The sequence below is a fragment of the Cetorhinus maximus genome, chromosome 14 (genome assembly GCF_964194155.1).
Source record: "Cetorhinus maximus chromosome 14, sCetMax3.hap1.1, whole genome shotgun sequence".
Lineage (NCBI taxonomy): Eukaryota > Metazoa > Chordata > Chondrichthyes > Lamniformes > Cetorhinidae > Cetorhinus > Cetorhinus maximus.
The window spans coordinates 93,485,268-93,557,356 of NC_135892.1; positions in this window are offsets into that span (position 1 = coordinate 93,485,268).

Below are 72,089 nucleotides of genomic sequence, written 5' to 3' on the forward strand. Positions count from 1 at the left end.
TTCAAAGTTTCTTAAATTAAGCTCTGTTTCTTAAATCATGTTCCCCATCTTAAGTGCATAAGAATTATTATGAACAGGAAAAGATTATGAAGCACAACAAGCCTGTCCTTTTTTGACACATTAACTCAATTGACCTCTCATCATATTCCTCAAATAATTCTCATTGTACCCATCAATCCTATTGCACTGTACCCCTCAATCCCATGCAATGTACCTCTCAATCCCATTGCGTTGTACTCCTCAATCCCACCACATTATACCCCTCAATTCTACCTCATTGCATCCACCATCCCACCGCATTGTAACCTTCAATCCCACTGCAATGTACCCTTCAATTCCATCGCATTGCACCCCTAAATCCTGTTGTACTGTACCACTAAAACCCACCACATTGTACCTTTTAATCCCACCATATTGTACCCTTCAATCCCACCACATTGTACCTTTCAATCTCATCGCATTGTACCCCTCAATCCTGTCATGCTGTACCCCTCAGTCCTACTGCATTGTATCCCTGAATCCCATCACATTGAAATCTTCAATTCCACCACACTGTATTCCTCAACGCATACTATTTTTTCCCCCAACTTTCTGCTTTCCTGTTTGCTTTGCCTCATCTCTTGTTTGGGATACAGTTCCCCAGGGATCAGCCAGCCTATGAAGCAATTTCTCACTTTTATAAACCTAAAGTTTTGAACAGGCATTCAATCCTGAGAACACTGTAGCCAAGAGTCTCAGGATTCCACATGTGAACCTTCATTAGGTTTTGATAAAGATTTGGAATCCTGACTGGTTTTTATCTCCATAGCGTCAAGAGTGCTGAAGTCAATTGTAACTCTAAAACCTCAGGATATTTCTGTTTATATTGTTCATCTTATCCTGTTTGTATTGCTCATCTTATCCTGTTTGTATTGCTCATCTTACCCTAGTAATTTATTCGATACCTAAGATGAGCTGCTTGGGTGAAAAAGATTCCCCTGACTTTGCTTCTTAACTCTACATTCCTATATTTTAAAACTATGTGCCTCTGAGCCCCAACTGTGAAGTGCTTTGTGAGACTTCGCTACTCTGGGGGCCCTGTACAAATGTTAGTTATTCTGATATCTGTGCACCTCACTCTAGTGAACAATTTCCTTGGATTCATTTTATCAGTTTCTTTCATAATCTTGAAAGCTTTAATTGGACAACTTCACATCTAACTTTCTTAACCTTGCTCTTTTTTCATAGCTTGAAATTATATTTATTGTTCACCTATGTGCCCTTTCAACAGCAGCAACAACTTGTACATAAGTAATGCCTTTAACGTAATAAAATGTCCCAAAGTGCTTCAGGGAAGCATTACAAAGCAAAATTTGACATCAAAGCACAGAAGGTGATATTAGAATAGATAGCTAAAAGCTTGATCAAAGAGCTAGGCTTTAAGGAGTGTCTTAAGGGAGGAAAGATAGAACAGCAAAGAAGTTTAGGGAGAGAATTCCAGTTTTGGCATGGCCATCAGTGCTGGAACATTTAAAATTGAGTACCAACATCCCTCCAAATATTAAATATGCAGCACTGCATCTTCCATCCTCCCTTGGAACAAAAAAGGCTAAGTGACTTAATAGATGTTTTAAAGATAATGAGAGGTTTTGATGGAGTAGAAAGAGAAAACTAGTCCCTTTGGTGAGTGAGTCAATAACTGGAGGTGACGGGTTCAAAGTCATTGGCAAAAGATCTAGAAGAGAGATGAGAACTTTCTTCACCCATAGAGTTGTTTGGATCTGAAACACTCTACCTAGAAAGATGGTGGAGCCAGAATAAACATTCATTGCAAAAGTCAACCTGAACAATTGCCAACACTGAGGCAACCCTTCAAAAACCTTGTGAAAAAGGGAGCCAGAGGTCCAATGAGACTGAACCCTATGTTTCCATCTTTAGGATTTATATTTTATCCACCCCTTAAAGAAGATGATAGTCCTTTACCTCTGGTAGCTGTAAGACTCATAAGTGCTTCAGAGTTGAGAAACATTCTAAACGTTATGTTGTATTGCTGCTGTATTAAATGCTATTCTAGGGCATGGGTAAACATGCAGTAAACTGCATTGCATGTTCATTGTGACTGTGCGAGGTCTTACTCCCTTCAGCTTTGCGATATTTGACACGGCACATATATCATTAAACCCCGAGAACCATCCAGACAAGCAGAGCAGTACCTTGCCACTCCAATGTGAGAAGAAGAGATATTTATGACCCAATAAGGTAAAACACTTATTCTTCATTCTGACTGCACAACAGGCAGACATCTAAAGATAACTGAGCTCTTCTGGGACTGAGTATCTTTGCTGGGAAGCTTTTCAGAGCTTTTACCACAATAGAACTCACAACAGTTCTCAGCGGGGTTGAGTTCTGCTGGACCTGGGGAGACAGTAATGGACTTAATTCCTGACGCAGCCTAGGAACTCCCTAAAAAAATTGCATTTTGAGGACTATAAGTACTATAAGGATATAAGGGAGACCAAAGGAACAGCACCTGACTGAAATTTGTGCGGCTTTCTATAAGGAGCTAAACCCAGGTAGCCAGGCTCGTCACCAAATTAGGTTTCTAACCACACACAACCACTCGTTCCTCACCCACTAAAGCCCTCAGAATTTCAGGTCAAATCTGTGTAGGCTTAGACATTAGGAAACTGCGAGTGTGCAGAGATTGTAATTACCACAAAAATAATGGGAAAACCTGCTCACAACAACAGAGATAGCAATGTTCCAATGCAAAACAAACATGGTACAGATTGAATTGGAATCATTAACAAGGACACAGACAGCCCTTCTTTTAAACAAGGGCAAGCTATTAGCTACTACAGCCATTTACATGTCAATGTGTCCATGACGCAGTCAGCTATGAAATGGGGAACCATAAAAGAATCTCTCCCCACCCCAGCAATTTAAATAACGTTGTAGCTAATGATCATCTGAGGTAATAAATGGAAATGTGCTGGTGAAACCTGCCCTTAATAACAACGAAGGAAGAAACAAAAAAGGAGATCGGAAACCATATGAGTGGAAATGTCAGGGGAAAAAAAAATCATCCTTTAAAAATGGTAAAGGCAGCACTAACCCAGAAATGATACACTTCAGGTTCTGGCTTGGTTCAGTGGGTAATTATACCACAAGGTGTGTCACTAAGCGACACAAGGAAAGTCCCACATTTCATTGTGACAGGTAGTAATGGGACTTCATTGTGGCCATTTTCACAGACCAACATCCTGCCGCTCAAGGACGCCCAAGAAACATCTGATCCAAAATTGGCTCGGGCCTTGGCCGCCATCAAAAACAAGCAGTCGGTCATTAACATATGAAAATGAGGGGCATAGAAAAACAAAATACTGAAGATGTGAAAAACTGAAATATAAACAGAAAGTGCTGAAAATGCTCAGCAGCAGCATCTTGTGGGGAGAAATAGAGTTAACGGGCGGAATTCAATCCAGGCGATGGGGGTCTCGCCAGCTGTCCTGCCTGGAGAGCCAGCGTGAGGCTCATGTCACCTCCTTTGGGGATGGCCTGCTGTATTAAATGCCAGTCAGGCACTGAAGTGGCTGAAGGCCCCCATGGGAGCGGTGGTAGCTGCTGGTAATGCACCCACCAGACGTCCAGGATCAGCAAAGGATCCAGGCCAAAGGTGCAAGAGGGAGGGATGGAGTCGCAGTGCAGAGGTTGCCAGCTGTTCGGGATGGGTCGGGGGGTTTCGGAAGAAAGGGCAAGGTGTGCAGGGATTGGCTCTCAGCCTTCCTGATGTCAAGGCCCTTGATCAGGCAGTTTCAACTGCCTGAATTGGCGGTTGAGGCTGAAACGCTCAACTCATTTAAAAAGGTACCTCGATCTGCACCTGAAGTGCTGTATCCTGCAAGGCTACGGACCAGATGCTGGAAAGTGGGATTAAAAATGAGCACCTTGTTTCTCTTTTTTTGGCCAGTGCAGACACAATGGGCTGAATGGCCTCTTTCTGCGCCGTAATTTTTCTATGGTTCTAACAAGGGACCCCCTCCCCATCTGGAAGCCCGCAAACTATCACTTTGACTGCCCGCCCCATGCTGGTTGAATACCAACAGCAGTGGGATGAGGCCCTTAAGTCGGCATTAATTGCCCATTTAAGGGCCTCAACTGGCGTTGGGGCAGGTAGACAGTCCACACGCCTTTCCCCCCTCCGCCTGAACTTATTCGAGGCGGAAGCGGGAAGGTGGTGGGGTCCTCACCCAGCACCATCCTGCCCAACTAAATGCCCTCTGTCTCTAAAGTCACCTCAGGGGATGGCATTAACTTCTGCCCAATATTTCAGGTCGATGATTTTGAATTCTGATGAAAGATCATTGGCCTGAAGTGGTAAGTCTGTTTGTCTCCACAGATGCTGCCTGACCTGCTGAGTCGTTCCAGCGTTTTCTGCTTTTATTTTAAACGAGGGACATAATGCCTGTTTTAAGCCCCCCTCACAGACACAGGGCAGTGATGAGCCGGTCCACCCCCTCTCAGGATTAAACAGCGGCTGCTAACAAAATTTAAATTATTTTTAACAATTTTTTAAGATGTTCCTGTGGAGCCACAACACTCCTGAGAGCTGCTGATGGCTGCAATCAGACCCACTCCCACTGCCTTTCACACACCCTTTCACTCACCAGCAGCCACCAACAGCCACTGCTGGTGAGAAAATCACACCAAAATTCATTTCCCAAATGGGTGTGCTGCCTGCGGAGGCACAACCAGCATTGGCAGAGCACCCCAATGACCGAAAGGAGGCCAGTGTCTCGGTTTCAGATAGGCCTTGCGCTTCCCAGTTGGGGCGGCGCTGCCTGTACTGCGCTGATTCCGAATTCAAGGCTGGTGCAAATGAATTTCTCCCCTTTAGTCTGGACTGAGTTGGTGCTATGAGCCACGGTAGCAGTGAAGGTGCTATATTTGCCACAGGACCTTCAGGCTGTGGAAGGGCAAAGTCAAGCCTGGTTCCCAATCCTGACCATTAAAGGAATAGATTAAAAATTTACAACTTGGGCAGCATTATCTGCCCACTCCCAGTTTCAACGGAGACTGGTTGGGGTGGGGATGGACCTTGATCTCACAAGGTAGGCCAGTCATTAAAATATTTTAAGGAAGACGCGTGTTCCATTTTAAGTAAAGTTTTCTTTTTACCACCTTCAGGCTGGGTTTCACTGGCCTCGGGAATCTCATCAAATAAAGAGAGGCAATCAGAACTAAATCCACCAGTTCTATACTTTTACAGCATGGCTTGGGGGCCAAGAGGAACGGAAGTGCTTTCAACCACCTGCCACAGCCCACCAAGCTTCATCGGTCAACCCCCACAATCAGGCCCCCGCAACTGGTCAACCCACCTTCCACCCTCCACTCCACCCTGCCCACTACAATGTCTGACTTGCCCAGTCACCAATTTCAGAGTACTCCCCTTGTTCAACTCCCCCTGCACAATGTCTGATTCCCCAAAACCCTCCAATGTCTCCCCCACAATGTTCAACTGCCCACAATGGACACAATGGAGTCAGACTCCCGCAATGTTTGATGCACCACCCCCATCCGCAATGTCCACCTAACCACCAATCCAATCCCCAGCTGCCTTCCTGCCCTGTTAAGCCGGCTGTCAGGGAAACCTATTGCAAAATTCTAACTGGACCTGTTGTCAAATTTGGCAGGGCCTGTGGGAAATCCTTACTTCTGAGTTTCTCTCCCCACCAACTGTACCACCCTCCAGCCCAAACTGTGCTTTTCCCTACCTCCATGTTATTATTGGGGCCATAAGGCTAACACTGCACAGGTCTTTGATCTGTAAACAATGTCACCTGTGGCTCCATTGATAGTGCTCTCATCTTTGAATCACAAGGTTCCAGGTTTAAATTCCACTCCAACATTTAAACACAAAAATCAAAGCTTACACCCCAGTGCAGTACTGAGGGAGCACTACAAGGCAGAAGCATTTGCAACCATCTTCAGCCAGAAGTGCCGAGTGGATGATCCATCTCAGCCTCCTCCTGAGATCTCTAGCATCACGTCTTCAGCCAATTCAATTCACTCTACGTGATATGAAGAAACAGCTGAAGGCACTGGATACTAGAAAGGCCCTGACATCATTCCGGCAATAGTGCTGAAGACTTGTGCTCCAGAACCAGCTGCACCCCTAACCAGGCTGTTCCAGTATAGCTACAACACTGGCATCTACCCAGCAATGTGGAAAATTGTCCAGGTATGTCCTGTCCACAAAAATCAGGACAAATCCAACTCAGCCAATTACTGCCCCACCAGTCTACTCTCGATCATCAGCAAAGTGATGGAAGGTGTCATAGACAGTGCTATCAAGCAGAACTTACTCAGCAATAACCTGTTCACTGATGCTCACTTTGGGTTCCACCTGGGCCTCTCAGCTCCTGATCTCATTATCGCCTTTGTCCAAACATGGACCAATGAGCTGAACTCAAGAGGTGAGTGACTGCCCTTGACATCAAGGCTTCCTTTGACTGTGTAGCATCAAGAAGCCCTTAGCAAAACAGAAGTCAATGGGAATCGAGGGGAAAACCCTCCACTGTTTTGAATACCTAGCACAAAGGAAGAGAGTTGTGGTTGTTGGAAGTCAATCCTCTCAGTCCCAGGACATTGCTGTAGTATCGTAGGGTAGTGTCCTTCATCAATGGCCTTCCCTCCATCATAAGGTCAGAAATGTAGATGTTCGCTGATGATTGCACAATGTTCAGCAATATTCTCAACTCCTCTGATACTGTTGCAGTCTGTGTCCATATGCAGAAATACCTGGACAATATTCAGGCTTGGGCTGAAAAGTGGCATGTTACATTCATGCCACACAAGTGCCAGGCAATGGCCATCTCCAACAAGAGATAATCTAACCACTTTCCCTTGATATTGAATGGCATTACCATTGCTGAATCCCCCACTATCAGCATCCTTTGGGGTTACCATTGACCAGAAACTTAACTGGATCAGCCATATGAATACTGTGGCTACAAGAGCAGGTAAGAGGCTGGAAATTCTGCAGTGAGTAACTCACCACTTGGCTCCCCAAAGCCTGTCCACCATCTACTAGGCACAAGTCAGGAGTGTGATGGAATACTCCCCACTTGCCTAGATGAGCGCAGCTCCAACAACACTCAAGAAGCTCAACACCATCCAGAACAAAGCAGTCTGCTTGATTGGCACCCCATCCACAAACATTCCCTCCCTCCACCACCAATGCACAGTGACAGCAGTGTGTACCATATACATGATGCACTGCAGCAATTCAACAAGGGTCCTTCAACAGCAACTTCCAAACGCAGACCTCTACCACCTAGAAAGACAAAAGCAGTAGATACATGGGAACACCACCATCTGCAAGTTCCCTCCCAAGCCACACACCATCCTGACTTGGAACTAAGTCGCTGTTCCTTCACCATCGCTGGTTCAAAATCCTGGAACTCCATTCCTAACAGCACTGTAGGTGTTCCTATCCCACATGGCCCGCAATGATTCAAGAAGGTAGCTCACCGCCATCTTCTCAAGGGAAATTAGGGATGGGCAATAAAAGCTGGCCTAGCCAGCTTTGCCCACCCCGTGAAAGAATAAATTTTTAAAAAGCTGCCATCTTTTGGATGAGATGTTAAACCAAGGTCCCATTTGTCTGCTCAGGTGAAGGTAAACATTTCCATGGCACTGTTTTGAAGAAGAGCAGGGGAGTTTTGACAGTCAGTGGTTGCGAAAAGTACTATATACGCACGTATTTCCTTTGTTTCTTTAGTCACGCTAGGGTGAGCTTGTTTCTGGGTCAGAACCAAGGTGACAAAAAATTTGATAACTTCAGAGTTCATTCATCCCATTGTGAATTTAATATCATGCAGTCGAAATCACTTTTGTAATTGGGCAGACGAGTGGTAACAATGATTAGAAACAAATTCCACTTAAAGACGAAGGAAACACAAGAGGAGATTATAACTGGTCAGGTGGGTGGTGGCAGGGTAGGTGGCATGTTAGCCCGAGGTCAAGTGTTCAGTCCAGAGGATTTTAAATGTTGGACCTCATTAGCATTTGATCAGTGGGATGCCCAGCCATTCACGTCAATAATAAGCAGCCCACCCACTTGTGACTCTCCTGATGGCTACTGACTGTGCGAATGCACCTCTTAAAGGAACATTGCACTCAGACCACTGAAATTGGTCTCTGATTTCGCTAGGAGCATCCAAATGTTAAACCTAGCAGCAGCAAATCCCGCTTCCCAATTCTCAGACACATCTGGGGATATCCTCATTGGGAAGTTGAAGGAACAGAGGGACATCCTATTTCCATTTGTTTTTGCAGAAAGCCTGGAGAGAAATGAGCTCTCAATGCATCATTCCGAGGATCTGCTTTTAATGCTTCAATGCCCTGATAAGAGCAACAGGGGCAAGTGTAGATCTTCATATCTCCATTTCTCTCTACTGTGCCTAGCAACAACACTTTCTAAACATCCATCGCTCCCTCATCCCAGACCACTTTCCATTAACTACATCACATTCTATTCTGCCAATCAAAAAAAGGACAGCACCTCTCTGTTCTCATTGCAATCACGCATTCAACTGTTGCATCCTGCCTTCACACCAAGTACTAACAGCATTCTGTTCTTACCTGGTAGCAATTACAAAGCAATGTTCTCCTCTGATGAATACTATCTCATTTCACAGTCCAGTTACCTCCTTTTCATTGACCACCTGTCCGTCGTTGCTTCAGCTCAATCTCAGCAGGTACACTGTCTTAAGAAGCCACCCAAACACGCACATCCATTTTAAACAGCCATTCAGAAACTCACTCCTCCCTTTTTACTGGACAAAATGGTTCATAAAGCAAGGAACAGGAGCCAGACGGTGGGGAGGACTATAGCTGGCATCCAGGCCCCCACACAGATGGAGCAGCCGGCTTTCGAGAAAGCAAGGTGATCCAGAATGAAAAGCATCAGAGATGGTGAGGTCGGGGTGACATTGAGCTAAGGTGTCTGCCCATTACTTGTACCATTCCATTGAAGCAGCTTGACAACTTAATGGTGCATTGTGAAGACTAACATCTGCTACTGTCTAGCCTGTCACTGCCATGATAACTCTTATACAAAAACAATACTGGGAATCTTAAATAAAAACAAAGAATGCTTGAAGTGCTCAGCACCTCTGAAGTGAGGGACAGAGTTAATGGCCTGAATTTCATCGGTACCCTGACGTTGTTGTAAAAAGCGGGGCCCGAGCACATGCCCATCAGCAGCAGGACCAGCTTACCGCAGGGGGCCTCTAATTGGCTGCCTGTGGGCCACCGATTTAGGACAGCAGGCAGGCTCCAGATACTGTTGGCCAAATCAGATGGCCGGCAAATTGGAAGCCTCAGCAGTGCCTCTGGTATAGGTGCTGGCTAATGGGACAGGGAGGATACCCAGAGCCTTCAGCTGTGGGGGAGACCCAGAGCCTTCAGCGGGGAGGAGACCCAGAGCCTTCAGTGGGGGGGAGACCCAGAGCCTCCAGCTGTGGGGGAGACCCAGAGCCTTCAGCGGGGAGGAGACCCAGAGCCTTCAGCTGGGGGGGAGACCCAGAGCCTTCAGTGGGGGGGAGACCCAGAGCCTTCAGTTGGGGGGAGACTGAGAACCTTCAGCAGGGGGGATACCCAGAGCCTTCAGCGGGTGGGAGACCCAGAGCCTTCAGCGGGGGGGAGACTCAGAGCCTTCAGCTGGGGGAGAGACCCAGAGCCTTCAGCTGAAGGGGGAGACCCAGAACCTTCAGCGGGGGGGAGACCCAGAGCCTTCAGCGGGGAGACCCGGAGACCCCAGCAGGGAGGAGACCCGGAGGCTCCAGCAGGGGGGAGACCCCAGAAGGGGTGAGACCCGGAGCTTCCAGAGTCCAGCGGAGGGAGACGAAGAGCCTCCAATGTGGAGGAAACCTGGAACCTCCATTGGGGGCCTGGGGGTGAGGAGTCCCGGAGGCTCCAGCAGGGGTGAGACCCGGAGCCTCTAGCCAAGAAGGAGACCCAGAGCCCCCAGCGGGGGGGAGACCCGGGGCCTCCAGTGGGGAGGTTCCAAATTAAGATCAAAAATTCATTGTGCTGAGTGTCTGAAGGGAAACCCCTGCGGAGAGATCATTAAACTGCCTTCCCTGTCCGCCGCCCCCTCTTTAGGTCATGGATCCTTCAGCTCCGACAGCCATCCAGGTCTTCGCAGCGAAGCTGCCTCTCTTCTGCAGGCAGCCTCCGCAAGCAGCAGGGGCTGTCCTGCCAACAGCATAGGGCCAGCGGCCCTGTAAAATGGTCCTTCATTGGGCCTTTAATTGCTGATCAGCTGCCCGACTTCTCAGAGTGTGCAGCCCATCCACATCCAGTGCCTCTGCTGGCAAAATCCCTGACCACAGGATTACCTTGGAGCCACTCAGATGCAGTTTCCTGCGATTTTACTGCTCAACTTCAGCAAACAGCCTCCCAGGGGCCAGGAAATTTCAAGCAACATTTTAGGTCAATCAGAACTCGTGTTAATTCTCGCTACTGTCCACGTTCTTTAGGTCCTTTTCGGGGGCCAATGGAAGAGAATTTGAAGGAGGCCATTTTTGTCACCGACCCATCCCTCCCAAATACCAGTGAAGAGACTGGGTGGGCCAGGGTGAGTTAGAGGGGTGTGCACTTAGCACAAGGTGAGGAAATGAAAATGCAGCAATCACTTATTCTTTACGACACTGAAATTTTCCACATGGCACCTGCATAATACCCAGCCTCTGTACTGTTTGGTGAAGTTGAGTAACTTCTTGGGAGATGCATTTCTGAGCAAAGGCATAATAACTGCATGGCACCTTGTCACATTTAAATTGGAGAGTTTTTTTTGGTATATACGATTTAATACATTATGCAAGTCGGCAATCTTTATCGCAAATAAATGGTGAACCAGTTCTTCAATTGCAATCCTCTGGTGGGCTGACATTTAAATAAATTTACATTTATCTGTGAGCTACTGTTTATAAAGAAAATAAGAAACAAAAGATAGAAAAGTAGGGTAAAGGTAAAGTACATTATATCTTTTTGACCTTGTAATTTTGGTTTGTGACAATCTTTCAAACATCCTGTTGTCCAAAACTGTCAGATGCAAATGTAAATTTATTCAGCACTTTAAGATCAACAGATCGAATTGTAATGAAATATACAAACTAATAGGTGCATCTGCATTTGGAAGTCAAAAATGTTGCATATATTAAATGATTTTGCTTTGGAATTCTCTACCCAAAGGGCTGTGGATGCTCAGTAGTTGATATATCCAACATTGAGATTGATAGATTTTTGGACACTTAGGGAATTAAGGGATAGGGTGGAAAAGTGGAGTTAAGGTGGTAGATCAACCATGATTTTGTTAAGTGGCACAGGAGGCTCAAGGGGCTGTAAGGCCTACTCCTGCTCCTATTTGTTATGTTATTATGTTTATATGGCTATGCGGCAGATAGCACCTATAAACCCACAGTTTGTTTTAACCAAGACTCACTCCAACCATATTCTATGGATTCTTGAATGGTTCAATTTCACCCTGTCCAGTGGTACTGAAGCAAACAGACAGGGAGAAAAAGCCAGGTTTGATCCCTGATATATGGTCAAGAATCCAGCTTTAGCCAGGATGAGTAAAATCAACCAGTATTCCCGCTCCTGATCACTCTCTGGTGGCCCTGACTGTAAAATGTGGGTGCCATCTGAGAACAGGAGCACCATGAGTCTAATATGCCTGCTGGTAGTCCCTGTCTATGTTCAGACATGAAGGTCGCCATTTAGTGGCACCAATGGAAAAGCACCCAAGTGAGAACCAGCTGCTCAGGTGAGGAGGGCAGGAAACTGGGTGGCAGCACGGAATTCAAAGTACACGGACGGCACTTCTGGACATCAGTCTTCACCAAACGACATACTTCAGATATCAGAGGGTGAAATTGGTCTGTGACGATCACGCAAAACCGCAACCCGTTTTACGCACTGTTGGTTTCTCTGTCCATCGAGGACAATGGATGAGGATATCGGACAGGGTGTAACACGGGATGATAATTCGCTATCGCCCATTTTGCATTACTGCTGAATACCAGTTTCGCCCCCTATAGCACCTGCCTACTTTATACAAGACATTATTTTTAGAGCAGCTGCTGTTGTGCACTCGTGACCAATGTGCTATATGTTGGTTGTTTTGTCGTGATATTTATCTGTCAAAATACTGCTGAAATCAACCCACTTGTACAGCCCGTAGCTATTCAATATTTTAACATGACTTGGCAGGTCAAAACAAGCGAGACAAACATGCACAAACGTTCTAGTACATTTCATTTTCTATCACAGAAGCTTTACATCACGTTGCAGTGATGCTCATGCTACAGGGTTAGCTGACCTCATTCTTCCAAAAATTTAAGGCAAGAAAGTTTTTACCCTACATTCGTGCAGTTTCCTTTCTAAAATTCTGGCCAAGATGCGGATATTCTCACCGTGGAGTGATTTGCTCTCTAATTTACCCTCCTTTCAAACAGGGAGGTTTCTGGCATCCACCCCTCCCGTTTCCTAGCATCTACTCACATCTTGTTGGCATGACTCCTCCTGTAACTGAGTTATCCAGGTGAAAGGTGCAGGCGCATATTGCAGGATGCCAGCAAGGCCAAAAGTACTAGGAGGTCCTAAAAATGGATGAGTTGTGGAAGGAATTGATGTGGTGGGTGTTGACTTCCAATACCGAGCAAGTTCAGGGAAGAACAGGGAGCGTGCAGAGCTGCCTACTTAGAAGGAAACAGGAAACTTCATAGCAGGCATGACCATAAGGCAGTGGAAAAAAGCAATAAAAACTGAGAAATAAGAGCACTGGTCTGAACTGGCATTCCATTTTAAGTTATACAAGGCCAGTTTGGACCAGTATTCATACTTGGGTCTGCAGAATATAAGGTCAAGTAACAAAGTGAAGTTTCTTTGCAAATATGTGGTCAATAGCAGCTGTTTGATTCACTTCAGCAATGATTAAATTAAAACCCCTTGCCTGGTGTCCTGAAATTTCCCCCACTATGGTACGTGGAACAGCTATTAGTAAAATACCTGCTGAGCTATAAAAAACCTAGCTGTAGTCAACATTAACAATCCATATGCTGTCCATCAGTGATGCTTAGCGGTTTAAATACTGAAGCATAATCAGACTAACAAACAAATTAAATATCAAACATACAATTCATTGTGTTTTTTTTTAATTGCTGCCCTGATGGTCTACTAGGTAAAGGATAATGGATAAGCGACACAATCAAGAAATCCCGAATTTGATTCCTGGTCTGTGTGGACTCAGCTGAATTTAGCCAAGGGTGCTACAACTTGGCTTTTTAAAAAATTCATTCATAGGATGTGAGCTTCGCTGGCTGGGCTAAGCATTTATTACCCATCCCTAGTTGCCCTTGAGAAGGTGATGATGAGTTGCCTTCTTGAACCGCTGCAGTCTATGTGGTGTAGGTACACCCACAGTGCTGTTAAGAAGGGAGTTCCAGGATTTTGACCCAGCCACAATGAAGGAATGGCGATATATTTCCAAGTCAGGATGGTGAGTGACTTGGAGGGGAACTTCCAGCTGGTGGTGTTCCCATCTATCTGCTGCCCTTGTCCTTCTAGATGGTAGTGGTTGTGGGTTTGGAGGGTGCTGTCGAAGGACCCTTGGTGAATTCCTTGGTGAAGTGCATCCTGTAGATGATACACACTGCTGCCACTATGCATCGGTGGTGGAGGAGTGAATGTTTGTGGATGTGGTGCCAATCAAGCAGGCTGCTTTGTCCTGGACAGTGTCAAGCTTCTTGTGTGTTGTGGGAACTGCACTCATCCAGGCAAGTGGGGAGTATTCCATCACACTCCTGATTTGTGGCTTGTAGACAGTGGACAGGCTTTGCGGAGTCAGGAGGTGAGTTACCGCCACAGGATTCCTAGCATCTGCTCTTGTAAGCACAGTATTTATATGGCTTATCCAGTTCAGTTTCTGGTCAATGGTAAGCCCCAGGATGTTGAAAGTGGGGGATTCAGTGATGGTAATGCCACTGAATATCAAGGGGTGAAGGTTAGATTCTCTCTGCTAGAGATGGTCATTGCCTGGCACTTGTGTGTGGTGTGAATGTTACTTGCCACTTGTCAGCTCAAGCCTGGATATTATCCAAGTCTTGCTGCATTTGGATTTGGGCTGCTTCTGTATCTGAGGAGTTGTGAATGGTGCTGAACATTGTGCAATCATCAGCAAACATCCCCACTTCTGACCTCATGATGGAAGGAAGGTCATTCATGAAGCAGCTGAAAATGGTTGGGCTGAGGACACTGCCAATGACTGTGCGGTGGTCACTCCTACCGATACTGTCATGGACAGATGCATCTGCGGCAGGCAGGTTGGTGAGGATGAGGTCAAGCATGTTTTTCCCTCTTGTTCTATTCCCTCATCACCTGCCGCAGACCTATTCTAGCAGTTATGTCCTTTAGGACTCAGCCAGCTTGGTTAGTAGCGGTGCTGCCGAGCCACTCTTGGTGATGGACATTGAAGTCCCCTACCCAGAGTACATTCTGCACCCTTTCCACCCACAGTGCTTCCTCCAAGTGCTGTTCTACATGGAGGAGCACTGATTCATCAGCTGAAGGAGGGTGGTACGTGGTAATCAGCAGGAAGTTTCCTTGCCCATGTTTGACCTGATGCCATGAAACTGCATGGGGTCCGGAGTCAATGCTGAGGATTCCCAGGACAACTCCCTCCCGACTATATAATACTTTGCCACCACCTCTGCTGGGTCCGTCCTGGGGTGGGACAGGACACACCCAGAGATGGTGATGGTGGTGTCCTCGACATTATCTGTAAGATATGAATCCATTAGGATGACTATGTCAGGCTGTTGCTTGACTAGTCTGTGAGACAGCTCTCCCAATTTTGGTATTAGCCTCCAGATGTTAGTAAGGAGGACTTTGCAGGGCTGACAGGGCTGAGGTTGACGTTGTCGGAGCCTAGGTCGATGCCCAATGGTCCATCTGGTTTCTTTCCTTCTTTGGAGGCTTTGCAGCGGTTTGTTACAACTGAGTGGCTTGCTAGGCCATTTCAGAGGGCATTTCAGAGTCATCCACATTGCTGTGGGTCTGGAGTCACATGTAGAGCAGACCAGGTAAGGACAGCAGATTTCTCTCCCTAAAGGGCATTAGTGAGCCAGATGGGTTTTTACAACAATCGACAATAGTTTCATGGTTATCATCAGACTTTTAGTTTCAGATCCTTACTGAATTCAAACCCGGGTCCTCAGAGCATTACCCTGGGTTTCTGGATTATTAGACCAGCAATGATCCCACTACGCCATTGCCTCCCCTTGGAGGTGCTAGAATGCTTCAGCATCACCTGAAGGATGAAAGAGGAAATCAGCCAATGCTCCCACACCTAGGGCTGGATTTTCTGTTGCCCGTGGAGAGAAGTTCATGTCTGGGCACACTTTGAAAATAGCACTGTTGGATGGCGTGTCAGTCTTCCGGCATCTCCAAAATGCGCCGTAACTTTCAAAGTGAGAGCGGTGTGGAGCACCAGAAACCTGCACATCTCCAATTAACTGCCTGTTAAGCTGATTGATGTGCTTGTTACTGGGCTGAAGAGGGGCAGAATTAAATTTTCAAAGGTAAGAACAGGTAGAGTGAATGGTCTGTGGCACGTTAGTGCAGAGCTGTCGGGAGCAAAGTTTATTGTTGCTGCTTATTTAAAATCTTGGGGAAAGAAAGGGAAAGTCAAACTGAGGTACTCATGCAATGGCACAAAGTTGCCTTCCCTTGAGCAGTGTGGATTAAGTACCTGATAGTTGAGCGTTTGGGCACTTGATTGGACTGTGTGGTTGCTGGCCCTCTGCGCTCCTGCCTGCTCCATTTTGTAAGGCAATGTCAAGCCCAGTCATGGCTGCTGCCTGCCTTAGAAACTTGCCTTCCAGAATTAGATCCCACTTCCAGGCCACTAATTGGGTGGGGAGCTCACTTCCAGTCCAATTAGAGACTTTGCGTATCAAAGTAGCACGGGGGTCAGGACCCGGAAATAATTCGGGTATTGAGTTCACAAAACGCAGATTGAAAATCTTATCGATTGTTATCGGGGGGCTGAATTTTATCAATTGCCGGCAAGTCCCGCTGCCGGGGCCGAATGTGGGAGGCAACCCCGCTTTGGCAAAATGGGGCAGCACACTGATGGCCAATTAACAGGCTGCTGCCGGGGCTGCTATCCAATTAAGGACAGTGAACCATCCCCAAGAGCTGCTGGCCCAACCTGAGACAATTGCTGAGGCTGCACCTCCAAGTCGGTGCCCTTGAAGAAAGTTGAGGTAGCTTGAAGGCTGCCGGGGCCAGGCGAGCAGACCCTGGAAATCAGGAGGGAAGTGGGGCCGTTGCCATGAGGGAGGCCATTGCCGCCAGGGGTCTCTCCAAAGTCCATGGAGTGCGCCCCCACTTGGGGGGGCTTTCAAGTTACACTGGGCAGTCTCCCCACATGACAGCAAGCCTTCCCAATATGGGCAAAACGCCCATGAAGGCAGGGAATTGCTTTTATTTGGCCACTTCCTGCCTCAATTGACCTCCTAGCTGGCAGCTATACTGCCATCTTTGCTGCCAATATGGCATGGCAGCAGCAAGACATCGGGCTCCCCTTCCTCCGCCATTTTTCCAGTCCCCACTGTCCCGAAACGGCCTGGAAAATTCAGCCCCTGGTTTCTCCTGCTGGAAAGAGCATGCGTTTTATGCCAGCAAAGAAAATTATTGTTTCTGATGTGATGTGCTGCACATGTGAAAAGGACTGGTTGATGTCCAACAGTTTTAGAGTCACACGTCAGCAAAAAGTTAGCGTCTTTACTCAGAACACTGTGGAAAGACGCAGAACTGTTTCCAGACAGATACGAACAGTTGGCCTTATTTATAAAAATAGATTTGGCAACTTAAATGTGTCTGTGTCTCTGCGGAAGAAAGCAAAGGAACAGCTATACTCCGACGAAGTAGGCATCTCCCAAACAAGGTTTAAGCTTATTTGGTGGAAATAAGGATTGTATACGCCACCTAGTGGTGCCAAACAAACAGAACCCTAAGTGTGCCCTACATTTACAAGAGTGTCAGATACATGCCCTCCTGGGTGCACCTCTCTGCAAAACAGATAGATCTCCATAAATCGAAATGACTAAATGATCTTAGGCCAAAAGACATGATGCACAGATTTCCTTGTCTACATAATTAAACAGCTATATCATTAGTATTTTTCAAAACATAAAAACAGATATAAAGGGGTTATGTCAAAGGCAATTAGTGAAGATAATGGAGTAGCCTGCAAACGATGAAGTTATGACTGGATTATGGTCAGAATCACATTAAACTCTGTCTTTGACACATTACAATTCTGCTCCTGTGCTCTCGATGCATGCAAGTAACCCAACTAATGACGGGAAATCACAGGCTGGGAGCAAGCGTTTTCACGATATGCATTCACAAAGAGCGTTGAGAGTGGGAGGAGTGGAATTTTTTTTTAGATCATTCAGATCCTGTTATCTTTCAAACTGAGCTTAAGAAAAGAAGAAACTTTAATAACTATTTTGGCAGCTTTTCTTACACAAGAAAATCAATTGAAAGTGTTTTGTAAAACTCTATTTTTTCTTTCCACTTGAGTACAGTAAAAATAAAGAATCTAGGTCACAAATATGTTGTGTTTTGCCTGTAATTTGTAGACCTCATTTCTGAAGTGACATACCTATCCCCTGACTTTCAAACATCATAGGAATCACTGCGATAAAAACAAAAAGCTAAAAGCTACTGCGGATGCTGGAAATCCAAAACAAAAACAGAATTACCTGGAAAAACTCAGCAGGTCTGGCAGCATCGGTGGAGAAGAAATACACCACCGATGCTGCCAGACCTGCTGAGTTTTTCCAGGTAATTCTGTTTTTGTTTAGGAATCACTGCATCCTGGCGAAGCAAATAGTGGCTTCTTTCTGTGTATCCAGTGGTATTGACAAAATACTTTGTTCCGTTGCCTACCCACGGGTCCACAACACGAGTTAATGTTTTTTCTCCAAGAAGGTTTGTTATTTCCAACAGCCTGAACTCAGCAGCACTGCATATCCTTATCATCCCTTTTACCTTCTGTAGCAACAAGGCCTGTATGTGTACAACCCAAGTCAATACTTTCTTCTCGCTTTCTGAGATTAGGCCATGTTGAATTAAGTTCAAAGCTAATTCCTGTAACTCAATGACGCAATGTGTTAATGCCTTAACCTACTACACAATTTAGCCACCAAGCATCTTGTTCTGTATTTGCATTTGAATATTCTTTGCTGAAACCAAAACAGAAACAAGACAAAGAATCCATGAGGGCTCGAAACGTTGACTGATTTCTTCTCCGCCGATGCTGCCAGACTTGCTGAGTTTTTCCAGGTAATTCTGTTTTTATTTTGTTTTGGATTTCCAGCATCCGCAGTAGCTTTTAGCTTTTTGTTTTTAACAAAGAATGCTTATCTGAAACATCAAACCCATTACCTTTCATTGTACAAACACTCCGTATGGCCAACATATTTTCATTTCAGATTTCCAACTTGTGCAGGTCTTATTTTTGTTTGTGCTATTGCTGCACTACATTAGAACGCTATATTGAAATCTTATAGAATAACGGCTGCAATAAACAATGCTGCATTAGACATGAATGTGATTTGAAAGTCTGATTAATTCTAATCACCAGACAATTTTTCTCCTGCAGCCAACAACAGAAAATATTAGCACTGCAAAAATTACCACGCGTCTCCACCTGCAGTAAAACACAGGGGTTAAAATAAAGGCTGTAACTGTAGTCGTACCTCAATAGATCAGTTGTACCTGCTTCATAACAAAGTAATGTTCCTACATTATAACAGTGATTACACTTTGTTGACTGTAAATTGCTTTAGGGCATCCTGAGGTCTGGGGAGGTGATGGTGTAGTGGTATTGTCACTGGACTGGTAATCCAGAGACTCAGGGTAATGCTCTAGGGACTCAGGTTCAAATGCTGCCAAGGTAGATGGTGGAATTTGAATTCAATAAAAATCTGGAATTAAAAGTGGAATGATGTCTATGAAACCATTGTTAATTGTTGTAGAAACCATCTGGTTCAGTAATGTCCTTTAGAGAAGGAAGGTCCTTACCTGGTCTGGCCTCACTCCAGACCCACAGCAATGTAGTTGACTCTGAAATGACCAGCAAGCCAATCAGTTGTACCAAACCACTACAAAGGCTAGTGCCAAAAATGGGAGAACTGTCTCATAGGCAGCCTGACATAGTCATCCTTATGGAATCATATCTTACAATGTCCCAGACAACACCATCACCATCTTGACTTGGAAATATATTGCCATTCCTTCACTGTCGCTGGGTCATACCTAGTGTAAAGGAAGATGGCTGTGGTTGTTGGAGGTCAGTCATCTTAGCTCCAGGACATCACTGCAGGAGTTCCTCAGGGTCGTGTCCTAGGCCCAACCATCTTCAAATGCTTCATGAATGACCTTTCTTCCATCATAAGGTCAGAAGTGGTGATGTTCGCTGATGATTGCACAATGTTCAGCACTATTCATGACTTCTCAGATACTGAAGCAGTCCATGTCCAAATGCAGCAAGACTTGGACAATATCCAGGCTTGGGCTGGTAAGTGGCAAGGTTCAAGAAGGAAGCTGACTACCACCTTCTCAAGGGCAACTAGGTATGGGTAATAAATGCTGATCCAGCCAGCGAAGCCCACATCCCTGAATGAATTTTTAAAAATATACAAGTTCCTTTTCTTTCTACAGAGCAGCTTGAGTATAAGGTGGTTTGAATCGAACTGAAGCAAATGATACAGAATCACCTCAAGGATGTAGCTTCATAATGTTTTAATTTTGGACCATCTGAGGTATAACTGCAAATGGTGTGAAGCAAAGTTTAAAACTGGAAATTTGTGTGAAACAAGGCGTAAAAATAGCTCCTTGGTAGTACAGAACTTGACTATTGCTGAAAAAAGGAGACATGCTGTTGAAGCTTTTCATTGTGCACTCATTCAAAGAGAAGAACAATTTATACTTCATGAGAAAAGGGGTGCTGATTGGTTGGCAAATTGGCACTGATTGGTCAAGACGGCGAATGCACCAGGGAGCTATTGTCCCCCATGCTTTTGTTTATTCAAAAAGTTGCAATGTCTGGATATATTCCTTTTGCCTGCAGATGACAGGTCCCTGCATATGAATATATGTAGCTTCTAGCAAGCGTAAGTGAGCTACATTGCGAGCCTGGCTGATAATCTTAATTTAGCTGTTAGTGTAATTCTTAGCACACTTGGGATTGTTCAGCAAATGCTGCCCATTCGCGGAATCACATCTAACGTTAGACACTGTGTTCTGAGTTTTACAAGCACGGGTTGGTTGAATATGGCCAGCAATCTGCCTATCGTGAACAGCTGAAGGGACGTGCTGTTTGATACGATCCGCCAGTCATTGGGACGTGCGGCCTACATACCTGGCATCACACATTCATTGAAATTCATATACCACATTTGTGTGGTAGTTAGAACTTCTTTTTGGCTTGACAGCAACATCCTCTTAGTGGAAAACACCACCCGTGTTGCCTCTTCATACTGTAGTAGCAGCATGAAACAGATAGCTTCACCTGTTGCTCAAAATTTTCAGATACTTTACCCTTACAGGCTAATTTGAGGTAGAATGGGTACTTTTCAAGTCTGAAAGTTGTGACTTTTGGCCCACTCATGAGTATGTATGATGCACAGCGAGCAATGTTCTGATTGCAGTAGCCATTATCCCACAGGATAGCTCTGACACGTCCTATTTCAAAATGCACCCCATGTTAAAAATTTGAGCAACAGTAAAGCTAGCTGTTCCACACTGCTACTATGCAGTGGCAACATGAATAGTGTTTTCCACTAACAGGATGCTGCCATCAAGCCAAAAAGACATTCTGCCCACCATACAAATGAGTAATGTGGTATATGAATTTCAGCACTGGTGCGATGCCAGTAAGCTGTACATCCCAAGAACTGGCAGATCGTATCAAACAGCACATTTCTTCGGCTGCTCACAATAAACAGAGTACTGACCGTACTCAACCAACCTGCACTTGCAAAACTCAGAACATAATGCCTAATGCTAGATGTGATTCCACGAATGGGCAGCATTTGCTGACCAATCCCAAGTGTGCTAAGAATTGCACTAACAACCAATTTAAGATTATGAGTCAGGCTGTCAATGTAGCTCACTTACACTTGCTAGAAGCTACACATATTCAAATGTAGGAACCTTTCCTCTGCAGGCAAAAGGAATATGTCCAGACACTGCACCTTTTTTGAATAAACAAAAGCATGGGTACATTAGCTCCCTGGTGCATTCGCCATGGCAATGTCTCAACCAATCAGAGCTAACTTGCCAACCAATCAGCACCCCTTTCCTCATGCAGTTTTGAACTTATGAAATTTGCCATTCTTGCATCTGTCCTGATGAGTGCAAGATGAAAAGCTTTGACAGCATGTTTCCCTTTCCAGCAATACTAAAGTTTTAAAAATTCACACAGACAGAACTTATAGAAATTACACTTTTAATCTTTGTATTTTTAATCAAGAGCTGGCAAGAGAGCCAATTTTTCATCAACATTAAAAAAAATATGCTCTCCAAATGTTCTGCCCTCTGCTGAATCCCTGACAGTGTTGACTCTATGATTGGTTCGACACAGAGTAGATCAGCCTCCAGTACCTCGACCCATGTAGTGATTCTTCTGTGGGAACCTTGACAGGGGCCATCAGCAGGCTATCCAACTGTGGGAAAAATCACAATCAAGACAAACTTCTGTCCTCACCTAGGGTCTACACACACTTCTAGTAAGAGGATCACTGTGTAGAGATCAAAAATGGAAGCACTAACTAGTTTTCCCTTCCCTAACCTAGAAGGCCTAGCCACAACCTGTTGAGCTGAATGACCTGTAAATACTATGTAATTGCAGCACTCCTACTTCTGAGTCAATTTATACAACTGACTCAGGACTGACCACAGGTTGAAGCTGGGACTTAATTATGCTTTATGACTCAAGAGACAGAGACCTTACTTTTGACAATCAAGGCAACTAACATTAAACACAGTTCATTTTTAACAGTAATCATTGGCAAGTGGACCTGATACCTGTAATATACAAACATATTTATGAATAAGAGCTGAATGTAAATAGTGCAGCATTCACCACAAAACACAAATCTGCGTGTGTGGTTAAAAAAAACGAGAAAGCACAGCAGGTCAGGTATCATCTAAAGGACAGGTCACTCCAAGGCACAATATTGCTTGGAAGGCTGATGTAATTTTCTTTTCCATATGCAGTGTACTGCCATTATTTACTGCGTTTATTCACAATTTCCTACATCCACATATTTTACCCCAACTAGAGTAATACACCCTGCACAAAATTATTGCTTGAAGCCGAAGAAACGATTTAGCTGCAACAGTTTATTGAGCAGACGAGATGGGGTAGGATGTGGCTGCTAGGCCACAGTGATTAAAATTATCACTTATAAATGGGTATACAGTTCATTTTTAATCCCTGGTCACAGGAATCTCATTTGCCATCGAAGTAAACTCCATTTTCGTTTGTTGATTATTTAGATATTTTCTATGTCTCCCGTACACTTAATTTTACATTTTACAACAGAGATCTGTCTAATTTACATAACATATGTTAGCATCAAATTACATCAGTTTTCAGTTGATCCAATTTAATGTACACCCAGGTAGTTTCTTAAAACTAAACATGCAAATCCTCCTCCATAAAAATAACCTATATAGTACCTTTAGTGTGTTCTTGAGTAAGCATTAACTAACAGAATCATGGAGCTATAAATCACAGAATATGGCCATTTGGCCCATTGTCTCCCTGCCAGCTCTTTGAAAGAGCTATCCAATTAGTACCAATCTAGATGAAGGGGAAACAAATTGCATCCCAACACTCCAACATTCTCCAATCTCTATTTAAAAGACCATGTAAATGTCACCTATGAAGGAGATAGACAAAGCTGATCCAAACAAATTGTTCACTACAGCAACAAATTTAGATAACAGAGCGTACAAGTTAAAAATTAGGGAGCTGACCATGCAAAGGGAAGTCAGATGGATTTTTTTCACCCAAAGGGTAATGAAATTGTGAAATAGGTTACTAGACAAACACACTGAAGCAGACAATTTAAAGTCACTGGTGACAGGCAGGTGATCTATCACAATGGGATGATGCACTGGGACTAATGCCATTTTTCCATTCAAAAACAAAATTTTTAAAAAAGATTAAAGGTGAATATCTGGATATGATCCAGAATTTACACCTTGAACACAATATAGTCAATAAACATCATTTTCTGCAAGGAATATTGTGTTACTGATTCAAATAACTGTATAGAAAATTCCCTTTCATTTGATTTCTTTTCCTCGATATTTTTAGAGAAAATACTTCATGTGAAGTGCTATATCAGATTTCCCTCCTACTTAGATTTTCCACAACACTTGTCTTTCCATCCCTCATTCATTTTATGATCCAATGAACAACTAAATCACATTTTCACATATCAATATACAGGTGGGTTTAAACAGTAATTTTTTTCAAAAAACTCTATTCAGAAGGTACAAAGAAATTCTTTAACTCTCTCTTAATCTTGTGCCTTGTCATCTTCTTTTATCTCCATTATTTTTCATCTGCCTTGCAGTCATTCATTAGGAACCACTTTCTCAGTAACACATTTTTGAGCCATCCTTTATCCTTCTACATCATCTCTACCCTTATTTGTTCTAATACTTCTCTCACCCTAATCTTCACTCATTGTATTGCTCTCTTTATGTCTCTTTCTTTCTTTATCTAACTTCTTTTACAGTCTTTTCCTCATTCCTTGTCTGTTTCTCATTCTGTCTATATCACCCTTGCTCATTCTGTTTCATATTCCCTTTGTGTACTTTGCTTCATTTATGCAACATCCTCCCCTCAACCTCTCAGAATCCCCCTCGTTTTATTTTTTCACACCCCCCTTGTTCTATTCCTCTCCCTCAATCGCTGTTCATTGTTCTTTCATCCTGTCGCTCACATACTTTTTCAGTCTGGTATTTCCCTCACTGGTTCTCTGTACTGCTCTCTCTTGCAGTTTCTGTACATCTCCTATACAGCTTTTCTATAGGAGTGTCCTTTCTCTCTCACTTTGTTCACCAAAAGTTCACTTTGTCATTCTCACTACACTAGTTCTCTGAATGCCCTGGAATTTCCCCTGCTAGCCATCTATTATTGCAACATGAAATGGGTGAAAGTTCCATCCTAAAGGAACTTGGCCCAGTTTGTATTGCAATGTAACGTCCAGCCGTGCAGCCAGTGAAGACAGGAGAGCATACCTCAAATGAGTAGATACTGGATTAAGATAAGCCTTTAATGATATGTCCACTCCAGTTTTTAGGCATACAGTGCATCAAGTTTGAAGGTTACCCACATGAAAAGACATCCAGAGTTATGAGGGAATTAGCTGTTGTAATAGCTGACAAGGTTGCCCAAGTAAATAAATTCAATCTTTCACGTTTCATTTATGATTTGACTGCTTTCTTGATTTATTTTCCTATTGTTAACATTTAGGTTCTCATGAACCTCTGTGTTAATCCATCCAACTACTAACATGGACAGCCCAATTGATTCTCTGCTGACCCTGATCTGTTATCTGATATGTCTGGAAGAAGAGGAGGTAAGGTCTACTGAGCCGGACAGTACATGCTGCCTGATGGTTGCTCTATGCCCACCCATGGGTATCTGTAAACAGAGGTGAACATACTTCAATTTCATATACACTTAGTGCATGCGAAGACTTCTCAACCCAAAGGAAAGTGGGACAGCAGACCCAATGGCAGCACTAAAGTACATAAATGCCTGACTAGCCATAATATTGGATATTTGGTCATAAGCAGCCCAATCGCACAATGTTATGCGTGAAAGAAGGAATGCTAAGGTACTCAGCGGGCAAGGAAGCCTGATTGGCTGCAACTGGCATGATGCTACCAACCTTTTCTGCAGGCCCTGGGACATCTACCTGCCAATGACCAGTTTGGAACTGGCTTCACAAGATCCAATTCTGCAAAATGCAGAACCATGCTGCAAAGCCATGTCATCTCTTGCAAAGCTACCTCCAGCTACCATGCTGCAAAAGGCTGGCATGTCCAGTAACAACAGTTGTCAGCTGTTATCTGAATCATGGCTCTATATCCTTGCAGGCATGGTGCAATGCTAACCTATGGAGGGTGATACAGAGTACCTCTACCCAAGCAACCAGCCGATGTAGTACTATCTTCACTATAGCGACCATCAAGCAGAGGATCGGGTGCAGGGCTGCTCCATTACTCGACGGCAGCCTGAAACTCAAGTTTCCTTCCCCTTTCTTTTTGCCAACGTCTTCTTTGTTCTTCAGCTGCTAATACTTTAAAACACTTCTTAAGGCTTTCCAAGGCTTTCAGAATTTGTCACCTACTTTGGCAGTTGCTTTAATTTTCTACATCACTTGGAAATTCACTAAATTCCCCACTCCCACCACCACTGCACTCCCAACATCTGTCCAAATCTGTAACTAAAGCAATGAACTGAAAATTGTATGCAGACACCACACTTCAACTCGAATGTCTAAAACGTACCAGCAACCTTTCTATATCAGTAGAGGGAAACCTTAGTGTACAAATCTGTTCTCTTTTCCAGCTTCATTGTATTGCTCTCTGCTACTTCATCCTTAAATCTTCTTCACTCGCTCTCTCTACAAGATTCTCCTTCCATGTTTAGTATTAATGGGGGAAACTTTCAGGTTGGATGTTGGTTCTCCAGTTGACACCCAATGCAACAGTCAGTCAGAAGACCTGGATTATTTTCCGGTTTGGGTGTCATTAACATTGCGGCCAATTTTAACCAAATCTATCCGCCAGGAAATTGACGAGATCGGATACAAGATTGGTTTCACACACTGCCCAGCTTTACTCTCTATTGATGTCGTTGGAGAGGAATATTTTGTAAAACCTTTTTTGATCTGGATTAAAATTACCCCCATTTTCTGGGTGAGCTGTGGCCATCAAGTGGGTGCCATGCTGCAATGTGCCAGTTTCTGTATTCCACATCCACCTGACCCCGGGGGGGACACATTCTTTTAAAATGAAGAGTCTCATCTTTTTCAGAGGGGCTTCCCACAGTAGGCTTAAGGTCTTGCTGGTTAGACCCCTCAGCAACCTGGAGAAATGGGACTGGCATGCGCTGTCCATGGTGTGTCCACTTTCCCTTCAACACTGCAATCTGGTCCAACAAGTAGGCCAAATCACTTGGCTGAAAGTTGATTAATGCAAATCGTGAGACTCATGCCCCAGACCTACAACTGTTATGTTGCTTATTTAGGATGGCCAGCAGTTGAAAATCTTCCCAACTATATTTTGTAGATGCTCGTGTAGCTAGTTTGCCCTCTGTACTTTCACTTAGTATGATTTTCTGTTCTTTCACTATCTTTCTAACCTGCACTCGCTGTAATTCACTTATTTCTGCACTATTACTTTTTCAATACTTCTTTCCAGCTCTCTGTATCTAGCTTTGTGCCTCAGGTTTAATCACTTGTCGCTCACTCTGACTATGTCTGCCCCGTTCCTTTCTATCACACACACACACACACCTCACTCAACACTCCCATTGCCATCCCTGCGTATTGCCACCCGTGCCTCTATTCCACTTTCCTCCTCCTCCATGCCCAACTTTATCCACCGCCCCTTGATCCTCCCACACACTTTACTCTCGACCAACCCCCCCCAACCCCCAAATCCGGTGCCCATCTCACCTGCGAAGGAGACCTGGAGCCAGACTCGCGGTTCCGACCCTCTGATCGCGGCGGAGACGACCTCCTCCCGCCGTGGGTAAGACTCCGCCGCCCTCCTCTCGGGCATCAGCCGGATCCTCAGCCTCCCCTCGGAGGAGTCGGTCCACCACAGGAAGACTTGGGTCAAGTTGTAGAGCAGGAGGGCGGCCCCGGGCTCGGCGTGTCGCTGGCAGCGGGCGGCTTCTCCGGATCCCACCTCCAGCACCACTTGGTTGGACTGTTTCTTGAGTCTCCTCTTGGCAAGTTGCGGTGGTGGTGGTGGGGAGGAGGAGGAGGAGGAGGGCGGCTGGGGCGAGGGGGGGGAGCCGGGCTCCAGCCCGCTCTGGGAGCCCATCCCGATGCCCGGTCCGTGGAAAGGCTCCAGGGCGGTCGCTAGCGCCCTGCAGTCCAGCAGCAGGCGGCAGTCGGCGCCCGTCACCCGCCCGAAAAATTGTAACAGGTAGTTTCGAAACAAGGGGGAGAAGGTGAAGTCGACGGCCAGCCCTTTCCGCTTCAGCCGCGACGTGTAGGTTTGCTCCAGTTTGACCGCCTTTCTCTGCGGGCGAGTCTCGGCCGCCTTCCCCCCTCCTCCTCCTCCTCCTCCCGCTCCCCCTCCTCGGCGCTGCTGCCGCTGCTTCCCCGGTGAGGAGGACTGTAAGGCGGCCACAAGAAGCAGGAGTAAGAGGACGAATCCCCCACTCTTCATTATCCCATGTGGCGGGAATGGAGGAGAGAAAGCAAGAAAAAAAAATAGATCAACAACAAGGAGAGAGGAGGGGGGGGGTGGATTTTGTATTAGAGGAATTTAAAAACAAAAACAAAATCTGAAGTAAATGTTTCTTGCTGCAAATATCACAGCTCATCGACCGTTCCTGTTCTTCATCAGTGATCGCGTCTTCTGCAAACTGCTCTTATTCATTCCTTGCCAATTCCACAGCAAATGCACATATGTGTGTGTGTGTGTGTGTCCCCCTCCTCCTCCTCCCCTCAGCCAGACCACCCCAACCCCCACCACCCCCCAAAAAAAAATATTTTTCTTCCCTTCAGAATCCTCCTGTTTGTCGTCTCCTTTCTTTCTGTTGGAAGTTGTATTAAATCTCTCTCCTGTTTCCTTCAGTTTGAAGGGGGTTCAGGTTGCGTGTTGTACGTCGCCTTGCCTGGATGGAGTGGTGCGGTGCTTGTCCGCTGCTTCTGCACTCTTCCTCTTGCTGTGTGTGTGTGTGTGTGTATACGTGAGTGTGCAAATATATCACTAGTAAGTGTGAGGCTCGCGCTGCCGCTACACGGTCAAAAAATAAAGACCCCCACCTCTTTCTTACCCCCCCCCCCCCTCCTCTCTTTAACTCTGGCTATAGCGTCAGCGCTTCCCCAAAGACACATATATAGATAGACACATCCAGAGTGAGTCAGATACACTGTGGTCCTGCTCTGGAAACACCCTTCAACAACACTGTTATCTATTTTTTTTTAAAGTGGCCCCGACAGATCTGTGATGCACCTCTTGCCAACTGTAATGTCAAGTGCTATTTGGGGGGTTTCTTTTTTGCTTTGGTGGAAAGGAAAATCATCAGGCGCGTTAATAAACTCATTCAAGAATGCACTGGCTTCATAAGACGCGGCAAGAACATTGCACGCGGGGGTGGGGGGGGTGGCGGAAGATTTTACGATAAAATCCCCCGTATCCATTTCACCCATTAGAAATTGCAGACTACCCGCCTTAAAAAAAATCACTGCACAAATCGGACAGGTGGCAAGTCTCACTCCTCTCGATGTGAGTGAGACTCGCATATTCTAGTTTTTAACACATAACCTCTTTCAGTGAATCTCAGAGTAAAGATGTAGCAAGTGCTCCAAACGGGCTTAAATGGGTTTACAATCGGCCTCATTGTTTTATGATCGTAAATCTACCCCCCACCCCCGGCCCCGACAACTCCGCGTGTGTTGTTATTTCATTCATCCAGGCGATATAGTATTCGAGTGAACCATTACTATTGTGATATTTTTATTTCTCTATTGAGTCTTAATTACTCCAGTCTTTTCATGCTCCGATAATCTACATGCTTTTAAAATCCAAGCTAAGTATTACTTAATCACTACCCTTGCCGTAGATTCTTTTTCACTTTTTTTATTGTAGTTGTTTTCACTGCAGCTTATGCTTTGCCCTCTGATGTAGCCTTCTTGGTAAAACATATCTGAAAAGGGGAAATTATATTTACAATTAAATGTTACGTGTTTTCAGCTTCACTTTTGTATGGAACCGCTATAATAAAACAGGTTTGAATTATTGGAAGCGTCTGCAGTGGTTCCATTGCACTGCACGGTGTAACGTTCAGACACACAGCGTGAAAGACCCCCGGGTTTTGGAGATGGCTCACCTCAGCGGGGACAGTGGTGGGAACGCTGCAGTTGAACTCAATGCCTGAGATTAAGGTCAGAGAGGGGGGTGGGGAAACCAATTCTCATTACAGAAAGTGAAGTGGACATTAAGTGAGGATAGATTAGGACTTGGCTAAACTATGCGCTGTGGTCAAGTAGCTTGCCAACACTTACCGGCCAACTTAGTACATGAATAATGGCCACGTGAATTAGATACCACAGGGTTGCAGGCACTAACTTTCTGCACGAGAGGAAGATTATGTATGGGAGGAAAATAAAACCAAGGTTGTATTAGCTTTGAAAGCACGACCAGATTTGAGAAATCTTTGCAGAAGACTCATTTTCGAATGTCATGTGGCAGACTGCACATAGTCTAATATTACATCTACATTAAGTCCGGAGATGTTTTTGGTAGCACTAAAATGAGAGTAGTTAACTGTTGCATTGTGTACCGACAACATTTTATGGCAAGGGGCAAAACCCGCAGAGAGGGAGCCATCTACAATGTCAGCGAACACGGGAGCCAAACAACGGAAGTTGTGTGGTCAGTTGATTATTAGCAAAGGGGAAAGAAAATAGGATGTGGGTTTTGGAGGAGATGCAGGTTCAGCCTAGGGGAGCAGGAGGGGAGGGGGCTAGGGGGAGCTGTGTGGGAAAGGAAAGGGGTGAGCAGTTGAGCGGACCATCTCAACCTTAGTGACAAGTCCATGAGCCCTTTTGCACTTGCTGTTGGCGGTGAGGGTGAAGGGGACAGGGAATACTGTAGGGACTAAGTGGTAGCCAAGAAAAGAAGTGGGGTGAGGGGGGTGGGGTCTGCGTGTTATCTGTGCTCTCCAGGACATTTCCAGGGTAGCATGTGGTTTTGGCTGAGGGCAGATTGCACTTGATGTGGTTCAATCAGCTCTGTTGGTAGATGGCTAAACCAATTGTGTGTCATCACAAAATACGTTCTCAGTACAGGTAAAACCATTGTTTTTTCAAGAAATACACTGCCATGTTTAAAAGACAATTGTATCCTTAAGAATCAACTGAGCTGCAAATAAGTAAAACTCCCAGCTTTTGCTGAAAAGTTGCTGGATTTTGGGGACCATCAATATCTCGATTTTTCAGCTATTGCAACTTCTCATGCTACCTAAGGTGACAATATTACGGAACAACAGCCAATGTCAAAAAGGACAATATTAAAGGGCAGAATTTTCCATGCTGGCTGGTGTCGGGTGTGTTTAGCAGCGTGAGTGGTCAACATGGCAAGAAGGCTAAACACCAGATTCACAACATCGTGAAACCAGTTTGTGATCATCCACTCAACCCGTTGATGTCAGGCCGCATTTCCCTGCCATTGGAGGTCAGGAACCTCATTGTAATACATCTGCATATCGTTATAAGGCCAGCCTGCCGGAATCATCCCCCCAAGCTGGATCATCCAAGCATATTGGTGTGATTGCATGCCAACATGTTTAACAACTGAACATAAGGGATGTGCACCTGCTGAGCTGCACTTTGCTCAGGACTTTGAGGCTTGTTTGCCTACCTTGTTTCGGGCAGCACTCATGGTCATCAGCACCAGGCTTCGCAGACAGCACCACAGCAGTTTTAGGGGAGCTCATGGGTATCTCTCTAACTACCAGACCAACCATAGGCAGAGGTGGCTTTTCAATGGCTGCAGGGCTATGACTTGCTTGGGGAATGGGGAGAAGTGGCCTCAAGCAAGGGAAGAGGTTGTAGGGTGAGGGCATTACTGGGGAAGGTGGGTACCCCAGGGTGTGTGTGGGGACACATGTTGATCTGTAGAAGTGGCCTCCATTTTGTGAGGGCTGAGGAGGTAGTCCCAAGAGGAAATGAGGCCAGATGGAGATGTGAGGGTGTATGTGAGAGAGCAAATGGTGATGTCCCTTGAGCTGGCAATGAATGAGATGCTGTGTGTGATGGTGCTGTGAGTGTGTGAGTTTAGAGTGATGAGAAGGTTGCCTTACCCTGACAGCACAGATGAGATCATTAATCCTCTTTCTGCACTGGATAGCGAGCCTCTTCATTGGCACTGACCACCACTGCCACCACCTCCCAAGCCAGAGTGGTGACACTGATGGGCCCTCCTGTGGCCAGAGCAGGGGTAGAGGACATTGCAGCAGGCTCCAACAGTGTCCAGTAGTGTCACTAAATGGAGGGGCTGCACTCTTTTTGACTTTTGGGGCCAGATGCCCTCATGGGCTGGAAGCACTGAGAGGTGTGTGCGCCCCTGCACTTTAAATATGGCGCCTGGCATGATGAAGTGGTGAGGTGATGGCATGACAGGCGAATGTGAGCTCGCCCACCATTGAAATGGCAGTTTCCCAGGAATGCATAATTAATGTGGTGGGATTGGGATAATACGGTGTAAGAAGTCACCATTGCGGCTAATGGGTAAAATGTTGTTTTTCCCGCCTACTACCGCACTTAGTGCAATTCTGGGATGATTCCATCCAAATGGTTTAAATAAAATAATTCTATTAATAATATTAATACTTAATATCAATAATAAGAAAAGATTTTCGTCAAAAGGGCAACATATTACCATAGATGGACTTTGACGTGGGCAGCAGATTTGCATGCAAGAGACAATTGGAAACATTTCTACAAAGAAAGGAATTTAAGAATATGATAAGAAGATGGGTTAGTGGAGCTGACCTGTCACAATGGAATATGTATATTGGACCTCATGCCCATTTCCTGGTCCTAACAATTTGAATTTTGATGTGATAAAGGACTTTATTTCCCTTTCTTCAACAATCTCTTCCTTCCAAAATTGCCTGTTTTCAGGCAGTTTTGCAGTGTGAAAGAACGTAAAATGGAGCAGTGTATCTCTACCACAGTTAAGCTTCAAGCCTACCAGTCATCTTTGCCATCTCCCCCTAGTTTACACCATTTCAGGCAAATGGAGTTAGGTGGTTGTGGCCAAGGTATCTGCATCACTTTGACCAGTTAGTGGCTCTAAATCAATGTCCAAAATACTGGTATTATATAAGTATAAGCAGCACATCAGAACTCTGCAGGCAGATACAGCTTTAAGGAGGTCATATCTTTGCATAATATCCAAATATTTGTTAAAGTTTACCTGGACGTTAATTTTTGGGGTTGAAGTTGGCGCTTTCCAACTTCTCTGAAGATTTGCCATTTATTACTGAAGAAAGTAATTACTGAAGAAAGTTAATTATTGAATTGGGGAAATGGATATTCTCCTGTGTTGTGAAGAGGAGGAAGAATGGAAATGAAAGAACTTAATTGGAAATTGGAGGAACTTAAATTCAAGCATTTGTTTCCAGTTTGTCAATATCTACTCCTTAGTGTTTACAGGTCTAAAAGGTTTTAGAATTCTCTGCCCAGTGTTTCAAAAAGCTGTACTTTCCCTTGAAAGCTACTGGAGTGTTGCTAATTGCTGGTTAATGATCTGAAGCCTACTTCAGTAAAGGATATAACATTATCAGTAGCAATGAAAGATACCACTGCTGTGAATTCTTTTGCCAGTGGATCTTGGGTGCACTTGCCTTGGGTGACCTTTGTCACATTAGTCAGACAGTTGTCCACTATTCCACGAAGGTTGCTCAAAGCTGTATAACAAAATAATTAATTGGTGATGAAAGATATCCATATTAGCCTCTGATGTCTAATGTCTCTGATCTGGTATCTACAGACCAAGGGGAAGACACAGAATGACAAAAAGTGCAACAGTGCAGAACACTGGGCGAATCTGGGCATTAAAGTAAAAAAAAAACTGTCCAGAATTATAGTAGTTTGTTGCATGCTACATCATGTTGAAATAAATAAATGATCACTATTTCTTGAAGCTAAAATGGACGACAAGAAGAGCAAGTGGCCCTCCATCTACACTGCAGGAGGAGGTTACAAAGTTGGGAGAGGAGGTGTTGCAAGAGATCCATCAGCATGCCCGGGGTTGGGGGGGGGGGAGGAGATGGGGGAGGGGGGGGGGGGGTGGATGATGTAACAGCTTATTGCCAGTTACTTTTAATTAAAAAGTTGCACAGAGAAATAAAAATCTTTCCCCATGGTTGATCAATCCTCACCCCAAATGCCTAATGAAGACCTGCCATTCAAAGGCAACAAGACCTTTCTGCCTTACATTATCACAATTCATCTACTCAGTATACTAAGTTGCACACATCCAGAGAAATGAATTCCAAAGTCCATGAAATCAAGCAATTTTTATTTTTCATTTTAATAACCTTTGAATTGCTTTCACCAGTTTGCTCTTGCACTTTTCTTCCTGCTTTGCTGTCACTCAAAGCCTCTCATGTGTACCTTAGAGTGAGTTGCAAAGCTTCTCCTTATTCTGCACTCAAAGTTCATAAAGTGGGTGTTCCTCTTTCAATTGCAAAGCTTAGTTGCTGGTTCTATGAAACCATCAACTTTTGCAGCAAGTGATGTAGGAATCAGAGTGACATTTACACTTCCCTTCATCCAAGTCTCTGTATCATCTCATGATTGTAAAGCTGGAAGATGTATGTTCCCTTTAAATGTCACTTCTTCAAGACTGACAAAAAACCTCATGGCGAACAATGTGAGTTCACACAATGGTTTGGAGTTAACATGGTGCATTCAGCTTCTTTTCTTGCCTTACTTCAGTGAGTAGGAAATCAACTAATATATCAGTAAATCTGGGGTCCCTTCTTGAGAGAATGGTGGTGGATTGTGGTGGTTTTGTTCACTTACCTGTCCACTTCTGAATGCAATTAAGAGTCAACATGATTGGTGTAAGACTGGGGACACATAGAGTTAAGGACATATCTCCTTCCCTAAAGGACTTTAGTGAACCATTTGGGCTTTTACAAGTTTTATGGTCACTTTTACTAATACCAGATTTTTATTCTTTTTTTTAAACTGAGTTAAAATGCTTAAACTGAAGTCAATAGAAAGTAAAATCCTGCCTGGTACAAAATGCTGATCCAATCCCATCAGTTTCAGTATTTTCTGTTGTGATTCGGGTTTCAGCATCCGCAGTTTTTTTTGCTTTTTGTTCACAGAGCTGTACAAGAAGTTGAATCATTACCAGACTATGTTATAGGACTGATAAATAGAAGTAATATTTCTAGTATCATTCTTATTTTTCAGATAAGATATTTTTTCTCTATCTTTTTGCTTAGTTGTATTAAAATATCATTATTAAATAAAGTCAAAACATTTAAAAGATAAATGCAAAAATAAACTGCTTCTCTGTAGCTCATTCGTTCCAACAATCACAGCTATTTTATCTTTCATTACATTTCCAATCTGTCTCATATTTATGGTCCTGAAATCTTGCCTCTCATAATTCACTAAGGTAAGGTTAGCAGTTATGCAGTACGATTACAGTACCAGCAAATTAACCCTGCACTGCAGTCCAATAAGCCATCCATGCACATATCATACCGAGTAAGCACTTTACTGATCCAACTACACAATTCCCAAATGCCAGATGCTCCTATTATACGGAGGTTCCAATTCAAACTTAACATTTCTTAGTTTATTATGATTTGTATTAAGATTGACTGTGCTTTTTGAAGATATACAATCATTCCTGTCAGACTTGGATCTGTGGCAGCACCCTTGCCTCTGAGTCAGAAGGGCATGAGTCCAAAACCCACTCCAGAGACTTGAACATATAATCTAAGCTAGTACTTCATTACAGTGCTGAAGAAGTGCTGCATGTCAGAGGTGCCATCTTTTGGATGAGACATTGAACCAAAACCCCATTTCAGGCGAATGCAAAAGACCCCAAGACACTGTTCAAAGAATAAATTGGAAGGTTTGCAGGTGCCCTGCCCTACATTGCCCCCTCAACCAATGCTAAACAGATGATCAGGTTATTAATTTTTATTGTTGTTTGTGGGACCATGCTGTGCACAAAATATCTACTGGGTTTTCCACATTACTTCAGTGACTACACTTCAGAAGTACCGCATCAAATATAAAAAAACAAATCTTGCTCTTATATAGCACTGATCACAACCACTGGACATCTCGGAGTACTTTAGAGCCAATTAAGTGCTTTTGAAGTGTAGTCACTTTGTGATGTAGGAAATGTAGCAGCTAATTTTGCACACAGCAAATTCACACCAACAACAAGATGATATCTGTTCTTTTGTGATGTTGATTGAGGGATATATATTGGCCAGGACACTGGGGATAATTCCACTATTCTTCAAAATAACGCCATAGGATCTTTTATGTTCACCCAAGCAGGCAGATGGAGCCTCAGTTTAACATCATCTAAAAGACAGCACCTCTGACAACACAGCACGCCATCAGTACCATGCCAGAGTGTAAGCCTTGATTTTTGTGCGCAAGCCCTGGCGTGGGCCTTGAACCTGGAACCTTATAACTCAGAGGCAAGAGTGTTTAAAACTGGCCACAGTGCAAATAGGATGTGCTGAGGTGTGAAGAGTAAATGCGTATTCTTTCTTTAACCTCTGATTTTGGTCAAAGTTGAAAATGTTTGCACTTATTGACTGAATTCAACACTCTTGGCATGTCTTCAGGCTCTAATGGATGATTAGTAGGGGCAGTACCACTGTTCCCGTTTGAACTTGTACCCACCAACGGAACACATTTGGCAGATTAACATGACAAGTAACAAGAGCTCGCATATTTCATTTGAAACAGGCAGACTAGCAAACTGTCCATCACAGAAGCTGCCTTGTGACATGGGATATGCCCCTGTGGAATGCATTGCATCCCAGCCACTTATGACTAATGATTATCTGAATGAATTACAAGCAATCAAACACAGTAGCTCCACAGATGCTTTGCAAATACTACACCTGTCTGATCCTTTTTCTCCCTCTGGTAATCACTGCCTTAAATTGTTTTTGTAGAACATCTACAATTCTGATCTTAATGCACATAATTTTAAAACAAAATCTGCCTTCCAAAATAACAGAATCCTGCGATTTATGCAGTATGCTTGGTATGGCACATAAATGAATTGGTTAGGCCATTAATTGTACTGTTATATCAGCATAGTGAGGATTAGATCTTTTTTATTATTAAGGAACCTTACTGCTGGACCAACACATATAAAAATGGTTGCCACAAAGATTTAAAAAGGTGAGGGAAATGTGTTAAATTATCAAGTTGTGGATTAGCCAGCTAATACGAACAGTTGCTTTCAGTGTTAAATAATCAAAACTAACCATTAAAAGATGATGCTATGTCGTTCATAGTGTGGACTCAGTATTTCACATGCTTCAAGTTAATATTCTGAGTCTTAAAATGAAATGAGGGATACAAAAGGTTCGGGGAGAAAAATAATGATTCCATAGGTCAGACAACAGGGGGGTGAATTTCTGTGAAGGCCTTCTCGTTCATCCATCGAAACTTCAGAAAACTTGGGACAATAATATTAATGTTGGGCACAGTTCAAAATAAGTGGCCAGCATTCTTACCCCAAAACCAGCAAGAGTCAAATATGAATTTGGTAATTGGCGTTCTGTGCTGGTATGAGGACACTAACTCTATTTTAGTTACCACCTGCATAGCTATGGACATGTGTTCAAAATCACCACAACATTGGGTGGCACAAATACTGAGGGTGATATTTAACAGGATCCTCAGCTGCTCTCAGGTAAATTGCTCAAAAGTTTTTACTGTTTTTTGGCTTGAACCTCTGTTACTGCGAGGACTGGCTCTGCTGACAATTGGTAAAAGGTTTCTGACTACCCAATTTTCCTGCTATGACTTCCATTGTGAGCTGAGGAGGTGAAAGACTAGCAGCAGAAAGGGGCACCCAGAGTTTCGCCGTGCAAGGGGATCACACAGATGGAGAAGAGCTTTCAGGGATCGCTACCAAAGTTCATCGTTGTTGCAGAGTGCACATGTGCGGTAATTTAAAGAAGACAACTTACACGCAGCCTGCTGCACGGTTTAGAAGGAACATTGATCCATACGATCCCAGAGTGTAAATCACGGGCTGAATTTTACTGCCTGTTGTATTGCTCGTCCTCCTGCCAACCTGTTACAGTTGGTTTCAAAAGTCGGCTCCACAGCAATAACACTCTGGGGGCAGCCTAAATGAGGGGCAACTCTCGAGAGCCGCTGGCCAATCTGATTTTACTAACATACGTCCTGGGGGAGAATTTTCTCCCCGTTGGGGGGGGTTGTGCGGGGGCGGGTGCGGGCGGGCGTGCAGCTGATCGGCGCCCCCAATCGGCTGGGTGCCGCCATTTTATGTGGGTGGGCCAATTGAGGCCCACCCAGCATGACACACGGCCGGAAGCGCTGAGGGCTCCCTGTGCAGGCAGGGGGGTGCAGGCTGAGTCGGGGCGTGCGCTCTTTTGTGCGCATGCGCACGAAAGAGTGCAGATAAAACATTGAATAAAGGGAGAAAAAAAATTTAAGGGCATGTGCTGTCATGTGAAATTGTCACATGAGCTGGGACATGTCCACTAATGTTAATAAAAATTTTTCCAACACTTTAAAAACGTTCATGAAACCTCATCCCGCCCGTGGGTGAGGTTCCACGAAAAATGCGAAGGCCGCCTGGGCTCTTCGCCTGCCTGCCAACCTTAAGGTTTGAGGGGTAGCTCAGGTCAATGATTTAATTGATTGTTAAATGGCCTTTGACAGTTCGGCGGGCGCGCAGCTGACTCCAGTGCGCGCCCACCGAACTGAAAATCCAAATGATGCGCGGTGACGTCGGGACGCACACCCGACATTACCCCATGTCATTTGATGCCTTGGCAAGCGGGCCTTGCCCTTGCCCCCGCCCCCGCTTGCCGAGCCGAAGATTCTGCCCCTGGGCTTTTAGCATGGGAAGCGATCAGGCACCCTAGGGAGGGTGAGGTGACAGGTATTGCTGGGTTTTAAAACGGCCTGCTCACTCCCAGCTCACTCCAACTGTATTATGACATAGGCAGCAAAATATTTGGGTTAATTGGCTTGTTAAAAAGCTCAATTGCCTGTTAATTATTCTTTTTAAAATGACAGGCGGGTGGCTGATTTCGCTATCGTTTTATGGCGACTGGGTGAGCTGGAAGACAGTGGGCTAACCATGCATCATATTTTACCATCCAACCTGCTGAAAATATGCCCAGGGTGGGGTGGGCTATAAAATCCAGCCCAATCTGCAGTTTCCAGCAAAGCAATGAGGAGCCAATGCTTCAGTAACGAGGCAGTAACGTGGCTGTGTATTTTTCTGCAGTAAGACCTGTAACCGACTGCCAGGCTTGCTACAGCCTTGCCTGCGGAGTCAAAGTCACTGCTGTCTTGAATTTCTTTGCCTCTGGCTCTTTCCAAGCTTCAGGTAGAGGACATCAGTAGTATCAGTCAGTCTGCAAACCACACTTTTCTCATGGACAACCGGAAACATTAGAATTGGACTTCGGAGTTTGCACAAATTGAAGGCTTTTACCAAGTTTAGGGTATCATTGATTGAATGCATATTGTCCTGTGGGCTCCCCAGGAAAACTCTGGAGGAAACACATGCTCAAAATGAGAAATGTACTTAGAATCAAAACAAATATAGTCGTCTACTTGAAACAGGTGAAGGAATAAGTTATGGCTATAGGTTTTGCTTTCCTGGGAATTGCTCAAGTTTTATATCACTATAGAAAAAAGATGGCTATCATCAGATAAAGACAGCTTTAGTTAGGCCAGGAAAGGTGCCATGGCCCGATGAGGCATTTGCAATAGTGGGAGAACAACTGGAATGATGCTTAAATAATTAACCATACCACATAACTGTGCTAGGTTTTTCATTTAACAATACTTAATTAAGATGCTTGCTAAAATGTAAAAGTTAATTGCTGTGTGGAAGAAGAATAAAAGTTACTGTAGTGAATCACCCTGTAATTAAATAGTCTGATAAGGAGTTAGAATATTTAGCCCAGATGGCTAGCTTTATGAGTAGCTCTGAGCGTGAACAACTGATAACAGACAAATACTAACAATGAGGCCCCTGGACTGAAAGTAGGCTTGAAGGCTGGGCATAATATTCAAGCGAGTTAGGAAATTGCTCATGGGAAAAAACATGGAATGAGATAAGGAAAACTGTCCTGAAGATGCATTAAGGATATGGTTGGTTAAGTGTAGAAATTGCGTGCAACGGCTATAAAGACCTCTGTAAGGTGCAAGATAACATAAGGATGGGCCTTTATTCCATGATTTAAGCAGAGAACTTGACATATCTACTATTAGACACCTGAGATCTTGCCAATAATTAACCCCAGGTCCAGCCCAAAAAGAGGATACAAAGAATAAGTTAAAGGGTTCCTGTTGCAGTAGGCAGCGGAGAGGAAAAGATTGGATCCACACTGACTTCAATCTAACACTCTTGGATAGTTTGGGGAGACTGTGAGAATAAGAAAGGCATCAAAAAGAGTATGAGGGATGTGTATGATATTTTTATCTTAGCAGCTTCAGTGAGGGCATTGATTTTTTTTTACATCAACGTTGCTGATAGCCCCTGGAAGGACAGAAGTGTATCTGGCTTCCTGGGAGTCTTTAAAGATCACTGGTTAAACTCCTCAATGTCTGGTATGAAGGGGTGAAATGTCTGTGCCAGACCCTTCACCCTTTCACACATTAAGATCAATTTGGGATCTCTTTACATCATAGAACCGTGACCAGTATATTAAAATTAGGCTCCCACCTGAAACAGGCAGGTGCCTCGCTTGCCCTCCTGAATAGCCCCACCAAAAATGGCAGCAACTGCCCTGTACTATCCCATTTCTGCCAGAAGACCATGAAAATGGAGCATTTAACAATTTATTTTGAGGAAACAACATCCTAGGTAGGCAGTAGTAAATCATATGGGGAGGTTCAATAAGGCCAGATTTTAACTCAGGGGGAGGCCCAGGCTATTTTAACTCCCAGACCTCATTTAAATCCACCTAGTCTAATCCACCACTCCTACTCAAACATGGTGTCAATGATGTGAGGCAGGAGTCAAGTGAGTGTGGCAGGAAGCTGCAGCCAAGGGACACTGGAATGGTCCCAAGCAATCTGATAAGTGAATCAGATGATAGGGCATTTTGGTGATTGCATTCAGGGTAGGAAAAAGGAAAGCCTAAGGCAGTGGAGCCTCTAACTTTCTTTGTGATGCCCAGAGGAGTGGTCACGCTCATCCTGACCCACAAGCAAACCTTAAGAGATAAAAGCAAAAAACTGCGGACGCTGGAAATCCAAAACAAAAATAAAAATACCTGGAAAAACTCAGCAGGTCTAACAGCATCTGCGGAGAGGGACACAGTTAATGTTTTGAGTCCATATGACTCTTCAACAGAACTAGGTAAAAATAGAAAAGAGGTGAAATATAAGCTGGTTTAAGGGGTGGATAGAGGGCCAGTGATAGGTGGAGATTGCCAAAAGATGTCATAGACAAAAGAACAAAGAGGTGTTGAAGGTGGTGATATTATCTAAGGGGGGGTGTGGGGTGGGGGTCATTACTGGCATTAAGATCGCACCATCAGTGTCTCCTTGCCAACCTCATGCTACGTGCCATTTTAATAGTTGTGTTTTGGTCAGTGTATGAAACCCTCATCCCTGTCAGGCAAGGTTCTCATTCAGATTTAAAAGTTGGGTTCTGATGACATTACTCTCTTCCTACAACACTGTGGGTGTTCCTACAACACACGGACTGCAGAGATTCAAGTAGGCGGTTCACCAGCACCTTCTCAAGGGCAATTAGGGATGGGCAATAAATGTTGGCATAGCTAGTGATGCCCACATCCCATGCAAGGATAAATTTTTTTAAAAACTTTATCTTCAAGTCATGAGGTCAGTGTCTATCATGAACTTCACTAGGAAACCCAGAACTAAAAGCAGAAGACTAGAAGACAGCCAAGAAGGTAAGTGATATTTATCTTTTAAAGCAAAACTAAAAATACCTGGAAAAACTCAGCAGGTCTGACAGCATCTGCGGAGAGGGACACAGTTAATGTTTCGAGTCCGTTTGACTCTTCAACAGAACTAAGGAAAAATAGAAAAGAGGTGAAATATAAGCTGGTTTAAGAGGGGGGGGGGGGGGTGGGGGGTAGAGCTGTATAGAGGGCCAGTGTTAGGTGGAGATAATCAAAAGGTGTCACAAACAAAAGGACAGAGAGGTGTTGAAGGTGGTGATATTATCTAAAGGATGTGCTAATTAAGGGTAGAAAGCAGGACAAGCAAGGTACAGATAGCCCTAGTGGGGGTGGGGTGGGGTGAAGGGAAGGGATCGAAATAGGCTAAAAGGTAGAGATAAAACAATGGATGGAAATACATTTTAAAAATAATGGAAATAGGTGGGAAAAGAAAAATCTCCCCTTGGAGAGACCAAACGTAGACTGGGTGACCGCTTTGCAGAACACCTTCGGTCTGTCCACAAGCATGACCCAGACCTCCCTGTCGCTTGCCATTTCAACACACCACCCTGCTCTCATGCCCACATGTCCCTCCTTGGCCTGCTGCATTGTTCCAGTGAAGCTCAATGCAAACTGGAGGAACAGCACCTCATCTTCCGACTAGGCACTTTACAGCCTTCCGGACTGAATATTGAGTTCAACAATTTTAGATTATGAACTCTCTCCTCCAACCCCACCCCCTTTCCGATCCCCCCCCTTTTTTCCCCCAATAATTTATATAGATTCTTCTTTTCCCACCTATTTCCATTATTTTTAAAATGTATTTCCATCTATTGTTTTATCTCTACCTTTTAGCCTATTTCGATCCCTTCCCTTCACCCCACCCCACCCCCACTAGGGCTATCTGTACCTTGCTTGTCCTGCTTTCTACCCTTAATTAGCACATCCTTTAGATAATATCACCACCTTCAACACCTCTTTGACCTTTTGTCTATGACATCTTTTGTTTATCTCCACCTAACATTGGCCCTCTATACAGCTCTACCCTCCCCCCACCCCCCCACCCCCTTTTAAACCAGCTTATATTTCACCTCTTTTCTATTTTTCCTTAGTTCTGTTGAAGAGTCAAACGGACTCGAAACATTAACTGTGTCCCTCTCCGCAGATGCTGTCAGACCTGCTGAGTTTTTCCAGGTATTTTTAGTTTTGCTTTAAAAGATAAATATCACTTACCTTCTTGGCTGTCTTCTAGTCTTCTGCTTTTAGTTCTGGGTTTCCTAGTGAAGTTCATGACAGACACTGACCTCATGACTTGAAGATAAAGTTTTTTAAAAAATTTATCCTTGCATGGGATGTGGGCATCACTAGCTATGCCAGCATTTATTGCCCATCCCTAATTGCCCTTGAGAAGGTGCTGGTGAACCGCCTACTTGAATCTCTGCAGTCCGTGTATTGTAGGAACACCCACAGTGTTGTAGGAAGAGAGTAATGTCATCAGAACCCAATTTTTGAATCTGAATGAGAACCTTGCCTGACAGGGATGAGGGTTTCATACACTGACCAAAACACAACTATTAAAATGGCACGTAGCATGAGGTTGGCAAGGAGACACTGATGGTGCGATCTTAATGCCAGTAATGACCCCCACCCCACACCCCCCATCACTCAATTTACCTCAGGCAGGTGGGCTGTTAAAACCAGGGCTTCAAAAAGTTTTCAATATATTCCTTTATGAAACACTGCTACTGATAGAGAAAGCAGTGGGAATTCAATGTGAAGCCTGGGTGAGGTTGAGGATCCAGCTGAAGAAAGCGAGGCTGTAACAGAACAGTCTCAAGGTGGGGGAGGCAGGTTGTGGTGAGCCCCAGGGTTAGAAGGGTCCAATTTTGGTGACGAGCGCCCTGTGTCCATAATTTGATTGAGCCATTTATAATGTGTTTCTGTCAGACTTCTAAAATAGGCATTAAGTCCCTTAAATATGGTATAGAGTGCAATAATACTAGCAAGGTGCTTCTACAAGAGCTAAAACTGATACAGAAAGCTTGGATTGACATTTGTAAAGCGCGTTAATTGACAGTTAAGTAACTGAAAGAAATAAGTACCAAGGAATAATTGTAAATGCTTGAACATTCTTAAAGTAGACTATAAATAGTGTGGAAAATATCAGAAAGAAAAAAAACCTTGGGTATGGAAGTGCAAAGCATGCTGAGAGTGGAAGGCTCAAAGTCCAGAAAGCGAATCAAAGAATAAGTACAGCTGCATGCTGTAGATGAAATTATTTATGACAAAGATGAAGATTAAATCTACTTGTTTGAAGTTTTACAATCTGTATGAGATCAAAGGCAAACAAATCGCATACCACTATGCTCAGAATCAACAAGTTACATTTCAACCAAAATGTAGGGCTATTCTCAGGACCCGATTTTAACTCTGGGTTTTGAGTGGGTTAAAATCTGGGATTCAGTGTTCTACCTGAGAAAGAAAAGTGGCGCTCTTTTTATGATCCAAGTGACAGGGAGATCCTAGACTCTAATGTTTCACTCTCATGTTCAACAAAATAAAAAGGAAGCCGTTAGAGAAAAGAGCCATTGTTAAAAGCACCAAAAGTAATAAGAAGTGCAGCGTTGAGTTTCAAACAGTTCTAAGAAAATGGAAATTCCTCCTTGAAGTGAGATAAATTTGATATTTGCAATTTGTGAACCATGAGGGCATCCTGATAATGGAGGTCTTATCAAAGATCATAAAACAAGATGCAATGTTCAAGGACCAAGACATCTTCAAAAACGAGAAAGGAAAGAACAACTTGCATTTATAGAGCGCCTTCACCACCACTGGGCATGTTCCAGTCAATGAAATACATTTGAAATGTAGTCACTGTTGTAATGTAGGAAAGGAGATGTTAGAAGGTAGCCTGCAGTTTCAGGTTTTCCCGCGATCTCACCTACACGCCCATTAGCCAGATGGCTACCACTAACTCCAACATAACTTGTCAAGAAGTACACCAATGAAGTTTTTGATAGGAAATATCCTGCATGGGTCAGTATCACAGTGTGGGTCCTTTCAATGATAGTAACAACTAAAGGAAATGATAAAATGTTCATCTATGTGGGGTCAGGGGTGAGGTGGCAGTGGGATAGGATGGTGGAGCTAGACAACTTCTGTCGGACTTTATGGCCACCGCGCCATCACCCATTCTCTCGCTTCCTTATCTCTGATTGCCTATTGCTGCAGACCTTTAAATCCTGCAGCAGCACACAAACTTTCACTCACAAACTCACAAATAACGAGCTCCCCATTAGCAGCTTGCTTGCATGATTAAAATTTGCCTGAAACGTCCATGTTTCTGACAGGATGAAATGGGTTTTTGCCAGATCAGAAAATTTAGGCCTGTGGATGCAATGGGATAAAAAGTCCTTATAAGAGCATATGGCTACAGAGGTGAAGTGTCTGTTTCATAGGGGATGTGGGCTGTGCTTTTGGGAAGTGCAGCAGCGTTGTTCCAAAAAGGAACAGCTCACTAGGGTGTCTTGATATTACATTCAATTTGTGGCAGTGACTTTTCTCTCCAGTCACAGCCAGACTCTATTTCCTACCTCCACAATATTTTATCTGTTTTTCAGTGCCAGTGTAACGTGCATGCAACCTTTAGAAAGAATTCCTAATTTTTACTGATTTGACATCAGTGATTTTGAAAATTTGCCTTCATCATGCTTCATCAAATTGTTGATTTCATACACAGCAACCATTCACCTTTAAGTACTGAAACATTTTTTACTTTCTCGGTGCACATTGCCAACGGCCCTTTAAGGGCTTTAAAGGCTACTCATATGATTTCTCACCTACCCTCTGGCACGATCCCAGCAGCAGACCCACATTAATCAGAGTATATTAGAGCAGTTAATCACAGAAAATCCAAGTCAGTGATCATAAAGCCTACTGCACTACAGTTGCACTGCTTTAATATTGGAAGCAGAAAGTTCCACACCTTTCGAACGAATAGAAATTAATTTTACAGTGGTGTAGCATTGTGATTTTGTGCATACTATGCATTAATGATTCAACATCCTTAACACTTCATCTCCTCTATCTTTGACAGCTTGGATGGTACCTGTACAATGGGCCTTGGCTGTTTAGCCATTTTTTCAACGGAGAAAGGAAGAGAAAAGTGGGAAATGTGCATGGCAGGAAAATCATCCAACAGTGAAAGAACAAAACAAGGGAATACTTCATAAGGTAAATGTTTGATGTAAAATTTTCCCTTTTCTTTTAGAATTGTTTCTATTGATGTAAATCCCAACATAAGATAAATAAAAGACACTAACAAGTAACATTATGGCTTGTTGCAGAGTATTTATATCACAGTTACAGGCCATTCAGCTGAATAGATCTATTGTTTTAATTCCAACATTGAAAAGCATCTATTAATATTATACAATATAAACCAATATGGTGCATTCATTAAAATAAGAAATCATGTTACAAATGATGGTACTGGGTGAGACCTTTCACTAAATCCAGAATCAACCTGCCTTTCTCTTTCAGTGTTGGCTAACTTGCTGCGCTTCATCAGCATTTTCTCATTTCCGGCATTTATAGGGCTTAGTTTCGTTCTTAGAAATTTTTATAACTTGTCATTTTGACAATCTTCCTAAATTAAAATCTTCCATGAGATAAATAGTCTCCACTGTACAAGTTCTTACAACCAAGTTGCAGAATTGCCAATGAAAAGTATTCAAGGTAGATTAAACCTAGTGAAGGAACAAAGCAAGGGTTTCGTTTTGAAACTTCAAGGGTGCAGTGCTGTTGAACAAGTTCATGATTGATGAAGATGACAGGCATCCTCAATGGGGAGACCAGCTGAGGAAACTGAGATGTAGTTTGAGAAGCTGATTTTTTTTTTTAGCTTCAGAAGTTCAGAGAAATAAATAAGAACTTGAAGCTGTGAAACATCAGCACACTCCCAGTTTTACCTTACTTATTGCTAGATTATGTAGGGTCGTCTGGCCTACAGAGACACAACATCTGGGGATGTTAATCACTTCTGGTTGGTGCAAGGGAAACATATTATCTTAGTGCTACCATCCGTCACCAGGCAGAGCATCACAAGCACACATACACATTATTAAGAAGAACATTGAGATAAGTTTCACCTCAGTGGATGGATGATGTTGGATTTTGCTGCTTATTTGACAGTTACACATGGGAAATTACCAGAGAACATTAAAATATATAGAACTGGGGAAAGCAGGAAACTGGAATAAATTTGGTTAGAAGGGACCAACCAAAGAGAGTGGGTGCTAAAGGCAATTTAAAAGAGGGAGTTGAAAATGAAACCTCCAGAGGGTTCCATTTCAGGACCACTTCTGTTCATTCAGTATACCAATGATTAGGATAGAAACCTAGACGGAGTGGCGCTAAAATTTACAGGGGGTGCATAACTCAACTCAAGAGGCTTGATACCGTCCAGGACAAAGCAGCCCGCTTGATTGGCACCACATCCACAAACATTCACTCCCTCCAACACCGGCGCACAGTGGCAGCATTGCGTACCATCTACTAGATGCACTGCAGGAATTTGCCAAGGCTCCTTCAACAGCACCTTCCAAATCCACAACCATTACCATCTAGAAGGACAAGGGAACACCACCATCTGGAAGTTCCCCTCCAAGCTACTCACCATCCTAGAATAGAATTCAAGATTTAGTGTTTCACCCCTCCCCCCAACTGTTGTTTACAGTCGGTGATAAACTCTCGTGGTTATGTTTTCAATGGAGCCTTTTCTCTGCTGATGGACTGTTGCCTTTTGATCCCTTCTTACATGTCCCTAGTACTCCCTGCATCAAAGCACACCTGGATATCCTGGCAGAGTTGTAACCAGTGATCATTGACTTATGGATTATGAGGTGGTGTGATAAAATTACTTAAAATTGTGACAGGATGGGGCAGAGTAGGAGGAGGCAGATTTCTGCAACTTCTTTCGAGTACAATCACAGTTCCTGGTTTTCCGGGAGTGGGGCATGAACCCACAACCCTCTGATTCAAAGGCGAGGGTGCTATGAACTGAGCCACAGCTGACACCTCAGATTTCTGCAAGGTGCAGAGAGGTATACAGGTATAATATTAACTGTGGAATGGAGGGCAGGTGAAAATGCTTTCAATAGAATTGTGAGGCCATGGAAGTCCTTTCCAAGCTAATGGCTGAGGTAGAAACTATATCAAAATTGAAGAATAGATTAGGTAGATTGATAAAGGAAAAACAGGTGAAGGGATATTGGAACAGGGTGGGCAGATTTGATTAAGGCCATCTGGTTGTGTGGATGGTAAATGCTAATACATACTAGTCGGTCTGAATGGCTTATTTCTATGTTGTAATTTGTACTTCTATGTAGTTGGCTGAGGTCAGCAATCGGAGCGTTCTTAGTTCCTGCCCCTTCTCTCCCACATATATTGCTTTGAGTTTTAAATTAGTCTTTCTCTTTCCCCATCACACCCTTTTATTATCATTCGCCTGTTTTTATTCTATTGTGTTTGTTGTTGCTGCTTCTAGTCCCAACAATAATTCAATGGAAATGGAGTGCAGTGGGCTTTATGCTCACAGCTGTGACTAAATGCTGATTTCATGGATTTCCTGTTATCGGCTTATTTAATATTCTCAGATGTATGCGAGTTTGCTGATGGAAGCTTAGCAGATGATAGGTGCAAAATCATCTGTTGGGACCAGAAAATTCCACATGGTCTCACAAATAGAAATGAATTCTAACAGTAATGTAGCATTGTGTTCATTTGTGTACAATATATAATACATCACCTTAAACACCCTCTCTTGATTTATTTCATCACTTCAATAAAATCCAGCAGCAACAAATGATTGATTTGCTCTAGCAAGTATGTGACTCGATGTTGACCATCATGAATTTGTAAAATAAGGCATCAGCAAGTTGAAATCTCACCAAAAATGAACTCAAATCTGTCTAATGGCCTTCACCTTCCTTGTAACAATACACCTTGCAACATGTTTAAAGAACGCGATACATGTTAGGGTTAACATGATGCAGTACTAAGAAGCGGCAAAGAAAATTAACCATTGGTCCACATTGTCATCCAAACTCCTTGGTATCTTTCTGCTGTGTCTCACTGTCCAGCTTCTGCATTATGCTTTATATATTGAAAGCATATACTGCACATGTACAACAGCTCTTTTATATCAATTTTTGCTACAGCCAGAATATCAACTTACCATTGATTTCTGTAAAGGAACAGGTTGAATCTGTGACGAATTTGAATCAGTTATGATCTCAGTAAACCAACTTTCCAAACTATCAGGTACATCATGGAAAAAATCACAACCATCTGCCATTGCAATAGTCAACCAGGTGAAAGCCCAAGTATGTACATGATATCCTTATATTCACACAAAGCCCTATGAATTAATGAGGTGTCTGACTGCGTTCCTGTGCTGTTGAACTTACCAGGTTCTTTGTTAATGTATGTTAAGCTATCTTAGATTTTGCTGAACTCTTGCTTTTTTCTTCTGACCTTGTGAACACACACACAAAAAAACATTGTTAACATACTTGATTGAATTTGCACACTCCATTTTTATCCCATTTCCTATTTCATTGAACTTGCAATTCAAAAAAAATCATGCATGTAAAAAAATAATTTGAATATTGAGTATCTAGTTAATGTGTTACATTATCACATTCTATTCAATCTGTCTTTACTGCATCAAGCGAAGTAGATATCTAGGTGCAATGTTGATCATTTGAGAGCGCAGAGTACTTTTGGTCTTAATAGTGTGTCGTAACATGTTTCATCTTTTACAGATGTTAAACATTGCTACAGAGGGAATATTTTATGATTGATAATTTTGTATATCCTGTGTCCTTTTTTTATTCATTTTTATGGGATGTGGGCATTGGTGGCTAGGCCAGCATTTATTGCTTCTGGAAAAACAAGTTGTGTGCCTGAATTGCAGCATGTGGGAACTTGTGGACAGCGAGACTATACGCAGTGAACACATCTGCAGTGGATGTCTTCATCTTGAATTGTTCTGGCTCACATTCTTTAACTTGAGTGGCAGTTGGAGGCTCTCAGCCACATAAGAGCGAGGGAGAAGTATCTGAATAATTCGCTCCAGACTTCAAATAGATTGGTGCAGGATCAGAATACAGATGGTGTGACAGATAATGTACAGCTGAACCCAGGTGAGATAGAGAACCGGGATTTGCAGGAACTGACCTATCTAAGGGGTACAGTGTATTTGCCACCTGTGAGGATACAGATAAAGACTTTTGAAAGGACAGTCAGGTTGCTGGACATGGCATCTCAGAGCAGGACACTCACCAAAGGGAGGATGAGGAAGAGCAGAAGCATAATGTGGTAGCTGTAGGAGATTCAATAATTAAGGGGATGGATGGAATCCTTTGTAAACAGGATAGAGAGCCCCACACGATATATTGCCTATTTGGTGCCAGGGTGAGGGGCATCTCAAACAAGCTTGAAAGCGCATTGTCGAGCTGAGGGGGTTGGTGTGTGGGACCAATCATTGTGATCCATGTTGGGACCAACATCATCATGAAGAGTAGGCAAGAGGTCCTGTTTGGAGAGTACCAGGAACTAGAAACAAAATTAAAGAACAGGACTAAAGGGTTATAATCTCTGGATTATTACTCAGGCCATGTGCATATTAGCATAGGGATAAACAGATTAGGGAGGTGAACAGAAGGCTGAAGGAAAAATGGGTAATGGGACACTGGCACCAGCACAGAGACAGGAAAGAATTGTGTCTTGAACAAGGATGGGACCAGGGTCCTATCAGAAAGGATAAATAATGCAGTCACGATTCTAAGTGGAAGGTGGAGAAGGCCAAGTCGAAAAGTAGTATAAATAACAGTTTGAAAACAAACAAAAGGGAAGAGAATGGAATAATAATCATAAATTGTGCTTTAGATACTGCAGAGAAAGGAAAAATGAGAGCAGGAGAGAGAAATAAAAAACATGGGAGTAAAACATTAGAGACAGGTCAGGGTATGTGGCCTAGATAAGCATTCTTTGTACAAATGCAATCAGTATAAGGAACAAATTGAACAAATTGGAGGCACAAATTCAACTTGAAGCATATGGCGACAGTTTGGGACTTTGGCAGTTCATAAATGGCAAGAATTTGGGACATTGACAGTTCATTTGGGGCTTTTCTCACCACCGCTATGTTTGGAAAGAAAAATCAAGCTGTGACATTACAGAAGAGTAGGTAGGCGAGTAGCTGGTGAGTATTTTCTCTCTTCTGTAACCTAAACTAGGGATTTTCAATTGGGGTTGTGGGGAAAAGGCAGGAAAGTGGAGTTGAGGGTTATCAGATCAGCCATGATCTCATTGAATGGTGAAGCAGACTCGATGAGCTGAATGGCCTTCTGCTGCTCCCACGTCTTATGGTCTTATCGGATAAGTAGTGCATTAATTGAAATAATAAGAATATGAGCACAGGCAGGATCACAGGCATTAATTCAAATTTAATTAGTAAAATAATTACTTGAAAGATCATAAAAATGGCAAGGCAGGTTATGCGTTGAAGCTGCAGTACGTGGGATTTCATGGACACCAGTGTGATCCACAGCAACCATGCCTGCAGTAAGTTCCGCAGCTCGAGGAACTCGGCTCAGAGTCATTGAGCTCAAGATTGAGCTACAAACAATATGATTCATCAAGGAGGGGAAAGTCACCTGGACACTTTGTTCCAGGAGGCAGTCACACCTCTTAGGATAGGTCCTAATTTGGTCCGTGGTCAGGAATAGGAGGGTGTAGACTGTGAGTGAGGCAGGTATGGGGATCCAGGAGGCAGAAGTGGAGGACCCTTAGCCTTTTCAATTATTCACCAGGTTTCAGGTTCTTGCAGCTTGTATGAATGAAAGGGGGCTTGCAGGGTGGGTGAGCAACCTGACCATGGCATCGTGGTACAGGTAGCTATTCAAGTGTGGGGAGTTAGTGGTAACAGGAGACAACAAAGTCAGTTGGAAAGACATAGCTGATAGTGAGAGCCCAGAAGATTGTGTTGCCTGCTTGATGCAAGAGTTTGGGACATCTGCTCTGGGCTGGAGAGGAACTTGCAGTGGGAGGGGGAGAATCCAGTTGTTGTGGCCCATGTAGGTACCAACAACATAGATAGGACTAGGAAAGGGGTTCTGCTTAGGGAGAATTTAATTTAATATAGCTATGGGCTAAATTAAAAAGCAGAACCTCTAAAATCCTGGATTATTACCTGAGCTATGGGCAAATTAACATAGGGTAAATATGATTAGAATTGAATGTGTGACTGAAAGATTTGTGTAAGAGAAATGGGTTTCAATTTGTGGGGTATTGCATCAGTACTTGGGAAAGTGGGGGTTGTACCATTGGGACAGTCTTCACCTGAATTGTGCTGGGCCCAATGTTCTGGTGAGTCATATAACTAAGGCAGTAGAGGGGGCTTTAAACTAAATAATGGGGGTGAGGGATCAAGTGAGGGAAGATGTGATGAATTAAAGGGAGAGAAGAAAACAAGAGAACAGGGTATTAATAAGGATAATTATAATCAGAGTGTGGCAGGAAGGGACAGAGGGAACAAACTTAAGAGTGCACCAGCAGATAAGGCTAGAGGTTGCAAAAATAGTAAAAAGATAGAACTAAAGGCTCTATATGTGAATGCACAAAGGAAAACAGATGAGCTATCATCTCAAATAAAAATAATAATGTATGATATGATAGCCATTACAGAGACATGGCTGCAAGATGACAAAGGTTGGGACCTGAATCTTCAAGAGTACGTGACATTTCGGAAGGATGGGAAGCTGGGAAACAGTTGTGGGATAGCTTTGTTATTTAAGGATGGCATTAGTACAATAATGAGAGATGACCTCAGTGCTAAAGATTAAGGTATAGAAACAGTTTGGGTAGAGACAAGAAATAGCAAAGGTAAGAAGTCACTTGTGGGAATAGTATATAGATGCCCTAATAGTAACTATGCTGTAGGATGGGATGTACAGAAATAAATAATGGGGACTTGTGAGAAAGATACAGCGACAATCATGGTTGATTTTAATCTACATATAGATTGGATGAATCAGATTGGCTAAAGTAGCCTGGAGGATAAGTTCATGGGGTATTTTCAGAACAGGTTCTTAGAAAAGCACGTTCTACATCCAACCCAAGAGGAGGCTATTCTTGACCTGGTAATGTGCAAAGAGCAGGATTAATTAATGACCTCAGAGTAAAGGTGTCCCTCGGTAGCAATGATCTTAACATGATTGAATTTCACATTCAGTTTGAGGGTGAGAAGGGTGGGTCTAAGACTAGTGTTTGCAACCTAAATAAAGGGTATGAAGATAGAGCTATGTAAAGTGAACTTGGAAATTAGGTTCAGGGATAGGTCAGTAGAGATACAATGGCAGACATTTAAGAAGATATTTCATAACACTCAGCAAAAAGACATTCCAGTGAGAAAGAAAGACAATAGGAGAAGGACACAGCATCTGTGGCTAACTAAGGAAATTAAGGATAGCATTAAATTGAAAGAAAAAACATGGAATGATAGTTCAGAAAATTGGACAGAATACAAAAACTAGCAAAGGATGACTAAAAAAAGAATAAGGAGGGAGAAATTAGAGCATGAGAGAAAGATAGCTAAAATAGAATAGCAGATTGTAAATGTTTTTTTACAGGTATTTAAAAGGAAAAGGGTAACTAAATTGAGTATTGGCCTTAAGTGAGTAAGTCTGGGGAATTAATGATGGGAAATAAGGAAATAGCGGTTGCACTGAATAGATTTTTTTATCTGTCTTCACTATAGAAGACACAAGTACATCCCAGAAATAGTTGAAAATGAAGGAGGAGCTTAAAATAATTACAATCACCAGGGAAAGGGTACCGAGAAAATTTTTAGAACCAAAATCTGACAAGTCCCCAGGTCCTTCTGGATTTCTTCCTAGGGCCTTAAAAGAAGTAATTGCTGAGATAATAGATACATTAGTTTTAATTTTCCAAAATTCCCTAGTTTCTGGAATGGTCTCATCAGGTTGGAAAATAGCAAATGTAACTCCTCTATTTAAGAAGGGAGGGACACAGAAAGCAGGAAACTACAGGCCAGCTAGCCTGACATCTGTCATAGATAAAATGCTGGAATCTACTATTAAGCAGGCTATGGAAAATCTTAATGCAATCAGGCACAGCCAGCATAGTTTTATGAAGGAGAAATTGTTTGACCAATTTATTTGAGTTCTTTGAGGAAGTAACACGCAACATGGATAAAGGGGAGCTTGTGGATGCGGTGTACTTAGATTTACAGAAGGCATTTGACATGGTGCCATATCAAAGGGCACAACAAGAAATAACAGCTGATAGTATAGGGGTAACATATTATCATAGGTAGAGGATTGGTTAGCAAACAGGAAACAGAGAATATGGGTGAATGAGTCATTTTTAGGTTGACAAGATGTAACATTTGGAGTGCTGCAGGGATCAGTGCTGAAGTCTCAACCGTTTACAATTTATATCAATGACTTGGATGAAGGGATCGAATGCACGATTGCTAAATTTGCTGATGCTGCAAAGATAGGTAGGATCATAAGTTGCGAAGAGGACTCATGGAGTCTGCAAAGGGATATAGTTAGGTTAAGTGAGTGGGCAAAAAATTGGCAGATGGAATATAATGTGGGAAAATGTAAACCTGTCCACTTTGGCAGGAAGAATAGAAAGCAGTGTATTATTTAAATGGAGAGAGATTGCAGAACTCTGAGGTACAGAGAGATTTGGGTATCATTGTGCATGAATCACAAAAAGTTAGTATGCAGGTACAGCAAAAGATTAGGAAGGCAAATGGAATGTTGTCATTTATTGCAAGGGGAATGGAAAATAAAAGTAGTGATATTTTGCTGTAGTTGTGCAGACATTGGTGAGACCACCTCTGGAGTACTGTGCATAGTTTTGGTCTCCTTATTTAAGAAAGGACATAATTGCATTAGAAGCAGTTCAGAGAAAGTTCACTTGACTGATTCTTGGGCTGAAGTATTATCTTATAAGGAAAGGTTGGACTGGATGGGCCTATATCCATTGGAGTTTAGAAGAATGAGGGGTGAATTATTAAAACATATGAGATCCTGAGGGTACTTGATAGGGTGGACGCTGAAGGATGTTTCTCCTTGTGGGTGAGATTAGAACTAGGGGACACACTTTAAAAATAAGGGGTCTCCCAATTAAGAAGGGGATGAGGAGAATTTATTTCTTTCAGAGGGTTGTTGGTCTATGGAATTCTCTACCTCAGAAAGCAATGGAAGCAGGGTCATTGGGTTAATTTTACATGCCCGTGGCAGGCGTGTTTCCTGTGGGGGTAGCATGTAAAATAGGATGGGCGCCCATCCCATCTCCTTCCTGCCCACCTCCCGAGCTCTCCCCCATAATACGAGATGGCAGGGGGAGGGTGCCAAAATTGGCAGCCCGCCTGCCATATTTCAATGAATAATTAAGGCTCAAATAAGCTTGTTATCACGTCGATTGACCCTGATAGTATGCTGCCCACACCATAAAACGTTTGGCGTGGGCAGCAGGATGGGAGCAGTAAGCCCGATTTTTAAACTGAAATGTTTAAAGGGGGTTGCTCTTGGGAGCTGCCCTTTGTCGAAATCAGGGTGGCCTCCTTAGCTTGAAACCCCCTTCCTTCCTATCTGCTCCCTCCCTTAAACCCAACACTATCCTTCTCCACCCCTCTCCCTAATCTCTCCAAACCCTCTCAGTCCAAGAGCCCAGATTTACCTGTATCGGGGATCCAAGGGCCTTTTTCTTCTGCAGTCCCAGCAGCTGCCACTGATGCCTTCCTGGTGCTGCCAGGACTGATGGAGCTGTTGGCCAATCCAATTGGCCCTGCAGATCCAGAGGGCGGGACCTCTGCCCCAATGATGTGTGGAAGTCCCACTCAGCCCTCATTAGTTCACCCTGCAGCGCTTTATGGCTGTGAGGTGGGTTGGCATGGAGCATGTTGGCTGCACGCTGATGCTGTTAGTGGGGTTGTGGGGGTGTGGGGGGGGGGCGGTGCAGCGTGCCATCCGCACCCCCATTCCATATTATCCAGGCCCTTGAATATTTTTAATGCTGAGTTAGATAGATTCTTGAATGTCAAGGGTGTCGAAGGGTATAGGGGTTGGACTGGAAAGTAGAGGCCACGATCAAATTGGCCATGATCTTATCAAATGGGGGAACTGGCTCAAGGGGTCAAATAGCCTACTCCTGCTCCTAATTTGTATGCTCGTAGGTTCCTTAGGCAGCCATTTCTGAGATATGGCTACAAGATTGTTAAGACTGGGAACTAAAGGCCATGGTTCTCAGAAAAGATAAGGACAATGGTAGCAGGGGAGGAGTAGTCTTTGTGATTAAGGATGAAAAATGATAGACGACATAAGAGAAAAGCAGGCAATGGAAACGTTATGGGTAGAATTAAGAAACAGAAAAGATTCTAAGACTATAGTGGGCTCCTAGGTATATACATTTCTAGATTAGACAAGCATATAGCAAGTGGTTAGCATGTGGAATTTTAACTTTCACATATATTGGGATAAGCGGACTAGCACATGTCAGGAAGGCAATGAATTTCTTTAGCATGGTCATGGTAGTTTTTTGCAACAATATGTTCTAGAACCACAAAGGGGCAGACCATATTAGATTTAATAATGAAGCCAGATTTAGTTAATAGCTTAATGGTGCCTGACCATTGATCTAATGGTGACCGTAATACGACTGAGTTCAACATAGTGTTTGAAAGAGAGAAACGAGAGTTAGGTCATGCTGATTTCAATACAATGAGGCAGAGACTGTCCACTGTAAACTGGGCAAATCTGTTAATGGATAAAATGCAAAAGGTCAGTAGGTACTCATGAAAGAATTTAACGTGATATAGAACCTGTTTATGCTCCTAAGTGGCAGGAGTTCCACTTGCCAAATAAAAACTAACAATCAACAACTAAAGAAATAAGAAACACCATAAATTAAAAGAAACACCATACCAAACATAGAAACTTCTATGACGAGAAAGTCCTTGACCCTTCATGTCTGTACCAGCTGAAAAAGAGTTATCCAGTCTAATCCCAATTTTTTCATGGGATGTGGGTGTCACTAGCAAGGCCAGCATTATTGTTCATCCCTAATTACCCTTGAACTGAGTGGCTTGCTAGGCTATTTCAGAGAGCAGTTAAGAGTCAGCCACATTACTGTGGGTCTGGAGTAACATGTAGGCCAGAACAGGTAGGGATGGCAGATTTCCTTCCCTAAAGAGCATCAGTTAACCAGTTGGGTTTTTACAACATATCCCTATGGATTACAGAAACTCAAGTGTACGCCCAAGTGTTCTTAAATACAATGAGAGTTTCTACCTCCAACAACCTTTCAGGCAATGAGTTCCAGATACCCTTCACTGTCTGGGTGAGAAAAAACACTCCTCAACTCCCCTCCAATCCTCCCACCAATAACTTTAAATTTATGCCCACGGCTATTGGTCTCTTTGCTAATTGAAAGAGGTCCTTCCTATCTGCCCTAACCAGGCCCCTCATAATTTCACACCTGAATTAAATCTCCCCTCAATTTCCTTTGTTCCAAAAACATTTTTCCTCATAACCAAAATTCTCCATTCCTGAAGCTTCTTCATAAATCTCTTCTGTACCATCCCTAATGTGTTCACATCGTCACTATAGTGACGAGAACTGCATGCAATACTCTAGCCGTGGTCTGACTAGTGTTTTATGCAGCCCTAGCATAACCTCAAACAAAAACAAAAATGCTGGCAAAACTCAGCAGGTCTGACAGCATCTGTGGAGAGAAAGACAGAGTTAACGTTTTGAGTCCATATGACTCCCCTTCAGAGCTGAAGGGAAGTAGAAATGTGGTGAAATGTATACTGTTTAAGGGGGGCGGAACAGGTGAAGCTGGATAGAAGGCCAGCCATAGGTGGAGGCAAAGGAGAGATTGTGAAAGATGTCAGAAACAAAAGGTCAAAGGGTTGTTAACAGTGGTGGTTCTGGCTAAAGGAGGTGCTAATGGTGACATTAAGAGTGGAAAACAGAATGTGATAATGGGCGTACCAGGGTGAGCACTCTAGAAAGTGTAAGATGACCCTAGTGTGGGTGGGGTGGGGGGAGGGGACGTTGGTGGGACAAAAGATCAAAAAGGCTAAAAGTTGGGGATAAAACAATGAATAAAATGGAAATAAAAAATAATAATAATGAAAATAAGTGGGAACAAATAATTTAAATAAATAAAAATTGAAAAATAAAAATGAATTTAAAAAAAGGGGGGGATCAGAAAGGGGTGGGGATGGAGGAGAGAGTTCATGGTCTGAAGCTGTTGAACTCAATATTCAGTCCAGAAGGCTGTAAAGTGCCTAGTCGGAAGATGAGGTGCTGTTCCTCCAGTTTGCGTTGAGCTTCACTGGAACATTGCAGCAGGCCAAGGACGGACATGTGGGCATGAGAGCAGGGTGGTGTGTTGAAATGGCAAGCGACAGGGAGGTCTGGGTCATGCTTGCGGACAGACTGAAGGTGTTCCGCAATGCAATCACCCAGTCTGCATTTGGTCTCTCCAATGTAGAGGAGACCGCATTAGGAGCAGCGAATGCAGTTGACCAAATTGAAGGAGGTGCAAGTGAAATGCTGCTTCACTTGAAAGAAGTGTTTGGGCCCCATGGATGGTGAGGAGGGGATAAGTAAAGGGGCAGGTGTTGCACCTTCTGTGATTGTATGGGAAGGTGCCATGCAGTGGGGGGGGGGGGTTGAGGTGTTGGGGATGATGAGGAGTGGACCAGGAGGACATAACCTCTTTGTTCTTATGCTCAAACCGTCTGCCAATAAAGGAAACTATGCCTCCTGACCATCTTATCTACCTGCTCTGCTACTTTCAGGGATCTGCAGACATACACTCCAAGGCCCCTCTGTTCCTCTACACCAAGGGTGTCCAACTTTTTTGCAAGGGGAGCAACATTTCAATATTTTTCTCTCACAGGGCCAGTGAGCAAATTCCCAAAAGATAAGACATTAGAAATTTATCTTGTTATTAATCAAAAGGGCAAAAAATATGCAATTTTGTGAACAAGTTTGAAATGAGAAGACTAATTTAATAACTTACTTTCTCGTCACTATATTGAACAACGATTAGGAAGATAGCTGGCAGTGTAGCCACTATGCCAAGGTGGTAGATGATTCCTAAATGACCCGACATTGCCAAAACAATTGCCCATCATACATTTGAATCACATCTCATTTACCTATATATGCACAACATAGTATGGTGGTTTTCCAGGGATAGATCAGATCAACTCCTTCACAAAGCACATACTGAGGCTCTGGAATTCCCTCCCTAAACCTCTCTGTCTCTTTTAAGACAGCATATCTAGGTGTCAATTGGGAAAAAGATAAATAAGTGGTCACAGGAACCCAAATGATAAATTTCTAGTATAAATGTGTTGAAACAGTTCTCTGTTAATAAAAACGGTCACTCCATCCTTCCCATTAGTAGCTATCTTTGCAACATACATCCAGGTTTTCAAAGGTGTGCAAAAATATTCTGTCACGTTGAAATCAGAGTCAGAGGAAATTTAGAAACTGAGTTCAACAAAAAGGACAAGCATCCAGATATCGCCTAAGTGTTTTTTTTCAAACTGACACCAGTAAAACTTTACCTAGACTCTTATCATATTTTGTGCAATAAAGCACTCATTCATTTTATGGAAATAATGTATATATTCCCGAGGCAGTACAGAAAAAAGCTTCCTTGAAGGTTCAAAGCTAAAGGCACTGCAACGTACGGAGCCAACCCACATAGACCAGGAAGATTCCACATTCAAGTGTTGACTGGATCACCTTAGAGGGCTGGAAGCAAGCATGTTATAATTGGCCTCATTAATTCTGACATAACGAAGTGAAAGAAGAAATCATTCTGCACTTGGTCATTGTTCAGTGACCCTTGTTGGAAAGTGCATGGTAGAGGATAGGATTAGGCTTGACTGCGAGATTCTTGATGGCTGAACACTGTGCCACCATTAACTACCTATACACAAAATCATAGAGGACACTATTAACTTCATGACTGTCCCAACCCCCTGACAGGCAAGCATTCCTTCTCAGTATCACCTTCCTCCAACCGGCAGGCAACTTCTCTTCACCCCACCCCACCCCACTCGGCAGACTCACTGCTGTTGCTCAGGTTCTCAGGCCTCAGGCCATTCACCTTCACACTGCTTGCTACTCCTCCAATCACATACTATTTCTCTCCCACATTTGCTGCTGATAGGTTTAATATTGGTTAGACAGCCCTACTACTGTTCTTGGGACCTTCATCCTAGTTGTAATAAATGCAGTTAGTTTCTCTAGCCTTCGCCACCCCCTTACCCACTCCCCATGGCCCCTCATACCATCCATGCCACTCATACCCCCAGCCACTCCCTATGACCATTCATGCCCTCCACATCAACTCAATGCCAACTCATGCCCATCTATGCCAAGTATGCATTATTTACATAACCAGCGAGCCATATAATAACCATGGCAAGTGTGGAACTACTCAGAAAAACAAACACCCATTCAGAGGTGTTCTATGAAAAATATCTGTTGTTCCCGCAACCTTATAAAAGGTCTCAATCAGACAGGCCATTAAAGTATCAATAGCAGAGGCTTCAAACACTTCACACCTCTTAATCTTGTCCAAATAAACATTGAGACATGGACAAAAGAAAGCACAGAAAGAACAACATATTATAACCCCTCAAAGGTGTCAATCAAGCCAAGTCAAAAGTTTCCTGAATCCAGACTATGGTTCACAACTCCTCTGAGGACCCATGAGCCAGGAGCTATGGAGAAGCTGGCCAGACTCCACAAAAATTGCAGGGGGCTATGAGATACCTACCCCCGCAATGGTGCCAGACAGGTCAGGAGTACAAGGTGCAGGCTTGCTGCCCACATGCTTATCCTACATCAGTGCAAACTGATGGCACCAGAAATGGGATGGGAATCATGGAATTGGGTCCCACCATTTTTAAATGACTTTGGAATTGACCCAAATCCACAAAAATCTGACCCAGAGAGTAGGAATAAAAGGCAGGCACTCTAATTAGCAGGATATGACTGGTGGTGCTGTGTTGGGGTTTCAACTATTCATTATGCTTATTAATGACTTTGTTGTCAGGAGTGAAAGCCACATATCCAAGTTTGCTGAGGACACATAGGTGGCATTGTGAGCAGTGTAGATGGAAGCATAACATTACAAAGTGGTATTAATAGATTAAATGAACAAGTAAAGCTGTAGCCAATGGTTTCAAAGTGGGTAAATGTGAGGTCATCCCCTTCGAACCTAAAAAAAGGGTAATTTCTAAATGGGAAAAACCTAGGAAAATAAGTAAAATAGAGGTCCAGATACATTAATGACCCATATACATCAACCTAGATCATTAAAGTACTTTGAACTGGTTCAGAAAATAATCAAAAAGTCTAATGGAATGCATTATATCTACGGAAATAGCAGAGATTGGTGGACAGGCACCTGAAGAAAAGGGATCATTTCTAGAGCAGGAAAATTGCATAAATCAACTAAGAAGGCCCAGGATTTGCAGTCCATGTAGCTTTTTCTTGTTCCTAAAACTTCCAGGAGAAGATACTCAACATCATGAAGCCTGTATATTAGATGCTATGTGACTCTCCCTAAAACTCTCAGACTTGTGACTTCTCCCTCCGTCTTAAACTCACTCCTTAAATCTACCTTTTTAACCAAGCTTTTGGTTATCTGCCAAAATATCTCCTAATGTGGCTCACTGTCAAATTTTGTTTGATAGTGTTCCTGTGAAGTTCCTTGGGAATTTTTTTCACTTTAAGGTGCTATATAAATGCAAGTCATCGTTATTATTGTTTTGGAAGGTGGAACAAATAACCCTAGCCCTAACACTGGATCATGATCACCTCACCAGCGAGCTGCATCAAAGCGCCCAACCAGAATCCACAGGTGACTGGATTAAAGAAATGATTTTGATCTAGCATCAGACCGACATATTTTGCATTGGAAATTGATGTGAATTGAACTTCTCTGTGTTCTACAGAATGTAAAGGAAGTGATGCACAATAAGGACAGCACGGTGGTGCAGTCCACTGGTAGCTAAGATGTGCTGCGCTGGTGAATGATAAGAACTCTCTCCACAAGATGATCTGCACAACAAATCCTTGATATCAGTCAGCTTATTTTGAAGGGAATTATTGATCAGAGGCAGGCTCCTTTTCTCTGTGGCGGAAGAGAAAATCAAGAGAATTTACTAGCACACATCTCCCAGCAACCCAGCTGGGAACAGGCTGACAAACTCACCCTCTTAACCAAGGAATTGCCTGATCTATAGAGGAGTAAGTTACAAAATTACAGATGCACAATAATAATTTGAAAGGAATAACTGGGTATGTTATACAGCAAACTTTGCATTCAAAGTATTTCAAGGCACATTAATGATATAACTTGTTTTCTTGATCTAAAGCTAGATCACTTCAAAGGCTCTTAAGGAATATTTGATTAAAAACATTGGATCAATTTTTTAAAATGCTTCACATAGAATAATAGTCATCTTCAATTAATTTCCATTTTAATGAGAATCATTAAACTTTAAAGGTTTCATTAATGCCACTTACACTTGCTGTTAAGGGAGACACAGTTTGGTGGATTGAGTAATAGAGGGAATGACTTGATTCTTTTTAACTTAATGCAGATCTGGATTTATACATTTTTCTGTTTTACCATATTGATTGGAATGCATATCATAATCTATTCATGCCTTGCAGATGTTCATGGCTTTTACTTGTAGATCTCTGGTGGGAGTGGTTACATGTACTTTAGAGCCTGGATTATAGGGCTGGCTTTAGTGGCGGTGTTAGGGGTTCCGCTTTCAGAGCAACATTAATTAATTGATTGATTAATTAACTAACCCCAATTAATGGGCTGTTGCTGAGGCTGCCATCTTGATTAATTAACTAACCCCAATTAATGGGCTGCTGCTGAGGCTGCCATCAGCAGCCACCACCCGCACCACCCGCACCCCCCCCCCCCCCCCCCCCCCGCCCCACCAAGTGCTGCCAGCCACTTAGTGTGCCAGCAGCTCCGCAGTCGCACCTGCGCCAGTGGGTGTTGTTGCCAATACTGGGGCTGCACTTGGAGGAGGAGTTGGGCGCACTGCTGGCAATGTGCCCTCACAGGTAGGTAACTGGGCCAGTCAGGCAGGCCCTGGTGAGAAGGGGGGTGGTTGTTGCTGAGAGCAGACAGTGCCGTTGCCGTGGGGGGGCCCCTCCATGGGAAAAGGGTGCCCAAAAAAGAGGGTTTGCCCCATCCCTGGACTTTCTGTGAGGCTGCTAGAATTTACCTGGTGGTCTCCCCAGATGATGGAGGCCTCCCCCCTCCACTCCCGAGAGCTGGTAAAATGCCAGCAGTGATGGGAAGAGGCACTTAAGTGACCAATTAAGTAGCACAATTGGGCTCTGGCCAGGAGGGCCGTCCACTACCTTTTCTGCTGTTGGCAATATGGCATGGCTGCAGGAAGATGATGGGCACACCATCCGCTGTCTTCCGACACCATCTTGCCAGCCTTCCTGCCTCCCAGCCCATCCCCAAAGGGAAAATCCAACCCATAGTTTCTGATATAAAAGCAGAAAGGGGATGAAATCGGTCAATCCCAAAAGTGCAGAATGGGTTGTTAGCGAATCAACCACCAGCAGTATCAATCAAAAAGAAAATAAGACATTGTGCAACAAGGGCTGTGATTTGTCTCATTGGAATGAGTGTTGGAGGCCAAGGTCAGAGTCACAGTGGGATGGAGAACTAAACTGGCAAAGGACTGGAAACTCAGCCTCACACTTGAGAACTGAGTGGACATGTTCATCCATTCACACTATCATCTCCCCAGTGTAGAGGGAGCTCCTTCAGCATTTGCTTAAGGCTGCTTTAAGGAACATTTAAACTAATGCAACCATTTAGCCAACTTTTACATGAATGACATACCAACAATGTAGACTCAGAATCTGCTGTGAAAAGACCATGTAAACCAAAGTGCCAACGTGATAAAGGTGGTTAAGTCAATGCCAAAGGAATGAGATGCTCCCCCAATATCTTCAGCAAAGCTGGTGGAAGGTTTCTGTGTTTATGTTGAAACCCTTGTCACGCTCAACCTTTGAAGGCCCAGTTGCTAGCAGACAGTCTGGTGGAGCTGACACCATGGCGGGTATTGTTTGTAGTGAAGGAACAGACATGCCGTCATACTGAGAGAAGACAATAAGTAGTGCTCCCACAGGGCTGAATCTCATTGGTCTCATTGATCAGCAGGAGAGCAGACTACAGGAGATGAACCTTGAAAGCCACTGTAAATTTGGCCCAGAAATCTCTCCAAGGTGGAGCCCAGAATCTATATGGCAAGCATTTGAGTTTTCAGCAAAATTGCAACCTTGATGATGCAACACTGGCCATGAAATGTATTAAGTAGAGAAACCTTTTAAGAGGCAAATATGGCCCTGATTACCGAACATTGTCCATTGATGATATTGACTCCTGTTGTGAGAGCTTGGCTGAAGGAATCTTGGAGTTGGTCACCCACTCTAGGGTGTACAGAGAGTGGTGATGCTATGCAGCATGCCACCACCCAAGCTGGAAATGAGCTGATCTATATTTTCAGCCATGGTTTTGAAGAGGCTTAGCAGGTTTTCCAATGTCTTGTGTAAACGTTTGCGTGTGCCGGTAGTTTTCTTTTCATAGCTGGGCCCCAGCCTTGAAATCTGTACCTCTGTCCTCCTCAGTAGAGCTGTGGAGAGGACCTTGTGGTCTAGTAAGCCACCTCCTGGTCTGTCCCTGTCACCACTGTCTGCTGCTGCTCACTTGTGCTGTGTGCCTTTGCATGTGCAGATAACTCACTGTCCAATGGGTGTAAATCTCCATGTCGTCACTTGGAAAGGATGGGGAACATAATGGTCCCTTGTCAGAATGACTGCATGTCCTCCTTCACAGTGTCTTCTATTGAGGAAACCTGGAGGAAAACGGAGAGATATGAGAGCTAGCCTGGCCTAGACAGGCTGCAAAGTAATAGGTGACACACTTCACAATGCAGCTTGATATTACCAAACTGGAAACGCAGTTCGTGTGAACGGATGCACACATTCACAGGGTGAATTTTCATTTTTCTAAGGTATATGAAAAGGAACAGGTCAAAGACCACCACTCTCCTCCCCCCCACCTTCTCTGCAGGTTGAGATTGGTCCATGTGAAGATGGGAGTTAGGTGCACCTGGGAGTGAAATAGAGGTGACCCTGCAAAGCAATGGCCTAAATCTAAATATTTGAGAATGGTGGGTCATAAGATCATAAGACATAGGAGCAGGAGTGGGCCATGTGGCTCCCCGAGCCCACTCCATATTCGATAAGATCACGAGTGATCTGATTGTGGCCTCAACTCCACTTTCCTGCCTGGCACCCCACAATGCTTGACTCCCTTGTCGATCAAAAATCTATCTAACTTGAACATATTCAATGACCCAGCCTCCACTGCTCTCTGGGGAAGACAATTCCAAAGAAGTATCCTCTGAAAGAAGAAATTCCCCCTCGGCGGGGTGGGGTGGGGGCGTAGGGGGAGGGTTATGTCCCTTGACATCATCCGCGAAGTTATATACTGAAATATAGCCACCAGGAGTAGAGGTGATACCTCTCAATAGCACTTTACTCTCCAAAGCTAGAACTACAGGCTTTCAGTAATTTATATTGGCTGAGCAGCTCAATAGCTGCCTGTGAAGTGCTGAAGGATTGTTATTAGAGTTGCATCATTATTAACTGCTCTGCTTTTGTTACTGTGACAAAGTCAAGCTGTGCAAAATCCCACCTTAAAAATGGTGCAACACTGTTGTCACTGACCATGAAATGTATTAAATAGAGTAACCTTTTAAGAGGCCCGGATTGCCAAACATTGTCCGTTTTCCTGGATAGTTTAACAGAAGGTTGTCCTCTGTAAATATATGCTGAAGTTCCTTGTGAGTGAGAAAAGCATTATTGGAATGGGAAAAGTCATTAGGGCACTGAGGCGTAAATGTTATGTTTCTTTTATCTTTTCCCCCAACTCAAATAAATCCACTTCCCTCCTTTAAGAATTTTGACTATAATCACCCAGTTGAAGGGTAAGGTTTGCCACATGGGAAAGACATTTTGGGAACCTGTCATAAAGCCTAATCATTTTATCTTCTTAAAAGATGCACAGAATTTTATATCTGTGTAGTGGAATCTGACAATTGACTGGCATACGTCAGAAAATGTGGGCCAGGAATGGCATCTCATAAAATGATGTAAATCCCCATTATCTTACGCATTTCTGGTAGAAATGTTTCCACTGTGAATGAATGGAGACGTATTTGCAGTTTTACAGACATCACTTTGAGCTTCTGTGCATCTGAATTAGTTGCTAGATGTAATATTGCACTTCCTCTAGTGACAATTTTTCTTTAATTATTATTTTGTTTTGTGTTTATATGAATCTTGTTTATGGTCCCTTGAGCATGTATAAGTACATTTTCTCATGCTAATTTGGCTGTTATCGCTGCACAGTTTCCTATTACGCCTACGAAATTGAATTTCATACAGTTAATCATCATTTGTATCTTGGTTTGGTTTTACATCAGATCTAGCCAGCTTGAACTGTCCATGACACGTTGGTGGCGAAATTAAATAGTTGCCAAAAACAGTTGCAGCGATTGCAATGCGTGGTTAACCCGGACCCATTGATTGTGTTGCAGGCAACATGCCAACTTTATACTGTCTCCTCATTTCAATGATTTCAGCATCCAGTCAGCTTTGACCACGCTGATGGTTAGCTGGATACATCAGGAGGGGACCAATAACTTGAAAGATGAGTGCCAATTAAAGCTAGCCTGCACCCCTTAAAGGGGAAGTGCATTGTAACTGGAGCAGGTGCTGGCAGTCATGCAAGAAGTGACTATAACCTGGGGAACTTGAAGGATTCCACAAATGGTTGGAGTCATACCTAACGCAAAGGGTTGTGGTTGATGGAGGACAATCATCTCAGTCCCAGGACATCATCGCAGGAGTTCCTCTGGGTGAGTCCTCAGCCCAACCACCCTCAGCTGCTTCATCACTGACCTTCCTGCCATCATAAGGTTAAGAGTGGGGATGTTTGCTGATGATTGCACAATGTACTACATAATTTGTGACTCCTCAAAGACTGAAGCAGCCCATGTCCATATGCAGCAAGACCTAGACAACATTCAGGCTTGGGCTCATAAGCGACAAGTAAGATTCGTGCCATACAGTGCCAGGTAATGACCATCTCCAACAAGGAAGAATCTAACCATCTCCCCTTGACATTCATTGGCATTACTATCGCTAAAACCCCACTATCATCATCCTTTGACTTACCATTGACCAGAAACTGAACTGGACCAGCCATATAAATACTTTGGCTTTAAGAGCAAGTCAAAGACTGGAAATCCTGCAGTGAGTAACTCACTTCCTGACTCCCCAAAGTCTGTCCACCATCTACAAGGCACAAGTCAGGGGTGTGATACTCTCCTCTTGCCTGGATAAGTGCAGCTTCAACAACACTCAAGAAATTTGACACCATCCAGGACAAAGCAGCCATTTGATTGGTAACACATCCACCACCTTAAACATTCACTCCATTCACCATCGGCACACGGTGTGTTCAAGATGCACTTCAGCAATTCACCAAGGCTCCTTCAACAGCACCTTCCAAACCTGCAACCTCTACCACCTAGAAGGACAAGGGTAGCAGGCGCATGGGAAAACTACCTCCTGCAAGTTTCCTTCCAAGCCATGCACCATCCTCACTTGGAACTATATCGCTGTTTCTTCACTGTCACTGGGTCAAAATCTTGGAACCCATTTCCTAACAGCACTGTGGGCGTACCAACATGGCATGCACTGCAGAAGTTCAAGAAGGCAGCTCACCACCGCCTTCTCAAGGACAATTAGGAATGGCCTAGCTGGCCTAGCCAGCAACACTCACATCCAGTGAAAGAATAAAAGAACACATGGGAGACAGCGGGTTCCAAAGTTTTCAGATGTGGCTTTGGAGGTCTCTGTGGAGGAGGTGGAAAAGAGGAGAATGTCCTGCATTCCCAGGAAGTAAAGAGGCCCTCTCGAAAGAAGCCAGAGGGAACAAATAGCCGTGCAGGTCAATGCCTGGAGTGAAGACCAAAGAGTTTGGATGCAGTGCTGCAAGAAATTCAGTGACCTCACACGAGTGACCAAGGTCAGTGAATGCATTTTCAAATGCTATATGCTGCCACTGGCAGCCACAGCCACTGCTTGAAGCACCACACCGCCATCATTGACCTACCAACAATCTCTATCAACCAGGACTCACACCTAACATTCATATGCTTTACCACACCCTCACACACTTAGCACTGCCTCAAGCCTCACACCTACATTTCTCAGTTTGTACACACTACTGGCTATTCAACCACGACAGCATATTAACCAAACAGATTGCCCCACCTTCACTGGCACATCTCCCTCTCTCTTGAGGGACACGGTGGTGTACATTTAGAGGCAATAGGAACTAACCAGAGATGGACATGCCTGAATGTCATGGCAGAGATGGTGCTGGCCATTATTGTGAAGGCCATTTCTGAAGCTTTGGCTATCAACAGAGCTGAAAACGAATCCTCTATCTCACAGCCTTCCCTTCATCCCACACTCTCTTCTGATTTACAAGCTATAGATAGTGTGAACATGTACCATTTACTTTCATCCTGTCCACACAACACAACATTGTAGTATAAAGGGTTAACAGATGGGACATGCTAATTAATGTCTCACGTCAATGATGATATACCACTGACATCAGCCAATCATGTATTAGACTCTCTCTCTCGAGCGAGAGAGAGAGGTTGGAATCATGCCTAGATGCAACGTGCCTACTTTGTAACCTGTTTAGATGTAGTACTAATAAACAAGTATTAAGCAGATACCAAAGAGTGTCTACACTCTGTCTAAAAACTAAACCCCATGCCTAGAGTCCAAGGTAGAAGGATTCATCTCAGAACAAACCTCACCTTTGCAATTTTCTAATTTCAGATCATGAAAATGTGCAACCTGGTCAGTCAGCAGAGGAACAGGAACTAAACAGTGATGACGAAGATTCACCTTCACTCAATTTCACACTCACAGCCGCCAGCTCAGATACTGAGACCATGTGAAAATTAGAGGATAGCATAGTGGTTAGATCTGCATGGGGTGAGACACCAGGTAAGAGTGGCCTACAGCTAGGGCAGGGGCACAAGGATAACACTGGCACTAGCTCATCAGAGGGCAGGGTTGTGCACGAGTTCTACTTCAGAGGACACAGGTGAGGACACTTTGATGGGGCAGCCTGGAGAAGATCATTGATGGGCATATATAACAAAATGCTCATCGTGTATAGAAGCCTGCCAGAAAGCCAATGTCAAGGAGCACGGAGGAGTCCTACACCAACCTGTCACATTGCTTTGCACAGAGCTTGGAACTCATTCTTTCCAGTATAGAAGTGGTAGCTGTTTTGATCTGTCACCATGCTTTGATGGTGTTACCATGTCTGAGATTTTGCTTATTCTGAGACTTGTGATAGTCACTCCATTCCTTGTGCTCTCATAACGTTAAACAACAATAGAAACCACCAAATACTCATGGAATTGAAGCAACAACCAGGAGAAATCAACTGGCCTGTAAGTAGTTGATGATCCCTTTAAATAGCATTAGTGGGAGGGTCCTTCTTGCAGGTGGACATGTATTCAGCTGTATGAGGTCAAGTGAGGGCATTAGCCAGGGTGTTGAGCTCCAAAATGGCAGTTTTAATGTCAAAACAGCGTTACACACTTAGTGATGTCATGACCTGCCTGCTCTGTATACTTCCAGTGGACATTCACTGTATGCGCATTTTCGTTCTCACAAGTGTGGCCCCGCAAGTGTGCACACACGCTGCAGATGCCATGCCGGTGTCCTAAGGGTACTCATAGCACTCAAAAAACAGGCGTAATAGACCCCAGTTTCTCACCCAAAGATCCCACAAAGAATTAGCATTGCGTGCTTTTCTAAATTATTTTCATATTTCAGTAGTGATTCATTTTTTCCAGTGCTCATATAATTTATAACTGAGATCTGCAAATGACAGGTTGCATCAGGGAATATTTGTTTTACATATCAAAAGGTAAACTTGAACCATCTTGTAAATTTGACAAATACATTCTGAACCAACTACATATCTTTGGAATTTATTTTTCAGAGTACTTCAAAGATTTGGTTAATATTAATGAATTTTAGAAATCTCTATTGTGACATCAATAGATGATCAAATTTACATGATTTCTGCTTCTGTAAATCAAGATTCAACCCTTTTCGTCATTGGTAATTTTAACAGTTTAATCACCAACTCCACTATAATGTCATTACCCTCACCTGATCTGTTCTGAGCATAGTCATGAAGACAGGAACATTCACTTTGCTTGCAGTGGTTGCTGATTTAGTAATGGTCAGATGAGCATGGTGAGCAGCTTAAGAAGAGGGAAGGAAAATGGGAATTCTGCAGGATGAGAAAAGACCATTTGAGCCAGCTGCCTAGCAAAGATTTCAAAGACAGGATACACCATACACTACCTAGAACCATAAGAGTTCTTGCATTATAGAGGAAAGACAGTGAAGGTAGTAATCTATTTTATTATGGAGGCATTGCAAATGTTGTCACCCAATCACAGAATCATTGGATGCAAAATTCAGCTCCTTCACGTCTGTTTCTTCAGCGCTCTGAGTGCTACTCCAGAATGGCACCTGCGGCGCACATGCACAGAAGGAGTGTCTGCTAAAAGTATGCCGAGTAGGCAGATCATAACACCAATCGGTGTATAATGCTAATTTGACATCAGTGCTGCCATTTTCAAGCTTAACACTCTAGCAACACAGTTTCTTAAGCACGCACTGCTGGACATGCATTCTGATAGGAAGGTCCCCCCTCCCTGACCAATGCTATTTAAAAGTATCATCATCTACTTACTTAGTTATTGACTGATCTCTACTGGCTGTTGCTGCAATTGTAGAAGTATTTGTTGCTCTAGAATTCTTTTAAAGCTGCTGAAGTGTACAGGGAGTGATGTGACACGTGCTGCAAACTTTGTCCTGAATTCCAGGACTCTGCGTAAACCACTTGCTCCCAGATATGGCCGGCATTCCCCTTGGAATACAGCATGATGCCTTTGCAAAATTTGTCTAGATGGCCTCCTGGGCCCATGCGGATTGATTACATCTCTCGTTCTCTCCACCTCCTCAGCCAATGCACCCAGTGCAGTATCAGAGAAGCTCGGAGCGTGCTCTCACCTGTTGCACCAGGCGACATGGTAATTCATTCACCTTCCAGCTCAGACTCTCTTCCACAAACAGTTTCAGCAATCATGCAAATTAATAGACAATAGCATGAGGTTGGCATGTTGCCTGTGTCGGCTGTAATGGCCGATGGGTAATCATGCATTGTGATCACTGTGCCCGCTTTTCGTGGATTAACAAGCTTTGCCCCCATAGAATCTTACAACAGAGGGGTGGGGGGCATTTGGCCCATCGTGCTTTTGCTGGGTCTTGGAAAGAGCTGCCCAATTTAGTCCCACCCTCCAGCTTTATCACCCTAACTCTGCAAATGAGTTCCCATCAGTAACCCACACACTTTCAGACAGGGATCAGTAATCCGGAGCACGACCCTTGCCTTTTATGTTTTTTCTGTCTCTTTAGTCCGAGGCTCTCAGTCCAACTGAGCACCTCCATTGTTACCCTGGCCAATACAATGCAAATCAGAAATGGAACCTGGGGCCTAAATGATACCTAGAACTTTTATTATCTATCATGCTATATTGGATAATGTGGAAGTCTGTGAGCCTGAATTTCTGGGAATTCTGCCCTGACCTCAGAGGCATAGCATATGGGAGCCATGTCATTTGACCCAGAGTGATATTGATCTTCTGGGGATGGGGTAACTTTAATAATTGGTCAGCTAGCCTGCACCTGGAAAGTCACTTAAACAGGTACCGTCCCTAAATGCTCAGCAGGAACTCAGTATAACAGCTAGCTGGTCTTATGGAGCAAACCAGTGGTTCCTAATGAACCAAAGATAGAGGTGAAAACAAATGTACCTGTTCTTAGTGGAAGTACAGGGGGGAAAGCTTTTTAAAAATATTCCATCCATCTATTTTTGGCTTTTTCACCAATGTCCTCAATGTCAACTCTGAGCACTTCTACTGGGACAAAGCAGGATTTTCTAGCCGGGTTAGCCCAAGAATACCACCAAACATTTCCTCAAAGCTGGCTATGGATGAAAGGGGGCACATGGAAGAGTCATCTGCCCCCAACAGGCAATCCACCTAAGTTGCGCCTTCGCTGCCTGCCCCTGGGAACTCCATGTACCTGTGTGTGTGTATGTGTGTGTGTTCAGGGGCAAACGTGACCTAGATTGTTTTTTTTTTCAAAAGCCTTGAAAGTAATCCATGAGGTGGAGTTAGACATTTTGTTTGATTTCAACAGGGAGAGGAGGCTGTAATTATTTTATGATACAGCACACTCTAAGTTTTTCCAGCATTTTCTGTGTTCGTTTCAGGTTTCCAGCATCCGCAGTATTTTGCTTTTATCTCTAAGTTTCCAACTGATGGAGTACACTGCCACCTAATGGACACTAAAAAGAAATGGACAACATCTGGATTAAATAAAAAGTTTTGGAATGTGTATTGCAGTACGTAGAATCAGAGACTCATGGAATGCTTACAGCACAGAAGGAGGCCATTTGGCCCATCGAGTCCATGTCATCTCTCTGCAAAAGAACTTTCACTAGCCCCACTAGGCAGTAATGAGATAAAAGGGAAATGTTTCTACATGCATTATGACATTCCATCATGATTGTGAATAAATGAATAAAGATTGATTAGATTTTTTTTTGAAGTATGTCACTTTTTAAAATTATTACCTGAAAAGCTTCAATACATGCTAATTAATGCTAATAATGT